The sequence below is a fragment of the Triticum aestivum genome, chromosome 5A (assembly GCF_018294505.1).
Source record: "Triticum aestivum cultivar Chinese Spring chromosome 5A, IWGSC CS RefSeq v2.1, whole genome shotgun sequence".
In the NCBI taxonomy this organism is placed as follows: domain Eukaryota; kingdom Viridiplantae; phylum Streptophyta; class Magnoliopsida; order Poales; family Poaceae; genus Triticum; species Triticum aestivum.
Genome location: NC_057806.1, coordinates 416,252,890 through 416,323,628, shown reverse-complemented (window position 1 = coordinate 416,323,628; position 70,739 = coordinate 416,252,890). Strand labels below are relative to the sequence as shown.

Below are 70,739 nucleotides of genomic sequence, written 5' to 3'. Positions count from 1 at the left end.
TGTTTGGATCATACTTGCAGGTTGTATGCACTTGTTATAGTTCTGCACGGGAGGCGCACAAGTGTCAATAATCGAGACATCAAAGGGAATGGTTGTAACTAGGATTACATTTATTGATTGTTATTGCTTTCTTTGGTACTCTGTGAAATGAATACCTTAAATACCCTTAATTTCTATTAGGATCCCATTGAAACGAGATGCTATGACAAAAGATGTTGCGCAAATTCTTATTGCAAGCACGTATACCTTCATACAAAATATATGCATATCTAAGTTGATGACTTTGAGCTAGACTACTATCTCCCTATGCTACCAGCTATTACATAATTGACTATATCCGTCCTCATGCCTGCGCTTTTGATAGTTGTTGCTCTTTTTAAGATACTTTGCACTTGCAACTGCCGAGTATTGCTCCGTCACCTTACCGCAATCAAGCTACAATCACTTCATCACCTTTGCTAGTAATAAATTATGTCAAGTAAGTATTTAGAATTGACAACTCAATTGCTAAAACTTATAAATATTCTTTGGCTTTTCTTGTGTCAGACCGATACATTTTGATTGTGATATACATTTTCTCTTGAGGAAAAGAGAAAGATGACGGGCTGGAGGAGATCTCTTGCCGCTGGATGAGATCTGACTATAAGAGTTTAGACGACGAGCCTTCCATGGAATTGGACCAAAATATTCTTCATCTAATATCTTTTAGGTGTTCACAATCAATTAAGGACAAAAATACCCTTGGTTGAGCTGGAGTATACATAACACTTTCTCCATTCAAAATATAATGCACGTTAGTTTTGTCTTTTGTCAAACTTAGAAATAATTACCCCGTCCATGTTGTTAGAAACTATATCAACATCCACAATACCAAAATAAATGCCAGTATGATACTCCCCCCGTCCCATATGTAGTGTAAAAACGCTCTTATATTATGAGACGGAGGGAGTAGTATATTTCATGATGAATGTAATGATATATGGGTACTATAGATGTTATTTTTTCCCTGTAAACTTGGACAAACTTTGCCATAGGACAGTGCTAATACGAAGTATACTATCTTGAAATGGAGAGAAGATGCATGTATATGGCTTCCTAAGCTTTAAATATATTTTTTGATAATTTCCTAGGCTTTAATTTGGACTCAATTATAGTACGTATTTGAAGTGTTCCTATTTGAAATAGAGAGTAGATGGTTTGCCCGTCCTCTTCCTGGCCTCACCAAATGGAATACGCAGCTCTGCATCTTGCTTCCTGATTTTCTTCTTTAGTTCCACGAAGCTATCAAGTATGTTGTGATACTCATGAAACATGAGTCCTCTTGCCCTAAAATACATAAGAGGGACCCAAAAAAATAAATTAGGGCGTGCGTCTGAAAAGAAGACACGACCGTGAATCCATGATCCTACTTCCTAGTAGGGAACTAGGGATACAAGGTAGATACTTACCATTCAAGATGATTGCAGTATGTGACAAGATGGTCGGCAATGGTGAAAGGCCGCGCTGAGGCAATCATCTCCATGTCGTCGCGTAAGAGGTTCCACGCCGATGGCCTCTCGGTGGAGCCACTGCTCAGGGAGTGTAGCTGGACACCGAATGCCGAGGAGCATAGGTAATAGGAACAGTAGACAGAGTTTCCGGTGATGGACGGGAAGTGGCTGGCCGAGACGGACAGGCACCTGTCCTGGCCGAGGATCAGCGCACTATCGCCGATGCTGCTCACGGGGGTCAGCTGCCGGCGGTCCAGGTCCACCGTGAAGATCTTGAAGGCGGTGAGCGACGGCGCATTGTACGCGTAGACATAATGCCGAACAGCGAGCAGCATGCGGCCGTTGGACTCGACGAGGAAGTAGCGGCACGACGATGGGCTCCCGAGCTCGTCGGGGATGGGGGTGTCCACAGGAAAGTCCTTGCTCGGAGGGTACACCTGCAGGATGTTGGCCGATGTCCACGTGGTGGCGTAGAGACGGCCGCGGAAAAGGAGGACGCTCTGGAGCTCGACGTCGAGGTAGATGGCGTCCCAGTTGGCGTAGCCGGGCTTGGCCCAGAGCACGGCGTTTGTCCCCGGGAACCAGGCCACGACGTCGATGGAGTAGTCGCGGGTCGGTGCGTTCATGCAGACGGCGGCGTTCATGCGGAGGAGAGAGTCCCGGCTCCCTGCCATCACGCGGAAGGTCGGGGCGATGGGCGGGAGGTCGAGCACTGCGCGGGTGAAGGGGTGGAGCACGCGGACGGCGGTGGTGCGCTTGTGGAGCAGGACGAGGAGGCCGTCGCTAATGGCGACGATCCTGTAGCCCCGGAGGTTCGGGAGGCGGACACGGAGGCGGCGGCCGGTGCTGGGCTTGAAGAAGGTGACCGCGCGGGCGCCGTCCGGGCGCACCGCGTCGCCGTCGCAAAGCGCGACCCAGCCGCGCGGGCGGAGGCACAGCTGCTTCTTTCTCCCTAGGCTTCCAATGCGGCCGTCGGGCGTGCATGCTCGCCAACCGGAGCAGACGGCGCGGAGGACCAGGTAGTCCACCACGTCCCCGGTGACCAGCACCCACGCGGCGACGAGGCGAACCATGTCGCTGGGGAGCGACGCCCAGCCGCCGCTCTCCTCGACGACCCCCCGGCGCTTGCGGCCGTCGCGTGATCGCACTCCACGCCTTCCTTTTGCTGCGTACGCGGCCATGGCCGTCGCGCCTTGGCCGATCGCAGCCGCCGCGGGGGCGAAGGGTGGTGCGTCTATCGCCATTATGATGTGTGACCACGTCTCCTGTTCCTCCCTCCCGAGTACGCGCGCGATATATTAGGGTGGTGCGGTGCCGTTCGATCGCTTTTGGCAAGCCTAAAAGTGAGGGAGGGTGGGGGATGCGGTGGGGGGCGGGGGCGGGGAGAGGGAGGAGAGGAGAGGAGAGGGAGGGAGCGGGGAGGGGTTTAGTCGATGCGAGGCGGCGAGGGGTTCCCGATCGGCGATCGATTGGCGATTCGGGGGATGGGATTGCCGTTTTTATTACGTTTTATTTATTATTAATTCCGATCTTTTGAGGGGCGAAGTGTCGATTTCTTTTCCGGCAGCCTATTCTTATTTCACGAGAGAGTGCTTTCGTTAGGAAGACTGCGGACAGCATCCTTGTCATCTACTAGTAGAATGCCCGTGCGTTGTCACGGGCTTTTCAAATATTTTAGGGAGTTACGTAAACAATTATTATGTACAATTTCACATGTAGAGAAAAGATAGTACGATCACAATCGTATAAAAGTTTAAACCACTTCCCTTGCAACCTAAATTGATAAAAAAAGACAATTTGACAATGAATACAATATAGAATGATGATTCAATTAAAAATTGGTTACAAATTAAGATCTATTTGATGCTCTAAGAAATTATTGCATAATATCAGAAATGTTGACTTTATTCATTGGCACAATATTTGAGCAAGTATAATAAAAACGTCTTTCTCAACTCATACATGTCATGCACAAGCAACATATGCAGTTGGCACGAATAATTCACGTCGAAGGTCTTAAAATGTACTCCCTCCGTCCCAAAATTCTTGTCTTAGATTAGTCTAGATACGGATGTATCTAATACCAAAATGTGACTTGATACATTCGTATTTAGACAAATCTAAGACAAGAATTTTGGGACGGAGGGAATATAACAGAGAATACTCGTCGTACAAATTGGGTTTACTAATTCTTTACCATTCCAGGTGAGCACAAAAAAGGAGCCAGACAAATCTCTCCAATTTTGTAAATTAATGTTATCTCAAATATACTGATAATACAAATAAAATGTATTAGTATGGTCCTAATGCATGGAAATTCGAAAGGAATGCCTAAGCGAACTAAAAAGAAATTTATGTTTTAGTCAAACTCGCTTGCCGATGTTCTTTCTCCAAATGTTTTTCTTCTTTCTTCATCCGTTGATCCAACCACTTCCACTACACCCCATCTGAGAGTATCTACATCCCGAGCACCCCAAACCGCCCTTATAAGACTGGTTGCATGGCTCGGTCACTAACGGGTCAAAAAACCGACGCTGACCAATGCCTCATAACAACCCTATATGCCTGGCAGTTGCGCATCCATCATATCCAACCCAAATCTGGGAAAAATATAGGGAGGCCTGGGCGCACCCAGACGTGTACACCACATCAGCCCAATCCACATTGGCCCACACCGACTCCACTCCGTCCCACTAAAATCCCCTCCCGAAACAAATCCTAGTTTCACTTCACTTTCGATCCACACTCCATTGATTCCCCTCCAGCCCATGTCCATCCCGTTGTCCTTCCTAATGTCGAGCTGATGGGTTTCGTAGTAATTTCAAAAAAATTTCTGCGCTCACGCAAGATCATGGTGATGCATAGCAACGAGAGGGGAGAGTATGATCTACGTACCCTTGTAGATCGACAACGGAAGCGTTTGGTTGATGTAGTCGTACGTCTTCACGGCCCGACCGATCAAGCACCGAAACTACGGCACCTCCGAGTTCTAGCACACGTTCAGCTCGATGACGATCCCCGGACTCCGATCCAGTAAAGTGTCGGGGAAGAGTTCCGTCAGCACGACGGCGTGGTGACAATCTTGATGTACTACTGCAGCAGGGCTTCGCCTAAGCACCGCTACAATATTATCGAGGACTATGGTGGAAGGGGGCACCGCACACGGCTAAGAATATGATCACGTGGATCAACTTGTGTTTCTCTGGGGTGCCCCTGCCTCCGTATATAAAGGCTCAAGGGGGGGGGGTGCGGCCGGCCTAGGAGAGGCGCGCCAGGAGGAGTCCTACTCCCTCTGGGAGTAGGATTCCCCCCCCCCCCCCAATCCTAGTTGGAATAGGATTCACGGAGGGGGGAAAAGAGAGAGGGGACCCGGCCCCCTCTCCTTGTCCTATTCGGACCAAGGGAGGGGAGGGGCGCGCGGCCCATCTAGGGCTGCCCCTTCTCTTTTCCACTAAGGCCCACTTAGGCCCATATAGCTCCTAGGGGGTTCCGGTAACCTCCCGGTACTCCGGTAAAATCCCGATTTCACCCGGAACACTTCCGATATCCAAACATAGGCTTCCAATATATCAATTTTTATGTCTCGACCATTTCAAGACTCCTCGTCATATCCGTGATCACATCCGGGACTCCGAACAACCTTCGGTATATCAAAATGTATAAACTCATAATATAACTGTCATCGTAACCTTAAGCGTGCAGACCCTACGGGTTCGAGAACAATGTAGACATGACCGAGACACGTCTCCGGTCAATAACCAATAGCGGAACCTGGATGCTCATATTGGCTCCTACATATTCTACGAAGATCTTTTATCGGTCAGACCGCATAACAACATACGTTGTTCCCTTTGTCATCGGTATGTTACTTGCCCGAGATTCGATCATCGGTATCCCATACCTAGTTCAATCTCGTTACCGGCAAGTCTCTTTACTCGTTCTGTAATACATCATCCCGCAACTAACTCATTAGTTGCAATGCTTGCAAGGCTTAAGTGATGTGCATTACCAAGAGGGCCCAGAGATACCTCTCCGACAATCGGAGTGACAAATCCTAATCTCGAAATACGCCAACCCAACATGTACCTTTGGAGACACCTGTAGAGCTCCTTTATAATCACCCAGTTACGTTGTGACGTTTGGTAGCACACAAAGTGTTCCTCTGGCAAACGGGAGTTGCATAATCTCATAGTCATAGGAACATGTATAGGTCATGAAGAAAGCAATAGCAACATACTAAACGATCGGGTGCTAAGCTAATGGAATGGGTCATGTCAATCAGATCATTCAACTAATGATGTGATCCTGTTAATCAAATGACAACTCTTTGTCCATGGTTAGGAAACATAACCATCTTTGATTAACAAGCTAGTCTAGTAGAGGCATACTAGTGACACTCTGTTTGTCTATGTATTCACACATGTATTATGTTTTCGGTTAATACAATTCTAGCATGAATAATAAACTTTTATCATGATATAAGGAAATAAATAATAACTTTATTATTGCCTCTAGGGCATATTTCCTTCACGAGCATCGGCGGTATTGGAGGCGACAGATCTGCCAAAGAGGACGACTGTGAACGCCTTCATTCGCAAGACAGAGGGCGACATGGGCGGCAGCTCGGGCTCAACTCCACCACCTGTTACCCGCCATTTTAGCGTGGATGCCAGCACGGGCCCGTTCAGCACCGCGCAGAGCTTCACGTGCTCATCCAGCGCCGCGCCACTGGACCGCCGCCCTCCTAACCCTCATCTCCATAGCTCCTAAAGGTTATCAGTGGGTGCTCGTTCTCGCCCCGCCGGCGACACGCACGCGGATGTCCGAAAAAGAGGCACCAGCAGCCCGCCGTGAGAGGCAACGTTCAAGGGAGAGGCCGCCGGCGTAGGAGGCGGTCGCATAGTCCTCTCGATGTCGTTGTCGATTGTCAGTGATGACCGATGAAGAGTAGCTCCTCACAGATATCTACAAACAGCTCCCTGATGACGACAGAGATAGACGCCCGTCGGATCCATCGAAAGAACGCAAAGGCCCTCCGCCTCGAGCTCGAGCAGTCGGTGCGCGAGGCGAAGAAGAGGGCGTCAGCGGATGCGAAAGCGGCGAAGCTCGTGAGGCAGGAAAACCGCGTCGTTCGAAGGATGGTTGGCTAGATTGACTCCCCCAATATCATCGATGGTTGCGAGGTCCCTCTCTCCTACCACGGATGCCTACATTGACAGCTACATCCGTAGCAACGAGGAAGTGGCGAAGAAGTGCGTCCTTCTCTTCGACTTTGTTACAATTTTTAGTAACATTTGTTTAGAACTATGTTCATCGGCTAACTATGGTGCTCTTTTGATCTATGTCGGATTATGTGGATATCTATGTCCCGATTATGTAGATTTATATGTTTGTTTGTTTCGCTGATGGTCAAAATAGTTTGTTTCATGTTGCATGCATAGTATGGATTTGGGGTATCATATATGAAGATCGAGGCTATGGACGCGACGATTCAAGGGGTGACCTGTCATTGTCCGGACACGCCCACGGACGTATAGCGTGCCTAATTTGATGACCCCTGCAACCCATAGTTGAACCCACCAACCCCCTGCATTGCTTCTCCTCCACTCGGCATTTCCAGACTCTTCTTGATAAATGTTGATCCCGTTAATCATTGATGGTTTTAATTGAAGAGCTAAAGATGCAAAGTTCACGAACTAATCTTTCCTCAAGATGTCTTGAACCAAGTATTGAGAGCACTCATAATTGTAAATGTATGTTATACTATATCAATGCCAACATCGTCCTTCAGAACATTGGGAAGAACAAAATACATATTTGATCCTTTTAGAAGAAATGAAAAAGATTACAAAATATATGTCCCATGTAGTCAAGAACTGCAAATTTTGAATAAGCTTGTGCTTGTACTCATCTTTCACTGCTATATGATGAGCCATAATAACTAACCATCCTCCATCACCTCTTGCAAATATCGAAACCTCCCATCCTTGATGCACTAAACTGACTTTCAACATGACCAGTTCTGTCCCTCACCACCCTGCTCAGATGAAATGGAGACTGAAAAGAACACGATATAAGTACATCAAGCAATCAGATGAGGCTATTGACAATCCATAAATCCCGAGTCCTACTGGTGGTATACATGAATAACCAAATGCCATTTACAATTATCCTGAAGGTGGCTAAATAGAAGGGTTACTGGTGGTACTAATTATTCTGTTGTTGGTAGAAAATCCTTTTGGAGATCATGGATGACTAACACGATGTTGCAATCAATATAGGCTGGTGTATATGGAAAATCAAAGCTAAAAATGACTCGTTAAGTTAGGGATACATAAAAAAAATTGTAAAAAGTGATAAAAACAAATCTGCAGCAACTCGCGACCCCACGAACTCGTATTCGCAGTGAGCAAGTTAGTGAGGCCGCCACGGTAGGCTAGCACCAAGGGACAAGGGCAACAACCGCCTTCCCGTCCAACCTACTGATTCTGTTGGCGCTACTTTCATCCTAAGCCCATCAGTACCGAGTGTGTTGGCACATACAGAGAAACTATGAATTGAAATTTTCATCCAAAGCATGAAAAATGTTAATGTTCCTCTTCTCTCCCATCCCTCGTGTGAACATACCCAATTCGTGGTTGCCTCGCTACATTCAGCGTACCTCTGATGTGCAATTTTGTCTCCTCCAACTCTTAACAAATTCATTGTAGCTCACAACTGGATGGGCCTTACGGGTTGAAGAAAATCCAAACCTAAATAGAAGCAACAAAATGAGGACAACTTATAAGAAAGGGAAAAGCGAGGAAGCACACACCTACATGCCCAAACAAAATATAAGATGCAACTACACTATGATTTACTTTTTAAAGAGAGTTAAAAAGCACACCAATCAGTTAAAAGAGGCATCATTCCCTGTTCAAGTCTTCAATGTAATTTAGATTCGACAATAATAATGCAAACCTTTACGTTGAATTTATGGTATTGAGACAAAATAATATGCACTAATAACTGCTAATTATATCCATCTATATTGTATTATTAGCATGCAAAAGCAAAATCACTCGGCTATACGGAAGCCTCGAGTAACATCCTCCGGGACTGGACCTTCAAAAATGATTACTACGCCAACAAACATAAGCATCAAACAGTAAGCTATTTAGTAATAGGATTTTCATACTATACCGGTGTTGGGGGTGGGAGAGAAGTAGAGCTCCAGGAGGCATCCTTTGTGGAGAAACCATTAGAGTGTTGCCCAAGGTTGGCATAATTAGTACTTACACAACTCCTGATAAAGCACACGATAATGTGTAATCCAATCCAATTCATTTCATAATGGGCGGTGGCTCTATCAAGCAATATCGTCCCCGTTCCAGGTGTGCCATAGAGCAGAACGCACATGAATGAGTATAGTAGTTAGGAGGGCATCTCAGGATGGTGATAACTGTATCGTTGCATCCTTGAGCTAACTGCATAATATGGTACTTCAAAGCACATTTTTCTTGAAACTTCCCAGGCGGCTTAATACTAACACGAAGAAACAGTTACAGATAAAGCAGAGGCGTCAATTCACCTTCTCCGCGATGATCCTTCACCATAAAAGGTTCAGCTTTTACTTCCCGGACTCTAGCACCATTAAAAAACATTTCTTGAACCTAGGTACTATGACAATCGCATACATGTAGCAGAGAGGTATATTCTCAATGATCAGTACCAATGCTCCTATGAAACACCATATAAGCTTGACTATCTTTTGTACGGAAGATTCAGACACTTGAAATCTGAAAAGAGAAGTAGTGTAGTCCAGAAAAGAAAGGCACTGAAATGTACATCTATATATGATATCCAGAGAGCTCAAAAATAGTAAATTACTGCATGGTTGGTTGCAGGAGGTTGATATTTTCCTCACTGTACTCTAAATAGAGAAATAGGCGGCAGTGTGATTAAAAAGACAATATATCAAGTCACCAGTACAACATGGACATGATTTTTTTAGTTGTTCCAACTAACAAAAAATGAGCTTCTTGAATAGGTGAAGAATTTATGACAGAAAAGGAGATAAGGACAAAGCAAACTGGAATGAGCCTTGATTAGGTAGATGGAAACCCCAAACAGAGTTGCTACAATCTGAAAAGGCTCTAAGTTGGCACAATCATATTTAGATACCGGGACCAACTTGCGAGGATTCACCTATCTGGATATATATCGGCGAAGATTCGTTTCTGGTTCTGGGCACAGCTGAGGCCGATATCTTAGCCATTTGTTCGTCTAGGGATTCACGAGTATTCCGGTATTTCTGAGCGTAGGATGGGGGTGCGGAGGCGGAGTAGGGCGTGGAGGTAGGGGCGTGGAGTAGGGCGCGGTCGAGGGTGCGGAGGCGGTGCTGCGCCTATCGTGGCCGGGAATCCTGCAATCCCACAGGCCCAGGAGCAGCGGGCACCCATCGGCAGGATGGCTGTGCGCAAGTCGGTAGATCTGCAGGGGGTCATTGCTGCGGCAACCCTGCTGGTGGGCTGCGCCAACCTGCTGGTCACCATAATCGCATTAGGCGTGGTTCTGCTGGTGTATCTGGGCGGAAACAGCCAGTAGATTTGTTATGTGTGGAACCTAGTAGTACCAGTGAGGTTTGGATTTAGATGCTGCCGTAGGACAGAAGCAATGTCCATATTCGAGTGTTTGTACTCGACGCCCCTCCTACTAGTGTGGTTTGGATGCAGGAGTAGGACTGATGCTGAATTCGAGTGTTTGTACTCGACCCCATAGTACTAATCGATGTTGTTTTAGTATTTTGGAAAATGTGGTCAAAGTCTTGTAAGCGACCAGCAGTTGTAATGTGTTGTGCACTTTAACGGCTGCACCCTTAATGATATATGAATGTCTAGCTGGAACTGCTTATATTTTTAGAATGGCGTTCCTTTTTTACCTCCTTCGATTTTTGCAAGTTTAAGGTTGTCGACGTTCAGTTGCTTCGCCACGCGCACAATGAATCACCTCGTTCTCCAGGACCCAATTTTCTCGGGTGCTAGTGTTTCATTTTCTCGTAATCGCGCCTGTTACTCACTTTTTAGTCCTAATACAGTCATGATTGCATGCCTCATGTTCAACACGTGGCAGCTGGCATACTGGTGTGACTAAATGCACAACCCAAACCGTCCGTAGTGTGATACAACTCATCACATAGGAGGGCCTGCATAAGTTATGGACACCGCTCACCTAACCTCAGAACACCACTCCCCATCCTGCTGCCAGGCCTCGAGCACCCTTTGGAGCAGAAAGGGCTTGGGCAATGTAGATTTGGCGAAGTTCCTACCGATGTTCTTCGAGACAAAGTGGTGAAACGCGCTAGACGGAGACGGATCTGAGCGGCGTCGCCTCCGCCGGTGGAGGTAAGATTTTTTCGCAACCCTGCTCCACATGCCAGTTTTTGTCGCCAGCTTGGGTTCTTATGTTGGTTGATTTTTTTGGTCTATAGGCACAATGTCGGAGTTAGGTAGTTGTGGGAATGATTCGATGGAAGGATCCAACAGAGATGACCGGCATGCGGAGATGCAGCCGGCTGACATAGTGCAAGCCACATTCAGTGCTGATGATGGGGATCCACCGGCTGCTACATCAAGGATCTCTGTCAAGCATGCAGTTGTGGTCATACAGAAGTTCTCTGACTATAAGAGGTGGCTTGTGGAGGAGATTGGTTTTGGAGGAATGCTCAAGTTACCACTTCTGCATAAGTTGAATCTAAAGTACAGTGCATGGCTAATGAGAAAGGTTAGCGTCAGTCGCCGAGCTATCTTTCTAACAGAGTCGAAGGTGCTTAGGTTCTAGGCTGAAGATGTGCACAAGGTGTTTGGGATTCCATGTGGGAAGCGAAAAGTTATTGGTCGTGATGCCGTGATCAACCCCGATGCCATAAAGTTCATCAAGAATACTATTGGCATGAATCGTACTGGCGTCCATAGTTTGCGTGCAGTAGAGGAATTCCTTCTCAGGGACATCACGGAAGAATCATCGAAGCTGGAGAAGGACTGCTTCCAAATTGCATTTGTTATTTTTGTGATGGGTCTTGTTCTTGTGCCTAAGACGAAGTACGACTATGCAACTATTGATTTTTGGGGAGCCCTGGCCAGTACAGAAAACATTGCACAGTTTAACTGGTGCCAGTATGTGCTAGACGCTTTGCTGGATGCTGTGAGGAAGCTCAAGAGGGACATTATCTTGAATAACTTAAACACGAACCTTACAGGATGTCATCTTTTCTATCAGGTGAGAATCAGCCCGCAATATGCATGATACAGGCAATCTGATCTTTTTGCCAACTTTGGAGGATGCATTTAATTCATCATTGATTTTGTGCATATCGTCATCAGATTTTCACCCTTGATAGCCTGCACCTTGGTACGTTCAACAAGAAGCACGATGTATTTCCTCGTATAAGTGATTTTGACGCCGATTGCCTTCGAAATATGATCATCATGGCAACTGATCCAATAAAGTCGGCAAATTCGTGGTCGTATGCACCTGTGAGTGGTCAATTATAAATTCTTTTTGGTCCTTTTCTGTAGCATAGAAAAGAATGTTGCATGTTTAACCGACATTTTCTTGCTCTGTCATGTTTTTTTCAGTTACGAGACCCATCAGTTGTGTGCTACATGTGGGGTCAGTGCCGGGAAAAAAATGTGAAGACTTCACACAGCACATCTAGATCTCACAACAAAAAAAGCGGTGGAGCCTATGTTGCGCAACCTGTCCAGACGCCTAGTGTTGAACACGCTGACGCGCCCGTTGGCGCACCAGTTCCTATTTCCGCACCAATGGGTGACATAGGACCAATGGACCTTGGCAATTATTTGCGTCAACACTATCCGAAACTGGTTGCCTTTTTTATTGTCCAATTTTTATTCCCTACGGGTCTTGGGCAACCATTTTTTGTTTGATATCTGTAGCAGTTAGGACTGATGCATTAGCAATTTCGTTTCATTTGCCTCCGCAGGTTGCAGATGAGATATCACTTCTACTGAAGAAGCACAATACCAGAGCTTTGCTTCATCTAGCAAACGCAAGGCAGAGCATCATGAAAGACATGCTGAAGTTAGCAGATGATCTGTACTCATCGCTGAGCCGACGTTGTGTCTGTTGCCCTGCCAGGGGTTTTGCAGACTGTCCGTTAGGAGGTACAGGTAAAACAAGTTTCTTTTCTTTCTTTCTTTTGGTTATCAACTAGTGAAGGTACGGTTGCTAAAGCTCCTCCAATCTTTGTTATTTCATATCATCAGTGAGCAATCATGTGCGAGAGCAGTTCAGCACCCCCGTAACAAGCAAAATCGATGGCCGAAGGCTGGACCTATCAGGGTGTGGAGGTGAATAAGTTTTTAAGCAAAGTCAATACTGCCGTTTTTCATGTAGTTCAAATACTCTCGTCGTACTGGACCACCAATGATGTCTGGCCTCTTATTTTGCATTTTTGCATTTCCAAGCAAAAACCCCAGCAGATGAAGGCAGCGCTGGTGCTAAACGCAGCGCCCAGCCCCTGTGTCGTGCTGATACAGTGAAGCGAGTGCATGTTGATTTGGCTATCCCGCACGAGATCGTAGTGGAGGTCACTGAGTTCTGCAAGTCCACTTTCAGGGCAATCGCTGAGATGTATGCGGACCTGCCCTCTAATTTTACAGCAGTAGTTTTTGGTCAGAGCAACAAAACCCTGCCTAAACAGAAATACATCTTTCAACATGGGTACGCGACTGATCCGTGGGGGCGTGGGTGTGTGCCGTACCCGCCACTGCCGGATGTAGCCGAGCAAATTGAGCACTACTTCAACAATGCGCAGCCCGGAGTGCTCTCAAGGTAAGAGATGACACATGTGTGCTCTTTTATTTTTCATTTTTCATTTATCCGGTGAAGATAGTTGCGAATCTTGACATTGTTAACTTATATGTAGTTGTGACATTTTTTTCAGTTTGTTCATCATCCATGATTCTCCACGGTACATTAGAGTTACTGGTCTAGCACTAAAGCAGCAGCTCGTGGGGGAAAGGTTGCTAGACCATGAGCTAATGTGTATTATCCTCCGGCGGTTTATGCAAGCACATGCAGAATGTAATCGGGATTCCCCATATCTCAGTTGGCGGCACAGCCTTGAAGCAGATTTATCGGTAAATTACATACGAAGCGCGGTGGTCCGCGTCGTAGTTACTAGTCTATGGTTATCTTAATGGAGTTACTTCTATTCATTTTTTCACTCTTTTTTGCAAACCCTTGCGCTATCCTATCATGACTACACGTACTCGATTTCCATTCAGAAACAGCTAACTGGTGAATGCCACCCGTATGATATCACGACAGCTCAAATGGTACATGAATGAATATAGTCTTTATCTAGTTTACCCCGGCAGACGAAGTTCTATGTTTTGCTGGTCTGTGCTAACTATTGTCTTATATTTTGCTGCTGGTTTGTCATCCGAACCGAAGTTTCTGTTGCCGGTGCCATTACAAGATGGGTGGTTACTCATGATGTGGGACATGATTGCCAAGATTATCCATGTACTTGACCCTCTTGTTCAGCGCCACAGCACCAACCCAGTAGTGAAGGTACGTCAGGAGTTGGTAGAACGGAAGCTTCACAATGCTTTATTCAACTGCCTGAATGAGTATTATGCTGGGTGGCCTGTCGTGGAAGACAATTGGAGAACTGTCTTCCCTGCTCTCACGGACACCAATTTCTGCAAGTAAGCATGTCTTTTTTTCTATCATACCATACGAGCGATGTACTGTGAAAACTAACACTAATGATGTTTTCTTCTGTTTTTATTATATTTTATCAGGGAGGAATCTGGAATTGCCGTAGTTCACATTGCACGGCACTATGATGGCAGAAAGATGATGCTGCCACTAACGAAGGTAACCTGATATGAAGATGTTAGGATTTTTTTCTTTTTGTTAATTAATGCAAATGAAGTGACTTTGTGGATGAACCGACCGCCTCACGCTGGACCAATCTCATTGCACAGCCCAACCTAGCAAAAACCAAGAAGCAAGCTCTGTTTGAGTGCTTGAAGCTTCAGGGAAACCAGACATCCAAAGCTGGAGATGCATTGTGGGCAGCACTAGCTCCCAGTGATTCATGCTTCGGCTCCTACTCCGAGACCTAGTGGATGCGGGGCACATCTTGTTTAGTTTGGGGACGCGGCGGGGGTTGTGTGTTGGGGGTATATCGCATTTTATGCTGAAATGATATGTTTGCCATACGTGCTTCTGTATCACTCCAACATGACCCTGGAACAACACCATTTCGTTAAATGGAGTATGAAACCTGACATCCCTTATGTATGCTATTTTTAGCAGTAATTGACCATTCGTGTGGGTCCTTTTTATTCATGAGAAGTGATCACGTCTTAGTACGAATGGCCACAACTGATTGTGGTGTTTTCCCTGAGAACCTTTTTTTGTTTGCATGGGTTATCATGTGCCAAAGAAATATAACCTAGGGAGGAACCATTTTTTCCGTTTTCCGCTGCAAGTGAGAATTAAAATTAATCCCATTTGTCTATGGTAAATGTAGGGCGGGCAGTCATACTGTCTCAAAGCAGCTTCGACTCTCTTTCTTCTCTAAACTGACCAGATGGTAGCCCCATGAGTGTTTGCGATTAGCAATTAGTAACACCATTCACACAAAATAGCTGAGTAATCATGAATTTTTCTTGCCTACGTAGACAGGTGGTCCACCCCCCGTGCGCTATTGGTTCACTTTTAACTTCGAATGTATCTTTAAGCTAGCCCCGATTCCCCAGCCCAGAAAGCAGCACAGTTAATACTCAGTTCTAAATAGGTCAGCCCATGGCAGATGGAAGTAGTCGTTTTCGCTTTAAGGACTTTCATATACGCTAATAGAAGCCCACACATTAGTTCACTCCCAGGCGATATTGGTTCACGGACACTACAGACTTAAGTTCAACGTACAACTAGAACTGGATTTATAAGGTAGCCCCCCACAGATCCGATGGGGTCACACTTCGTACTTAGTTCAACATAAAATAGATATTAAAGCAGTACGGTAGTTCAGCCTACGGCAGATGAAATGCACGCCTATTTGCCTGGCTCTTGGATGTAGTCCTTTTTGCCTCCCAAAAGGTCGTTCATGGTCTACTTCTTCACCAAAAGGATTGTTGACGCAGTTGCACGATTCCCTGTCAGCATTCACTCAAGGATCTCCAGGTACATGAAGTCGGGGAAGTCACCCTTGTTGCCTCTCATCGCAACTATCTCGTAGGCCAGCTTCTTCCTCAAGTACTCCAGCTCTCCCTATGCATTTCAACCAAACAGTTCATATTAATCCTTGTCGATGTGTGTGTGTCTTTGATTTATGCAAAGACATATGCTTACATTAGTCAGTGTACGGATGTAAAGGCCGTTGTAATCCCTGAGGTAGTGCACTATGTATATCCCACTGTTTTCCCTGTGTAAGACATAGTCAGAATTTAAGTTTTGTATGCGACATAAAACGATCTGTTAGTGATCGTATAGGGGTTTATACGTCCGGGCTTTACCTCGAGCATGGAGGATGCATTCCAGTCTTGTAACTGAAGGTCCAACCAAGGGATCCAACCAAACCGCCATGGTAGATATTGTTTACACACCAGCAGAACCCTTTAAGAAACAATTTCGCACTCTCCTCATGCTTCAGCTTCATGTTACCGCTCATGGTCTCCATAGGGTCCATCACCAAGATTTTCTTATGATCTATGTCAAGCACATAGAGAGACCAGGTACGTGCAAGCCACACAGGGAACATAAACTGCATAGGAGTGGAATTTCTTTCAGTAGAATCATTTTTGCACAGGAGTGGAACATGACGTGATAAGGAATATGCGAAGTAAGAAGTGATAAAGATAGGACAACATACCATTTTTGCCCAGTCAGCTCTGCACCCTACATGATTTTGGCTTAGCATCTCCCTTATCAGGTCCAGATCAATGTCGAACTCATGGTTCAGGAGCTCATCCTGTGGTAGCAATGTCGAATTAGTCAAGCAGGACCCATATGCATGCTGGACCCATTAGAGTTTTGCTCAAAGGATGTTTTAAAATCCTGTTTTTGTCTCACCGCAAACACTGGGTCGAAGAAAACCCTCCATCGGTCCAGCCAGTCCTTGTACATCCTGCGCTCCTTCTCTGAGAGCATCTTGTAGATGCACCTCCATCCCACACGGCTTATCTTGCCCCCATGCCTGAATTCTTGTTGTATGTCGTGCCCAGACATCACCGCAACACGGAACACAAAGTGACGGAACCACTTCCTGCAAAATGTTTCACAAAGAGAGAAGTCCACTTTTCAACCTCGAACTAACCACTCGGTTTGATTTACAACCCTGAACTACGAAACCGGTAGAAATACACCCCGAACTAACTATGAGGTCCAAAACTCAACCCTGGTCTCGGTTTTGTGTCGGTCAAGCGGTTTTGACCAAAGTCAAAGCTGACTGGACTGCTGATTAGGCACCCAGGAAATTTTTTAAAAAAAACTTCTCTCTCACTCCTACCCCTCTCTCTCTCTCTCCGCCGCCGGGTACTGGATGCCCGTGCCTTGCTGGACTCGGTCCTTGCTACTGTTGCCGCTGCCTGTAGAAAGTGAAGTGAGGACAACTGTATTGATTCACTCAGTGCAGAGATTACACACGGTACACAGCTATCTTAACTAACTTAGCTATGCACAGGCTAACCACCCCTAGAAATGAGTAGTAGCATGCAGATCGTGGGCGTTGGCACAGCAACAGCACGCACGTTTGTGCATGCACTACTACCTGAAAGACCGGTTCCAACACTGCCGTCCCGAGCTCCGCTGACGCCCCTCCCCGACCACTCCCCGCCGTCCATCACGCAGTGCCCCTTTCCCGACCATGCAGCAGCGCCGCCAACTTGAAGCAGCTCGGGGGCGAGGTCAACGGCGTCGGCACCCTTCAGCCAGTACCGGACGACAGGCTTGTCCGGATCTTCGAGGTCCATCCGAGGAGATCCCGTCCATGAGGGCTCGCCGGAGTTGACGAAGATGACAGGGCAGTGCGGTTCTCGTCAGGATCGGTGTTTCCTTGGTCGTCTTCTTCCGTGGGATGGCGCGGGAGGTTCGTAGTGGCGAGGCAACCGTACAATCGTGCTCGGAGGCACCGGTTTCCATCTCCTCAGGCGGCAATCTCTCGCCGGAGTTGACGCAGCGAGGCGGCGGCAGAGAGCATAGTATCCTCCCGGTCGTCATCTTCCTATACAGGCGACGGCGGCCCGGAACGGCTGTTCCAGGCTTCCAGCTAGAGGCTGCAGTTGGTGTTGTCTGGCGACGGCGACGGACGGAGGTACTGCATCGGTGCTGCCTAGGCGCCGCGGACTGGTTGTTTGCGAGCAGCTAGAGCAGCTGTTCCGGTTGCAGGTTGCAGGTGATGTAGGCTGCCGCCGACGGCAGACAGAGGCAGGGGTGGCTGGGCGATGAACAGAGATAGAGAGAACGAGCTGCGGCGGCTGCATGCATCCTTTTACTCATCGGCAGAGAGAGATAGAAGAGGGGGTAGAGTTTGGTTCTTGTTTTTTTATTTCCTGGGTGCCTAGTCAGCAGTCCAGTCAGCGTTGACTTCGGTCAAAACCGCTTGGCAGACACAAAACCGAGACTAGGGTTGTGTTTTGGACCTCGTGGTTAGTTTGGGGTGTATTTCGACCGGTTTCAAAGTTGGGGGTTGCAAATCAAACCGAGTGGCTAGTTCGAGGTTGAAATGTGGACTTCTCTCTTTCACAAACAATGAGATAGATTTCTGGTTGTTTGTTCCTTGCAAAATTTAGAACTACAAGCCTAGTTGTTCATTCGTTTTAGGGTATTATAGGTATAGAGATTTTTTACCTTGAAAGATTCATGTCGCTCCCTGTCAACATTTCATCATAGAAGCGCAGGACAGATTGTGGGGGTGGCTCGTCATGTGACAAGCCGACGTGCCTTGGGAATCTTTCACCCCACTGAATTCTAACGTTTGGGGGATCTTGGCCTCTGTTAAGTTCAGCATTCATTGCTTGCACCCCTGTTCCGCATTCATCATCAAAATCAGCGGGGACACTTTTATTCGCAAAAGAAAATAGTATAGCTGAGGTGTTATAGTTACCATCGTCCCATCTTCTTGGTTGATGATGCATTGGACCAGCTGAGCTCTCTCCTCGTTCACGGACTGCATTTTTGGCATCCACGAGTTAGTTGAATGTTAGATTACAGGCCAGAAGACCGCTGAGTAATGCATGTTGAATCAACATAGCAACACTTTTGTAAAGAGAATGCTACCAAACCTGAGGGGATCACATTCCGTGCTAATGCTGCATGGTGTGTAGCGTGCCGTCCCAACAGCAGCACACCTCCGTCATTAGCAATCGCCTCATCACCTGTCCCCCTGCGTTGTTGGTGGGTGTGCTCCAAGTGTTCATCGAAAGTGGCCATCCTTCTGGGCAAATAGCTAGCTCTGTTCTCTTCAGCACTGCGCTCCAGGACATACTCTAGGCTGATGGTTGGAACAACATCATGTGTTGCGCCTCCTGGCACAGGAGTGCTACTCATAGGTATAGAGCTGTTGTTCACTGAAAACACGAGATGGAATTTGCTTTAATGGGAATCAGTATGAGTGGAGCTACTTGTAATGTACATACACTATAGGTTTCAAGTAGCAATCACTATTATTGTGCCTTTCTTCTTCATTTGTTTCGGTCCCGTCACCGGCGCCTTCATGTTCTATGATGCTTTGTCCATCGCTTGGACTTGACCCCACTGCCACTATTCCTGCCACACAGAAGTTCATTGTTAGTGTTCTTGGATGATGAGGCATGCATTAGATTGTTTTCAGTTCCATATGTAGTGAGTACGTACCATCAACAACAGTAAGCCAACGCCTGGTTGTTACCGCTGGAGCATTTATTTCATTATGTGCTTCAGTTTGTAGAACATCACCAGCTGGAGTAGTGGCGTTGTTGACGCCGTCGGCTGCGACAGCTGAGGAAAAACCCAGGGGGTATCACCATGAGCTTTTTTACTTACAAATGGGGTCACAAGTAGAAGCTGGTCATGGATGCGAGGCACAAACCGTTCCCCTCATACAACGCCTGGAGATTTTCAGCCAATCTGTGGTCAGCTGTCTCTTGTTGGGTTTGCTCATGCTGCAGGTTCGACTCCAAATCCTCCACGTATGCATCCCAATCGAAATCGTCACCGCGTGAAGGACTATCAGAGTATGAACCAAACGCGTCTCCACTTGTTGAGTCATCAATGAATGGCTCTTCTCCTTCATATTCATTGTTGTCTGTATCAAAAAGAATATGTCATTATGTTTATATGAAAGCTTAAGGATTTTATGAATTCTCACTGTTCAGGAAAGATATCAGCACCACACTTACGAATTGGAGATCCTATTTGTTCTGAAAGTACATTGGCATTTTGTTCCAATCCCCCCGCGTTAGCTACTGTAGATGTAACTGTTCCATTCATGATTAAATGTTAGTATGTAGTACAAAATCTTTTCTGTGACACCACTATGCGGAAGTGTCAGGAACTCACTATCAACAACATATTCTTCAGCTTGTAGGCGTAACGCGTAAGCATCGTCAGTGTCAGCCACTTGATCGCATGCCAACATTACAAACAAGCAAGAACACCTTTTAGTTCTTTTTCTCGAGGGTCAACCTTGGAAAATATACAATATAATTTATGCTGATAATTGAACGTAGTACCTCGTGGAGTAGGATCGTGCCCTGTCGACACGTCATTGTGCACATGTCCTGGCAGAATTCCAACTACATACAGAAAATAGGATAATTACAAATAAGTCAAAGTTTGGGGCTCTAAAATGTAATGCAAATATAGTGTCATCTAAAAGGCAATCGTTGCGGAACCTGGAGCAGTTCCTGCCATTGGTGGTTCAAATAGGACCCTATCTCCGGTGTGCTCAGCTTTTACCGATGGAACAGGCTGTTGGATTAGGTCAACCGCTTCTGCTGTTACAACTGCATCAGGGCTTGTTGTTAGCGTAGGCATGGACAAGCCTCCAATAATATTGTTGATTAGTGATAAACTTCGCCCCCCTCTCTGAAACCGAGCAAATAAACCTCTGTTTTTGTCTCTGCCTGTATCAGCGGGATCAGTTTTTGTTATTATTTGAACACTTGTATTGGTAATGGAAGCAACAACTTTTTCAATCATGGCAAACAAAATTACCTGATTGATTGGTAATCCCAACGCCACCCCCTCCGCGTGATAAAGGATATTTAGCCTCCAATTCAGCGCCTGACAGGTACAGCAAGATTTAAAGCAGTCAGCATATTAATTGTAAGCATTTTGATTGTAGGTTTTCATTTTTTTAGTTTTTGTCCCCGTGTCTACTTACGGTGCATCTCCCATGCCAGCATGCCGTCTCTTTCTATCTAATCCTCATTTCCGGTTATCTTAGATGCTGGTGGTTCACAACATACTTCATCCATTGGCAGCTTGCCCAACTCTTCGCGAGTTAGGCGTGGCCTCGTACCACCACTCACTTGTGTGCCACTTCCATACTCTGGGGCTGGGATTACATCTTGATCTGTCGGATGTGGGCCACGATCTCCATGGTTATTGATACCTGGAGCTGTGTGCATAGTACATTTGGTCAGTTACATGCATAGAACAGCATATGTTTGTAATGTGTGGGGTTTTTTCATTTTTTGTACCTGTTGTTAGTGTGTTGGCAGGCGATACATGAGGCGCTGGATCCACAGCTCCTGAGCAAATCATATTCATGAGTCAAATGTATCTTCTTCAAAATAAAGTAATTTGTGCATCAGAGAACAGGACGGAGATCATTTTGCTGCACCTGTACTGTCTTCATTTGTAGGTATAGTTACAGGAATTGCCCCTGTTGACAGTGTTGAAAGTGCGTTATATCGACTAGAGGGGGGTGAATAGGCGATTTTTATGAAAGTCTTCAAAACGTGGAAGTTATGAAGACAAACGATAGAAATAAACCTATTACCATGCAGCGGAAGGTAGACTACACTAGGCAAGCCATAGTCAAGTGTTTAATGAAGTGAAAGCACAATGACTTAATAGCAGCAATGTAGTAAGGATCAGGTAGGAAGATATTATGAAGCCATACAGAGCATGCAGTCACTCAGTGAAGACAAAAGATAGTGCAAACATACAATGACTTCACAAGGAGCAACAGTAAGTAAAGGGAAGGGAAGATGAAACCAGTGACTCGTTGAAAACAATGATTTGTTGGACCAGTTCCAGTTGCTGTGACAACTGTACGTCTGATTGGGGCCGCTAGGTATTTAAACCTTAGGACACACAGTCCCGGACACCCAGTCCTGAACACGCAGCTCAGGACACCCAGTCCTCACCGTATTCCCCTTGAGCTAAGGTCACACAGACCTCGCCCAATCACTCTGGTAAGTCTTCAAGGTAGACTCCCAAACCTTCACAGACTTCGTTCACCGGCAATCCACAATGTCTCTTGGATGCTCAGAACGCGACGCCTAACCGGCTGGAGGATGCACAATCCTCAAGTGTAATAAGTCTTCAGATCACACAGAGAAGAAGACTTAAGTGATGCCTAATTCTCTCTGGCTCTGGGTGGTTAGGGCTTTATCCTCGCAAGGAATTCTCTCTCAAAGGCTTCGAGGTGGGTTGCTCTCAAACGACAAAAGCCGTACTCTCAATCTGAGCATCTCAATCTGAGCAGCCAACCGTTTATGGTTGTGGGGGGTGGGCTATTTATAGCCACTTGGCAACCCGACCTGATTTGTCCGAAATGACCCTGGGTCACTAAGGAACTAACACGTGTTCCAACGGTCAGATTTCAAACTCACACGGCAACTTTACTTGGGCTACAAGCAAAGCTGACTTGTCCGACTCTGGACAAGATTCGCTCTCATAGTCTTCACTCGAAGACATAGGTTTTTGGTTAGGCATCACTTCAGTCAGTCTGGCTGGTTCTCTTGGACCCTACTTAACAGTACGGTGGTTCCTATGACTCAACACAAAAGAAAAAGAACTACGAAAGATCTAAGTCTTCGAGCTCCATAGGCTTCTTGTGGTGTCTTCTCTTGTCATAGTCTTCAATGTGAATATCTTCATATACCACCTTTGACTTCAATGTCTTCATACATTTTTAGGGGTCATCTCTGGTAGGAAAACCGAATCAACGAGGGACTTCTACCTGTGTTATCCTGCAATTCTCACAAACACATTAGTCCCTCAACTAGGTTTGTCGTCAATACTCCAAAACCAACTAGAGGTGGCACTAGATGCACTTACAATCTCCCCCTTTTTGGTGATTGATGACAAACTAGTTGAAGTTTTCAACGGGGAATATAATCTGTGAAATTGTAAAGGATAAGGAATTGTCTTCATAAGTTGCAAGGGCTCCCCCTGAAGATGTGCATATAGGTAATTTGCTTTTGGAATGCAAATGCACATGGCAGGTTGTACTTATGGAGATCCACTTCAACTTATGATGACAATCCACTATGCATGTGAAAGTATATGAAGATAATGACATGCATAATGGAAAATGGACGTCTGTAGAATGATCTAAGTGCGGAATTTATCGTCGCACATGCGGAATTTATCATCGCAAAACAAAGTGGCAGATAAGTAGCAGACAACCATCGAGTTTAAGTGTTACAACTCAAAGAACCAAATGTAGCAAAACGAGAGTTGTAAGCACGAAGCAAAATATAAAGCACCCGCCCATATGGACCCGCTTGAAGACTATCAACCTCATATGCTTCTCCCCCTTTTGTCAGTAAGGACCAAAAAGGTTTGAAGACATAGAGCATCTACTCGTTCCCATGCGGAATAGGTGAAGTAGCAGGGTCGTTGGTGGTGTTTGGCGGTGCTGAAGAGCTTGGAGCAGAGTTGACGTGTGCTGAAGGAGGTGGTGGTGAAGTAGCATTATCTTCATCCTCGATAACTCTGGCAGTCACTGTTGCAGCAGATGAAGAGAACTCAGAGTCTTCAAGGTGTGGAGTTCCTAGCAGCACAGCTCTTCGAGGAGGTGTGGAGTCAAACTTTAATCGCTCAGTGAAGCCATCCTCTTGGAGATCATCTTCAGAACACATCATCGTTAGCCCTTTCCATGTACGGCGACATGTTTCATGGGCAACGAAAGCATTCTTGGTGGCAAGATTGCGAATGCGATTAACTTCCACCAAGAGGCTTTTCATCTTGATGCTTCAGCCAGTCATGATACCTATCCTGTTTCTGATGAAGAGCCACAAGAAGCTCTCGGTCGTTGAGAACACGAGTGCGCTTCTTGGGTCTTGGAGCAGTTGTACTATCAGTGACTTCAGTAGACGCAGGGTGTGGTGCACGTGTAGTGCCAGCCAAAGGATACACCCGAGTGACTGCTTCAACTCCTTCAATATTCTGTGAGAAACTCTGATGCTCTGCATTCTGAAGACTTAGAGGTTCCTTTGCAGGGTCAGGATAGATGGCTTCAGTAGAGATATCCACATTAGGCAGAAAAATCCTATGATTGCGAGCAGATGGCTGATATGAGATATCGGAGTGAAGTTTAATTAGCCGCATTACCCATGGGGCGTAGAACTTCAAACCAAACAGATCAGAGCCCGATGCAGCAAGTTGGCGGATGAATAAGTCCTGTGCATTGAAGCATTTTCCATGAAGAATATAGAAGACCAAAGTCTTTATTGCACCCTCAAGCTTGGCATTTGGAGAGTGCCCTTTGATGGGCCAGAGAGTTCGCCTGATGATGTGATAGATGGTTCGTGGCAAATACTCAAGGTCTTCAACGAAGAACTCTGTTGGATAAGCAGCATCTTGGGGCAATGGCTTCATCATGCTGAGCATCTGACTCATATCAGGTTCCGACCTCTTAAAGATGCTCTCAATAGCTTCACTATGCAGCTGACAGCCATGCTCGTAGAGATCGTCAGGAGTGGGCAAACCAGTGAGCTCAATGATGTCAAATGCATTGGCTTCGTGATGAACATTTCCGGTCATCCACTCCAGGACCCAAATCTTCGGATCTCTGCTGTACCCGCGGATGTGAAGTGTGGCATAGAATTGGAGCAGCAGCTCTTCATTCCAATGCTCTTGATCAGTAACGAACGGCAGTAGTCCAACTTCCTTGAAGCAATCCAAAGCTTCTTCCAGACAGGGCAGACTAGCTATGGCTTTAATGTCAAGGCGCTTGTGTGGGAAGATGCGACCTTGGTTGTAAAGAATGCATGAGTAATAGCTTCGCTGAGGATAGCTCAAGAACCGATCAGATGATATCCTTTCCCTTGAGTAGGGGTTCCTGGAGCTATCGAAGAATGTGTTGTCTGCCCTGAAGCCATTGATATAGAAGGAGCCAGGTGCTGATGCAGGACCTGGGAACCTTGACAATCTTGGGATTAGCTTCTGTACCTAAGGCCTGTGCTCAACATGATAGTCGAACTGTGGACCGACAGCAGACTCAGGAACAGAAGTGACGGGATCAGTGGCTTTGCTGTCTTCTTTTTCCATTGGGGAGGGCTCCACATTAGCTTCATTGGTGGTTGTGGTAGCCGCAAGATTTTCAAGAACGTTCTCCTTGAGAACTGCTTCTTGGTGGGACAGTGGAGTGGCAACTTGTGGGACTTCATCTTCCGCGGCTGATGCAGCCGGATTGTCTTCAGCAGAGACTTGAGGCCTTGGACCTTTGCGAAGCCTGCGCAACGCGGGCGACGCCTGTGGAGTTGGAGTGGGTTGGGCCTCATAGTCTTCTTCCTCTTGTGGGCGATCTGCCCATGAAGCATCCTGTGCAATTGGCATCAGTGGACGACCAATGCTGATGAGTTTGCTGTTCTGAGGAAGGACTGCACCATCTTCTACATTGTCATGTTGACCAATGTCTTCAGCAACGATGAGATCAACTGCTGGAAAGTCTTCAGCTTCATGAGCCTCTGTGGAAGCAAGCTCGTGGATAGTCAGTTGGCGTTCATGGCGTTCAGCTTCAGGATAGACCATAGAAATTGGTTCAACTATCAAGGGCTCTGTGGGAGCTGCCCGATCTTTCTTGGTCTTCCTCTTCTTCTTGGAGGGGGCAGTTGGAGAGGCTTCAGAATGTTTCCTCTTCCTAGTTTCAGCCTCAGCAGTCCTTGTCTTCTTGAGCTCTGAAGCTGTTGACCGGATTTTTGGCTTCGAGCCAGTCATTTTAGTTGGGAAGACAATAGGAACTGCTTCCTGCCTTGGTGCGTCAGGTTCAGCCGTAGCAGGCTTCTTCTTCTTCTTTGCGGTCATCCTGGGGTCGATGCCAGGACGCCCAAGGGCCTTGCGCTTCTCAGCCTCATTATAGGCTTGCACACATCTGTCAGCCAGAATCTTCATGCGCTCACGCGAACCCTGAGCTTCTGCACGTTTCTTTACAAAGGCTTCCTTGAGCTCGTGCATCATACTCTTGAAGTTCTTCACTTCCTGCATGCTGAGTTTGGCCATATGCTTCTTGAACTGAGCCTTTTCATAGTCAATCTTTTGCTTCAGTTCAACAATGCGCTGGGCAATAGCGAGTTCTAAAGCAATGGCGCCTTGGAAGGCGACACTAAGGCCAATTGGTAGCTGCAGATCTTCAAAGCTGATATTTGGCGTGTCAAACCACTCATCAATGAAGTTGTGGATGGTGGTCACATCAAAGAGAGGCAGATCATTGAAGATTTCTGCTTCTTCTTTGCTTTTGATGAGTTGCTCAAGAGCGTCATCTGCTAGATCTTCATCACTTGACAGATCAATGTCGTCATTGCGCAGAATGGCAGCAGCAGTTAGCTCTTGTTCGGTGTGAGGCAGAGGCATCTTGACTTTCTGGGGCTTGGAGATGCGAGATAAGTCTTCGGACTGCACACTGTCTTCAGGAGGTGCAGTTGCCAGTGGCTTCGCCCTTGAGATTTTTGGTGAGGGGGCAGGCTTTGAAGCTTTAGGCTTCTTCATCTTCTTTGTCTTCGGCGCTGCAGGAGCTTCTTCTGATTCAACGTCAGCTACAGGCTCATTCACTGCAGTCCCTTGAACTAAGATGCGGGTGATGAGGCCTTCAAGGTTGTTGAAAGGACCGATGACATTGGATTCTGCATCTCGTGTGCCATCTGCCCTTGGTGCTGAGGGACCAGGGTTGAAGTCTAACCCCAAAGTCTTCTTATTCTGCTTCGCTGAGTTCTGGGCAAACTGGAAGTTGCGCTTGAACAGATTGTCGTCACGACACCATAGTAGTGACGATGGGTGTGCATCAGCTGGCTGTGGCCCACGGACCATGCAGGGATAGAAGCCTTTAGCAATGGCTTCATCTCTGGACCTGGGTAGAAGATTCTTGTATTGGATGTCTCCCCACGGTCTCTTGATGGCATTTTTCTCAGCATATTCTTGGGTTACAAATCGGTATTTGAACCATTGTTCTGCCCAATATCTTCGAATCCATTGGATTCGGGTCTTGCGCTAATTGTAATCCTCTTCAGGATCTGTCTTGTACAGTTCTGAGAGTTCATCTGGCAGATCTCTGGATGTTTCTCCATGACGCTTTCTGCCACCCTTCCTTGCTGCTTTCTCTGAAGCCATAAACTTTAACTTGAAAGGCTTCAACATGTTCAAAGGCTTCAAAGGTTTTCGCTTGCTGGACCAACAGGAACTGGCTTCGGGAGAATTAATGTGATGCTGTAAGACTTCTGCAAATGAATGCAGACTATGAGAACCAAAAGATTCTCCCACGGACATGTACCTGTGACAGTATTAAGGTGCGAGGGAAGGGGAAGAGGTCATATGCATTCTCAGAAGATTTTGAAGATAAATCAGTTTAGAAGACATTGACCTCATTTTGCGAAGACATTCACTCATAGATAAGGAGTTGGTTCCAAATTTGTACGAATCCACAGATCAATACAAGTGAGGAATCTAACTACTTTGTGAAGCATAAGTGAATATACTAGGCATGTTATGAGATGCAGTATGAGAGAGATCTAACTTATGTGAATAGAAACTGCTTGTGGTAGAAAGTGACAAATCCATAGGATCAACGGTGATGTAAAAAGAAAGTTTTATTTACCACACTAAGAACTGCTAGACGAAGTGAAAGATGAGGCCGAGCAGTTCGATCTTCTGTGCCCTAACTTGGCGACGGAGGACACCTACGACGATGGCGGAGAGGAGGATGTCCGCGGTCGGCGTGAAGACGGCGTCGGAGAGGTTGCGGCAGTGAAGCGCTTCGTCGCCGGCGTCGTCGAGGGCTAGCGGTGGCGCTAGGGTTCGTGCGAGAGTGGAAGAAGAGATAATGACCGCTGTGAAGTGTGTATTTATAGGTACATGGGCGGCACTGCGCTATTACACAGGTGCCCCTGGCGATTCGCATCTGAGGAACACGTGGCCATTATGCGGAATTTTGGGGTTTGTTCCACGTCTCATGCACGCCTTGATTGTTGGGTGGTCGTTCCTACTTCATGTGGAGGAATGAGCATTAAAAATGGACTTAATGGTTATCTCTGTATCTTCTGCTGACAAGGACACAGAGAAGACATTCGACAGTTTCAATAGAATGCATATGATTTGGAGAGATAGAATTTGAGATAGAAAGCATAAAGAGGTTAGGGTCCAATCACATTCACTTAGTTCAACAGATTCAACAATGAATACATAGCTATAAGTGAATGCTGTAGAGGACAGAACACTAATATATATATATATCTATATAATCAACATAGTGAAGATAATCATGAAGATATGTTGAGATCGAAGCCAAACCAAATGTGAAGACATTGCAAGGTAACGTCATGAGTGAAACACTTCAAAATAGAACATTTGGTGGTGGCGTTACCCACCGTATAGGAAGTATTAGACCCAGACACGACGCACAATTATCGTGGCGCTCCGAAGTCAAATTCCACATTAATGTATTCACACTTAGAATGTATGTCTTCATTGATTGAAGATATACTTTACTTCGTGTGTTGCACATCTAAGTCATCAATATACATAAGGGTTAGGATGTGTGCCTGATCACAAGACATTTGAGGATTCCAGGATATTTAGCTCACACCGTAACTTGCAAAATCTCTTCTCATCCAAAGGCTTGGTGAACATATCTGCCAATTGCTCTTCAGTGTTGACGTGTATGATATCAATATCTTCCTTCACAACATGATCTCTGAAAAAGTGATGACGAATTTCAATGTGCTTTGTCTTCGAGTGCTGAACTGGGTTGTTGGCGATCTTGATGGCGCTTTCGTTGTCGCAGTAAAGTGGCACTTGCTTCAGATGAATGCCATAGTCCTTGAGTGTTTGCTTCATCCATAGAAGCTGAGCGTAGCAAGATCCAGCAGCAATGTATTCAGATTCAGCAGTGGAGAGAGATACACAGTTCTGCTTCTTTGAAGACCAACATACAAGTGATCGTCCCAGAAAGTGACATGTGCCCGATGTAGACTTGCGATCAACTTTGTCACCAACATAATCAGCATCCGAGAATCCAACCAGATCAAACTCTGAGCCCTTTGGATATCATAATCCTAGAGTTGGGGTGTGAGCCAAATATCGAAGAATTCGCTTCACAGCTAAGTGATGCGATTCCTTTGGTGCCGCTTGAAATCGAGCACACATGCAAACACTAAGCATAATATCTGGCCTAGATGCACATAGATAAAGTAAAGAACCAATCATGGAGCGGTATACCTTTTGATTGAACTCTTTACCATTATCGTCGGGACCCAGATGATGTTTGGCTGGCATTGGTGTTGTGAAGCCTTTGCAGTCTTGCATACCGAACTTCTTCAGACAATCTTTGAGATACTTCTCTTGAGATATGAAGATGTCGTTGCGTTGTTGTCGTATTTGAAGACCGAGGAAGAATTTCAGCTCTCACATCATGGACATCTGATATTGCTCTTGCATCATATATCCAAACTCTTCACTGTACTTCTGATTGGTACAGCCGAAGATAATGTCATCCACATATATTTGGCACACAAACAGTTCACCATCATATGTCTTCATGAAGAGAGTGGGGTCTAGGGAACCAGGTATGAAGCCTTTGCTCTTCAGGAAGTATTTGAGTGTGTCATACCAGGCCCGAGGGGCTTGTTTGAGGCCATACAGTGCCTTGTTGAGCTTGTATACCATGTCAGGATGTTTTCGATCTTCAAAGCCAGGCGGTTGTGCAACATACACTTCTTCTTCAACCTTGCCATTGAGAAAAGCACTCTTCACATCCATTTGATATAGAAGTATGTTGTGATGATTTGCATAGGCCAGCAGTATGCGTATGGCTTCAAGTCTAGCCACAGGAGCAAATGTTTCATCAAAGTCAATGCCTTCCACTTGAGTATATCCTTGAGCAACGAGACGAGCTTTGTTTCTGACAACTTGACCATGCTCATCTTGCTTGTTGCGGTATATCCATTTGGTGCCTATTATATTGTGCTTCCGTGGATCAGGACGCTTAACTAGTTCCTATACATTATTCAGCTCAAACTGTTGAAGCACTTCTTGCATAGCTTGAATCCATTCAGGTTCCATGAAGGCTTCTTCAACTTTTTTGGGTTCTATTATTGAGACGAATGCAAAGTGCCCACAGAAATTTGCTAGCTGAGTTGCCCTTGAACGAGTGAGTGGACCGGGTGCATTGATGCTATCAATTATTCTTTCAATCTGCACTTCATTGGCAACGCGAGGATGTACAGGGAGAAGACTTTGCTCTTGCTGATCATTGTCGTTGTTAGAAGGAATGTCTTCAGGCTGAGCATTGTCTTCATGTTGATCAGGTGCTGAGATGATAAGTTCTTCTTCAGGATGAGCTTCAGAAGGTATAATTTCTTCAGTTCCCATTAGCTTGATTGATTCACTGGATGGAACTTCATCTAGCACATTTGGCAGTTGCTCTCTTTGTGAACCATTAGTCTCATCGAACCGCACATCCACTGTTTCAACCACTTTGTAATGAAAGAGATTGAAGACTTTGTAGGAGTGTGAATCCTTTCCATATCCAAGCATAAAACCCTCATGTGCTTTTGGTGCAAACTTTGAGGTGTGATGTGGGTCCTTGATCCAACACCTTGCGCCAAATACTCTGAAGTAACTGACATTTGGCTTCTTGCCAGTAAGGATCTTATAAGATGTCTTGTTCAGAAGCTTGTGAAGATAAACACGATTGATTGTATGGCATGCAGTATCAATGGCTTCAGGCCAGAATTTTCTTGGGGTCTTGTATTCATCTAGCATCGTTCCGGCCATCTCAATGAGTGTTCTGTTCTTGCGTTCGACGACGCCATTCTGCTGTGGCATGTACGGGGCTGAGAATTCATGTGTGATGCCCAAGGTATCAAGATATGTATCAAGGCCAGTGTTCTTGAATTCAGTACCATTGTCACTTCTGATGTGCTTTATCTTGGCGCCATAATTGTTCATAGCTCGATTGGCGAAGCGTCTGAAGACATCCCGCACTTCATTCTTGTAAAGGATTATGTGCAACCAAGTGTATCTAGAGTAATCATCAACAATAACGAAGCCATAGAGGCATGCAATAGTAGTAAGAGTTGAGTAATGAGTGGGACCAAAAATATCCATGTGAAGCAGTTCGAAGGGCCGAGTAGTGGTCATGATTGTCTTCGAAGGATGTTTGGCCCTCGTCATCTTCCCTGCTTCACAGGCACGGCATAAGTCGTCTTTCTTGAACTTGACGCACTCGATGCCTATGACATGCTTCTTCTTCGCAAGGGTGTGGAGGTTCCTCATGCCAGCATGCCCAAGCCTCCGATGCCAGAGCCAGCATTCTGAAGTTTTTGCTAGAAGACATACGACAAGCTGTGGTCCTGCTGAGAAATCTACTACGTACAGATCATCTTTTCGATACCCTTCAAACACTAGAGACTTGTCAGATTCCATTAGTACAAGGCAACGATATTTTCCAAATATTACGATCATGTTCAAATCGCAAAGCATTGAGACAGACATTAAGTTGAAGCCAAGGGATTCAACAAACATGACTTTGTCCATGTGTTGATCCCTTGAGATTGCAACTCTACCTAGACCCAATACCTTACTTTTACCAGTGTCAGCAAATGTGATGTGTCTCTTGTCGGATGGACGTAAGGTTGAGTCCATAAGAAGACTTCTTTTGCCAGTCATGTAATTTGTACACCCACTATCAATAATCCTCTGAAGACGCTGGTGTCGTATCCTACAGTGCAGTTAGGGGGATAGGCTTCACCAAGAGCATTGTGAAGCAAAAACATTTGACGAACCAATGGGTTATGAAAGCTTAGATCCAGATTAGGACTAATAGGGAGAGTAGCAAGCGATTCAAGAACGAAGTACATAGTAAGACCATTCGGGCATTTGATCTTGCGCCCTACAAGATGTTTAAGGTCCCCAGCAATGGCGTCAGACGATTTTGATTTTCTGCTGGAGACCTTTCCCTGCAAAAGAGAGTTAAGCTTTCTTAGCCACCCACATCTTTAAGGGTGGTTGAGAAGCAATAAATCTAAGTGCAGCATCTAAGAATTTTGGCTTTGGAGCCCTAGCAAACAGTCTTGCAGGCGGACAATAGTACTCATAAGAATAAGCAGAATAGTTCTTGGTCTTATGAACATGGCGGTTTGATGAACCGCTCTCATATTCATATGCCTGAGTATGGTTTCCCTACAAAACATTTGCGTTAGTGCGACTCAGGTGAGTCCTCTGTCTGTATGAAGCCTTTGGACCGTATGAAGCCTTTGGTCTGAGGTTTGTCTTCTTCACGTGAGGTGTCATGATGACATTCACAGGAAGATTCTCCAGACACCTTTTCGGAACCCAGATCTTCTTCATAGGCGGTCCATTCCTGCAGTTAGTACCAATGTACCTGACAAACACTTCACCATTCTGATTCTTAAATAGTATATAGTTTGCATCAAAGGATTCATCAATGATAATGGGGTTAGCACAGGTGAAGCCAAATAGATTGGATGGGTCTGCTGAAGGTTCCTTTGCAGCAACCCACATGGTTTGGGGTACTGCTCAGGTTTCCAGTAAGAGCCATCAGCATTCATTTTCCTTACGAACCCAACACCCTCTTTCCTTGGGTTCCGGTTCAGAATCTGCTTTTTGAGGACATCACATAGTGTCTGATGCCCTTTAAGACTTTTGTACATCCCTGTTTCAAGCAATGTCTTCAACCTAGCATTCTCATCAGCAATAGCAGTGGTATCCTCAGCAGAGGGGTTAGTTACCACATCAACAGTTGAAGATATTGCAACAGTAGTAGCAGTAGAACATTCAGCAACAAAAGTAGCATTATCACGCTCAATGCATTTAAGACATGGTGGTTCAAATCCTTCCTGAGCGGGACTGATCTGTTTGGAGTGAAGTGACTCGTTTTCCTTTTGAAGATCTTCATGAACCGCTCTCAATTTCTCAAGATCGTGCTTCCTTTAAAGATAATCATAGGAAAACTTTTCATGAGTTGTTGAGAGAGTTTCATGACGACTTTCAAGTTCCTGATACTTAACGTGAAGATTTTTTATGTCTTCAATTAAGGATTCAGATCGAGTCATTTCAGCACCTAACAGATCATCGCTTCTGTCTAACAGTTTTTGAATATGTACCATAGTTTTCTGCTGTTCAGTTGCAATTTTAGCAAGTGTTTTGTAGCTGGGTTTTGAATCACAATCAGAGTCATCGTCACTAGATGTTTGATAGTGAGTAGTGCGTGTGTTTACCTTGGCACCGCGAGCCATGAAGCAATAGGTAGAAGCGGAGTAGTCCTTGTCATTTGCATCGGTGTCGGTGACGAGGTCATTGTCTTGAGTATTGAAGATGGACTTGGCAATGTATGCTGTAGCCAGACTTGCGACGCCTGAATCGGAATCCTCCTCAGACTCCACCTCCGCCTCCTCAGAAGCGGACTCCTCCTCCGAGTCCATTTCCTTGCCAACAAACGCACGTGCCTTGACAGATGAGCTCTTCTTGTGTGATGAAGACTTTGAAGAAGACTTGGACGAAGACTTTGAGTATTTCTTCTTCTTCTTGTCGTCAGAGTCATATTCCTTGCTCTTCTTCTTCTTTTTGTTCTCATTGTCCCACTGTGAACACTCAGAGATGAAGTGGCCAGATTTCTTGCACTTATGACACGTTTTCTTCTTGTAGTCGTGAGCAGAAGCTTCATCATTCCTTGAGCTTGATCGGGAAGACTTTTTGAAGCCTTTCTTCTTGGTGAATTTTTGAAACTTCTTCACAAGCATAGCAAGTTCTCTTCCAATGTCTTCAGGATCATCAGAACTGCTGTCAGATTCTTCTTCAGATGAGGAGACAGTTTTTGCCTTCAAGGCACGAGTTCGCCCATAGTTTGGACCGTAGATATCTCTTTTCTCAGAAAGCTGAAACTCATGTGTGTTGAGCCTCTCAAGTATGTCAGATGGATCGAGTGTCTTGAAATCAGGACGTTCTTGAATCATCAGGGCTAGGATGTCAAACGAACTATCAAGTGATCTCAGTAGTGTCTTGACGACTTCATGTTTGGTGATCTCAGTAGCGCCGAGGGCTTGAAGCTTATTTGTGATGTCAGTGAGTCGGTCAAAAGTGTGCTGGACATTCTCATTGTCATTTCGCTTGAAGCGGTTGAAGAGGTTGCGAAGGACACTGATTCTCTGATCTCTCTGGGTTGAGATGCCTTCATTGACCTTGGAGAGCCAGTCCCAGACCAGTTTAGATGTCTTCAAAGCACTCACACGGCCATACTGTCATTTGGTCAGGTGACCACAGATGATATTCTTGGCAGTAGAGTCCAGTTGAACAAATTTCTTGACGTCAGCAGCAGTGACACCTTCTCCAGCTTTGGGAACGCCGTTTTCGACGACATACCATAGGTCGACATCAATGGCTTCAAGATGCATGCGCATCTTATTCTTTCAGTAGGGATATTCAGTTCCATCGAAGACAGGGCACGCAGCAGAGACTTTAATTATCCCTGCAGTCGACATAGCTAAAACTCCAGGTGGTTAAACCGAATCACACAGAACAAGGGAGCACCTTGCTCTAATACCAATTGAAAGTGCGTTATATCGACTAGGGGGGGTGAATAGGCGATTTTTATGAAAGTCTTCAAAACATGGAAGTTATGAAGACAAAAGATAGAAATAAACCTATTACCATGCAGCGGAAGGTAGACTACACTAGGCAAGCCATAGTCAAGTGTTCAATGAAGTGAAAGCACAATGACTTAATAGCAGCAATGTAGTAAGGATCAGGTAGGAAGATATTATGTAGCCATACAGAGCATGCAGTCACTCAGTGAAGACAAAAGATAGTGCAAACATACAATGACTTCACAAGGAGCAACAGTAAGTAAAGGGAAGGGAAGATGAAACGAGTGACTCGTTGAAGACAATGATTTGTTGGACCAGTTCCAGTTGCTGTGACAACTGTACGTCTGATTGGGGCGGCTAGGTATTTAAACCTTAGGACACACAGTCCCGGACACCCAGTCCTGAACACGCAGCTCAGGACACCCAGTCCTCACCGTATTTCCCTTGAGCTAAGGTCACACAGACCTCGCCCAATCACTCTGGTAAGTCTTCAAGGTAGACTCCCAAACCTTCACAGACTTCGTTCACCGGCAATCCACAATGTCTCTTGGATGCTCAGAACGCGACGCCTAACCGGCTGGAGGATGCACAGTCCTCAAGTGTAATAAGTCTTCAGATCACACAGACAAAAAGACTTAAGTGATGCCCAATTCTCTTTGGCTCTGGGTGGTTAGGGCTTTATCCTCGCAAGGAATTCTCTCTCAAAGGCTTCGAGGTGGGTTGCTCTCAAACGACAAAAGCCGTACTCTCAATCTGAGCATCTCAATCTGAGCAGCCAACCGTTTATGGTTGTGGGGGTGGGCTATTTATAGCCACTTGGCAACCCGACCTGATTTATCCGAAATGACCCTGGATCACTAAGGAACTGACACGTGTTCCAACGATCAGATTTCAAACTCACACAGCAACTTTACTTGAACTACAAGCAAAGCTGACTTGTCCGACTCTGGACAAGATTCGCTCTCATAGTCTTCACTCGAAGACATAGGTTTTTGGTTAGGCATCACTTCAGTCAGTCTGACTGGTTCTCTTGGACCCCACTTAACAGTACGGTGGTTCCTATGACTCAACACAAAAGAGAAAGAACTACGAAAGATCTAAGTCTTCGAGCTCCATAGGCTTCATGTGGTGTCTTCTCTTGTCATAGTCTTCAATGTGAATATCTTCATATACTACCTTTGACTTTAATGTCTTCATACATTTTTAAGGGTCATCTCTGGTAGGAAAATCGAATCAATGAGGGACTTCTACCTGTGTTATTCTGCAATTCTCACAAACACATTAGTTCCTCAACTAGGTTTGTCGTCAATACTCCAAAACCAACTAGGGGTGACACTAAATGCACTTACAAGTGCTGGTAAATCACCCTCCTGAATCAAGCTTTCTGCACCTGCTGCAATTTCTATTTTTTCCATCTCTGAATGAGTTTATTGATTTGGCAAAGCTCTAATAAGTCAGCTGCTTGCTATCAGTACAGTTGAAGTAATTTCGCTTACTTACCTGACGTATCATGAACAACAATAGAACTTTGAGTGGCTGGAATTGTCGTTTCATTTGCCATCGGGTGTGCACCGACATGCGTGCCACTATCCACTGCAGCTGCTACATGATATTTTTAGTTAGGAAGACATTTTCATCAAACACAGAGGGATGCTGATTGAGATGGTTAGATTGGAGGAATTCTTTTTACAATACCTGTTGTAGCCAATGTGCTCATTGATTTTGATCTTGTAGCAGCGAATGCATCCATGAGATTTCTAACAAAATCTTTTTTGTTGTCCTTGATCCCCTGCAGGAACTTCTCCATGGTGGCATCATCCTCCCCCCAGCACGTCCATCACAAATGGAACCTGGATGTTTGATACACCATGCTGTAACCGCATCTCTGAAGATCTTTTCAACCCCGTCATCCACGATAGCCCCAAGCTCTATGGGTGGCTGCGCAAGGTTGAACAGGATGATGCCACTAGTTAGTTAAATTTGTACAAACAATGATGCTTTCGAACGGTGAGTGCAATGCAGCTTACGCTATGTATGCCAAGGTCTGGTGGATTATCTGACATCATGGAGTGCCAAACCCAGTTGATGTTGTCCTTCCAGTTTTCTGGTTTGGTCTGTGACAATGAAGAATAATTGAATTGAAAAAACTAGTTCATGATCACCAAGGGTGTCAACAACAGTTAAAAAGTTGTGTGCGAGAGACATCACCTTGAGCCGCCCAGGGTATCGCTCATCTAGACCAATTAGTTCTTTTATCTTGTCACCAGAGTAGGCTGATAACCTCGGCAGGCGTGTAGATGTCACATTTGAGTTGCCAAAGTCCATGTTGTCCAACACCCAAATCTGAAAATCACATTTTTGTTGTCAGAAGCAGTACATAACTGAAGGTTTGATAAATTCAGTACACAGTAAGGATGGAATGTGTTTTTTTATGTATTACCTGTGCTGATACCTGGCATCCTCCAAGCTCTATAGTTTTCTTGCCTCCACTGACATCGGCTTGGAATTTCCGTACTGCTTCCCTAAGTTTTTCAAATCCATACTTTGCAAGGTTGTAGAACCCAGTGCCTTGTGGATGCACACCACACTGTAGGATCTCATCTGGTACAGCAGGATATCTTTGGTTTGGTGCTACGACCAGAGCAGATCCCAATAAAGAGGATGCAACTGACATTGCCCTACGCTCATCTGGTTCTATGGTCATGTGATCCATCTACTGAAATGCATACAGTATGTCATTGACAGCTAGCCCCCCTACTGTTTTCCTCTCTAGGCCAACTATGTCCTGTCTCTGCTCAACAAGTTCTGCCCGGTTCGGAGGAGTATCATATGTTACGGATTCACCGGAATTTCTAAACCCCATGATGGAAACCATGTCAGAGACTCTAAACCTACAGATCTGCTCATCCCTAAACCTAAAACTCATGTCATGGGGGTTGAATCGTGACAGGATCCATGCGTAGTGCTTTTTCTTTGCATCGTTTGCTATCTGCGTGGTCAGCAGGCCCCCCATGTCTGAATCGGCAACAGCAGGGTAGTAAGATGGCCCTAGACCAAGGAATGGTCTCATATTGAACGTGCTCTTGCAACATTTACCCCGAAGAAAATCTACATCTGCTCGCCGGCCAGGACGGTGGTCAACCGCACGAACGATGGCGCCGCTTCCCCACCCGCTATGCGGGAGATGGCAGTCGCTGACGGAAGCTGCATCTCGCTCCCTCCGAGAGCGTGCTCTCTTCGGCTTGTAGAGAGGGTCATCTTCGTTGGCCGATCTACGCGTTTTCCTCTTCCGGCTGGACGGATCCATCACTCGTCAACGCTAGGGTTGGCTGCATGCGAAAACAGGGGAAGCGTAAGCATGGATTTCCCCCCAAAAAAAGAAAGATTCCACACCATGGAAAGAGGAAAGAGACGGGAGAATCTTGTTCGGACGTGTACCGTCTTATCCGCGGGTCGATCGTCTTTCTGCGGCCACTGCTATCATCAGATCTGCTTTTCCCCTCCTTTTTCCACCGGCGGCTGAGGTGATGAACAGTGCACTGTGTGAGAGCTCGGTTCTTGAGGAGGAAGCGTGGGGAGAAGAGTGGTCTGAGTGAGTGAGAGGTGAGCAGGGGGCCGTGTAGATATATGCTGTTACATGGCCACACGGGCAGTTACAGCCCATTTTAATTACCTAGCTACCCCTCGGGTGTGTGCTTTCTTACCCATTTTTGGGTTACTATGGCGGGAGATCTCCCGCGCCGAGCACTGAAGTGCGACGCAGTTGTTACCACATTAGCGTTGGCCGGACCGTCCCCAACGTGCATGCACACATGCGTACTAGCTAGCACAAGAAACTGATCTCGTCAAGAAATGGTTTGCCAGCCGGTATAGCTGAACAATTTTTCGTCGCACCAAAAAAATAAGGTGACCGTGTCCATATGCGCCCGGACAATTTCAGCGCAAGCAGAAAGCGACCCATGATGCCTGCCGCTGTACGCTACAGTAGTCCGGACGCTTTTCTATATCCGGTCCCCCATAGACTCTTCGCCCCAGCATCAGAGTACATTTCCCCGGGACCAGCGTCCGTGCCCGACACGATCTACAAAGTGGTTAACTAGCCAATGATCCGTGCTATGTTCGCATATGGATCCAAAAAAAAGAGATGTCTCCGCATCGGGAATCAGCCGTGTGGTGCGGGGGGAGGGAGGATGGCTGGGTTTTTTTTTTGAACAACAAAAGGCGCACGAAGCGCCAAACTTTTCATTCAGCTCAGCTCAATAGCAACGTCCAGCATGAATTACAAAGCCCTCAAACTTGAAATTAAAGAGGAGAGAAACTACACGGCAAGCCATGTTCCTGTGAGCCAAAGCAAAACAACATATGTCAGATTCTACATTTGATGTAAGAACCTGATGAGCGACGTTGTGAGCAATTCCATTAATTTCCCTGGAAATATGGAGCACTCTAGGTTGAAGGTCTGAAGAGTAGCAGAAGAAATCAGCTAAAACTTTCCTGATAGTCCAAGGGGTAGAGGTTTCAGTAATCTTTCTACTAGCCGCAAATGAAGCCAAAGAGAGACAGTCTGTGAGGAATGTCGGCTGGCTGATGTTGAGACATTTAGCTACTTTTGCAGCCAAGAGAAGAGCAAACGCTTCACCCTGCAGAGGAGTATTTGTAATTGAGGTGGAAGCTTGAATCTGCACGCTAACTTCCTTCTGATCGTGCGGCAAAGAAATGTAGATACCAACTCCAGTGGCCGCTGTTCCCTGCAATAAACTTGGAATTTTTTTGCACTTAAAAGATGCATCAGTATATACTTTCGGTCCCGTGATAAGAAGATCTGATTTAAGCGTTTGTCCCTGCAAGGGAAGTTGATTAGTATGGGTTAAGATACAACTGGAGTTTTGAGGCTGATGGTGTGAAGAACTGTTAAGCAGATCACAGAAATCATTAGATAGAGAAGTAGCAGCAATATTAACTTGGTGAGGGGTAGCTTTCTTTCTATTAAAAAGATAATCATTCCTCGCTTTCCAAAGACACCACATAAAATTTAGAATGTTGACAACAGAAGCATGCAGATGGTTCATATTAAGTAAAGCAAGAATAATACTATGGATATTGGTATAGATCTGAACTAAAGCATCTGTTCTGATGAACCAAGGATGAGAAAACCAAGCAGCTCTAGCGAAGTCACAAAGAAAAAACATGTGAACCTTATCCTCTTGCTGACCACATCTGCAACAATATTGAGAAATATGTATGGAAAAGCGCCCAACCCTCAAACCTGTGGGAAGAGCTTTCCGAAGGAGTCTCCAAGCGATAGTTTGAACTCTGGGGATCATCAACTTTTGCTTCCAAATCAACTTGAGAAGATTTTTCATCTGCAAAGAAACTTGGGAAGGAGTATTTCTTGGATTGGCATGAATATCCTGCAAACACAATTTATAAGTGAACTTGGAAGAACAAGTACCATTAGGAGTTAGATCCCAACATAATATATCCGGGCAATCTTGGTGAATAATGTCAGTTTGAACGATAACAGAGGCTAGAGGCTGTTGAAAGGGAGAGTTAATGAGGTCATTGTTCCAGACTTTCTGACCCGGTATCCAAAGATCCTTAACAAGAGAAGGATATATGTATCCTGAAGGCTGAATAATAAGATTGTCATGAACAGAAGCCCAAAGGGAACACCAAGGGGTACTCCAAAGAGAGATATTCCCTTGCGTGAGTTGGTAAAAAGAGTGATCTTTCAGTTTAGGCAACATTTTTAAAATGGATGACCAGAAAGCAAATTTTGGAGTAGTAGAAATAGCAGTCCAAATAGAGGCATCATGGAAGTATTTAGATTTGAGCACAAGATGAAGGTGGGAGGAAGGGTCTTTAGCAAGCCTCCAAGCAGCTGCAAGAAGTAAGCTCTCATTAATTGCTTGCAAGTTCCTAATGCCAAGACCACCTTCCTGTTTGGAATTGCAAATGTCCTTTCAAGCCCTAAGACAAAGGCTCTTGTTAGAATTATCCTCTCTGATTCCTGTCCATCAAAAGTTCCTTATAATAGCAGTGAGTTTGGCTATAAACTTCTTGGTAAACAAAATATTAGACATGTAGTACACAGGAATAGCAGAGAACACAGACCTAATGAGCTCAAGCCTAGCAGCATGAGAGAGCATATTAGCTTTGTAAGCAGGCAATTTATTCATAAATTTATCAATAACAAAGTTGTAAGCAACAATTCTATTTTTAGCAGGAAGAATAAGCGGATGACCAAGGTGGGTGAAATTGTTATCCATGATAGAAACAGGAAAAACTTGCTTAATCTCTTGAATAGTGGTTTGACTAACATGAGTACTAAAAAGAATAGCACATTTGGCCCAATTTGGTGTTTGACCTGAAATATAACAAAAGTGATGGATGAGTTGAGCCATAGAATTTGCTTCCTGCATAGTGGCTTGACCACAAACCAACAAATCATCTGCAAACAACAGAGAATGAATAGAAGGGCAATCTGGACCAAGTGAAATACCCTGGAGATGATGAGAAGCTAGAGCTTCATTAAGAGCAACAGATAATTCATTGATAGCAATAACAAACAAATAAGGCGACATGGGACAGCCTTGACGAATACCTCTAAAACTTTTAAATTTATGAGAAGGCTGCCCATTAATAAGCACAGAGAAAGTAGGAGAAGAAATGCAAGCATGAATCAAATTAATGAAATGATCATGCAGACCTTTACGTGCAAGAGCAGACACAATGAAACTCCATTCAAGACGATCAAAAGCTTTAGCAAGATCTATCTTGAGCATGAAAGCATGATGATTCCACGATTTTAGAGCGAAGGAGTGAGTAATCTCTTGAGCAATAATGATGTTATCGCTAATTCTTCTATCCTCAATAAAGGCTTGTTGTGCCGGATCAATATAGTCCGGAAGATGAGGCTTAATCCTATTAGCCAATGATTTCGCAATGATTTTGTAGACAACATTACAAAGGCTAATGGGACGATAATCCATAGGAACTTGAGGAACTAACTTTTTTGGAATGAGAGCAATATTAGTGTCATCGATATGAGGAGGTAAAATACCAGTTTTATAAAAGGTAGTCACAAGTTGAGTAACTTCCTCGCCAATCCAATCCCATGCTGCCAGATAAAATTCAACATTAAATCCATCCAGACCCGGAGAAGCATTCAACTTCATATCTTTGAGAATCTGCAAAATCTCATGTTTATCTGGAAGAAAGTAAGTAGGATCCAAATAGTTGTCAGGCAAACGAGTATTAAGAAAAGGCCTTGCAGTGTTATTTTTTGGCGAAGAGAAGATGTATCTAAAATAATTAACAAAAGTATTAGTGATAGCACTAGGTTTAAAATGAAGCACATCATTCTCATCCTTAATGGAACAAATAGTATTTCTTTTTCTTCTTTTGATCCCAGCCTGATGAAAAAACTTAGTATTACGATCACCAGCAGTGGCCCAACCCTTCTTACTTCTCTGTTTATAAAATTGATTGAGCTTAGAGAGAGTTTGTTCATACCTAAGAGTGAGAGAGCTTTCCAAAGTGTGATTTTGCTGCTGAATTGGAAGCTGCTGAATCTGATTAATACTGGACTCAATTTCCAAAAGCTCTTACTGGAAGGGTCTTTTCTTCTTACACCACTTCTTCAAAGAACCTGCCAAAGAAGAAGACTTTGCTGCAAAAGAGGTAAAAGTGCAATTATTCCAAGCAGATTTTGCAAAGCTAGTAAAGTCTTTTTCAAGCAACCACCAGTTTTCAAATTTAAAAGTTTGCCTCGGCTTAAGAAAATTACCGTCTGTAGAAACGAGAATGGGCGCATGATCACTGAGAATAATAGGTAAGTTGAGCACTTTAGAATTAGGATAATGCGCACACCAGTCAGAGTTGACAAGGCATCGGTCTAGACGTCTGTAAATAGGATTAACAGTATGCTGTTTGTTACGCCAAGTGTACGCAGGACCACTAAAACCAATATCAAAAAAACCTTAATTTTTAACAAGGGAACGAAAAGCAGACATGCGATAATAATTAACACTACCATTACAACCATCTGTATCATACAAGATGTCATTAAGGTCTCCAATACACATCATGGGCTTACCCAAGTTATCATACACAAAAGCAGAAACTTGACTCCAAATAGCACTAGTCTGCCTATGGTAGGGGTCACCATATATACAAATCAAACAAAAGTGAACACCCGAGGCTAGATGAACTACATTAGCTAAAATATAATGAAAGGAGGCACTATGAACAGACACATTGAGTTCATCATTCCACATAAGCCAGAGCCCTCCAGAGGCTCCTCTAGAAGGAACAACAAAACTATTAGCAACATCAAACCTATTAACAAGATCAACCGACCGAACCTTGGAAGATTTGATTTCGGAAACAAAGGTTACCTGAGCTTTAGTAGAACGAATCAGATTGGCCAGAAATAGCATACGTTCATTGCCGAGGTCTCGGCCCATACCTCGGCAATTCCAAGCTATGGCTTTCATGGCGCCCGAGACGCGTTAGGGCCATGCGCCGCTGCCCAAGAAAAAGAGTCGGTCATGTTCCCATGTACTACAACATCAAATTCCATCTCCTCCCCCCTGACCACTCCTAAGATCCACTCTATCTCGTTGGCAAGAGGAGCTAAAGTCATCCTGATATTCTACTGCAGCTTGACTCGAACTAGAAGGAATACAGGGCTGGGAGTAACGAAAGTGGGTTGTGTGTGTGGGGGGGGGGGCGGCGAGGAGTAACCGGATCTGGCCAAGAGGGCCTCCGTCGGATTAGATCAGGCTGGATCAAGAAGATGGGAACGGGATCTGAGAAGGAAGAGACAGAGAAAGAAGGCAGCAAAGAGAGGATTGAGTGGATGAGGCGAGCAAAGACAGGGAGGATCGGCTAGGGAGCAAGGAGGGGGCGAGGAGAGGAGGGAGAAGAAGAGGTGGGGAGGAAGGAGATCGGCATCACGCCAGTCGCCGGCAATCGCCGGAAGTCAAGTCTTCCACGGCAGTCCACCCGGGTCGTGGTCACCGAGAGATGCGTCTTGCGCTCTTGCTGCGCCTGGGAGGATGGCTGGTGGGTGCTGCCTTTTTTCTGGGGACAGAATATGCATGCATGCATGCAAGCAGGTTAAAATAATTGCCGCATGGACCTACAGTGATCGGGCTTAGTTTAATCTAAGACCGCACCTCTTACCCTCCAACGCTAAGCAGAGCATTTTTTTATGCCAAATCCACAGATGCCGGTCGTTGGGGGATATTTTTTTTGTTTGAGTCAGCTATGCCACAAAAAATGCGCCACGCTCTAATGGTTCACATATTATATTCAGTCAACGGACCAGGATGCCATTTTTGTTGCATGTGTCCACTTAATTTGTCGCCAAATTTTATTTTAGTCGCTTGGCCACGTCGGTGCATCTTTACACCCTTGGTTTTTATTTAATAGTAAGCAAACAAACAAAAAGGAATTTCGAAAAAATTTAGGGAGAAATATCTGATTTAGGTCGATTTAAAGTTAAGGTCTCCTCTTTGTGCACTAGGACCCCGGGGAATCCCTCCTTATTCACCGGCCCGACAAGCCACGGGCGGGATTAGCCCCCGAATATGCAGTGTACCCTTCGGACACCCATCTTGGTGATGGGTGATTGGCCCTTCGCACGGCCTCTTAATGGGTGAGAGGATCACGCCCCTGATGGTATGTCATGGAACAACCTGCTTTGCTGGTTCTTGTGACCCAAAAGCACCGGCATATCAGTACATCGCGAGCTTCTCTGTATGGCGCGCCGAAACTGCAGCCGCGCTTCCCTATCCGCCTTTGGTAAGCCTCCTCACACCCCCCTCCCCACATTTTTTCCTTTTCGTGTCCAAATACCAATGACAATCGAACTGAGGATCTCAAGTGCGCAATGAAATCACCCCCTGGTGGTTTATTGCCATGGGTTTACCATCCCAACAACAAAATTAACCCTAATTGTGAACCACCCCTGCACAGTCTCCTTTTCCATTTTTTTCTTTCATTTCTTTATTGTGTTGTCCAGAACAGTCGAATGAGGAAACTATTTAAGATGTAGCAGGGTTTTATCGTTGGTCCCAATGCTTCTCATCGTAAATCGGAGATAACGAGGATATTCTCTCACGTCATTAACTCGTTTTTCGTACCATTGAGATCTATTGATTGACATTTCATCTCACTTCAGTGATCCAATCCGTACTTCACATTTTTTTAATGCCACAACATATGTTAGGTCGCGCGGCATGTCTGAAGGAAATATGCCCTAGAGGCAATAATAAAGTTATTATTTATTTCCTTATTTCATGATAAATGTTTATTATTCATGCTATAATTGTATTAACCGGAAACATAATACATGTGTGAATACATAGACAAACAGAGTGTCACTAGTATGCCTCTACTTGACTAGCTCGTTAATCAAAGATGGTTATTTTCCTAACCATAGACAAAGAGTTGTTATTTGATTAACGGGATCACATCATTAGGTGAATGATCTGATTGACATGACCCATTCCATTAGCTTAGCACCCGATCGTTTAGTATGTTGCTATTGCTTTCTTCATGACTTATACATGTTCCTATGACTATGAGATTATGCAACTCCCGTTTGCCGGAGGAACACTTTGTGTGCTACCAAACGTCATAACGTAAATGGGTGATTATAAAGGAGCTCTACAGGTGTCTCCAGAGGTAAATATTGGGTTGGCGTATTTCGAGATTAGGATTTGTCACTCCGATTGTCGGAGAGGTATCTCTGGGCCCTTTCGGTAATGCACATCACTTAAGCCTTGCAAGCATTGCAACTAATGAGTTAGTTGCGAGATGATGTATTACAGAACGAGTAAAGAGACTTGCCGGTAACGAGATTGAACTAGGTATTGGATACCGACGATCAAATCCCGGGCAAGTAACATACCGATGACAAAGGGAACAACGTATGTTGTTATGCGGTCTGACCGATAAAGATCTTCGTAGAATATGTAGGAGCCAATATGGGCATCCAGGTCCCGCTATTGGTTATTGACCGGAGACGTGTCTCGGTCATGTCTACATTGTTCTCGAACCCGTAGGGTCCGCACGCTTAAGGTTTCGATGACAGTTATATTATGAGTTTATGAGTTTTGATGTACCGAAGGAGTTCAGAGTCTCGGATGAGACCGGGGACATGACGAGGAGTCTTGAAATGGTCGAGACGTAAAGATCGATATATTGGAAGACTATATTCGGACATCGGAAAGGTTCCGAGTGATTCGGGTATTTTTCGGAGTACCGGGTAGTTACGGGAGAAGCAATGGGCCTTGATGGGCTTTAGTGGGAAGAGGAGAAAGGGCCAAGGGTCTGCTGCGCCCCCCCCTCCCCTCTGGTCTGATTTGGACTAGGGAAAAGGGGGCCGGCCACCTTTCCTTCTCCTCCACTTCCTTCTCCCTTCCTCCCCTCTTGGTGGACTCCTACTGGGACTTGGAGTCCTAGTAGGACTCCACATCCTGGCCGCACCAAGCCTTGGCCGGCCTCCTCCTCCTTCATCCTTTATATACTGAGGCAAGGGGCACCCCATAGACACACAAGTTGATCCACGTGATCTTATTCTTAGCCGTGTGCGGCGCCCCCAGCCACCATAATCCTCGATAATATTGTAGCGGTGCTTAGGCGAAGCCCTGCAGCAGTAGTACATCAAGATCGTCACCACGCCGTCATGCTAACGGAACTCTTCCCCGACCCTTTGCTGAATCGGAGTCCGGGGATCGTCATCGAGCTGAACGTGTGCTAGAACTCGGAGGTGCCGTAGTTTCGGTGCTTGATCGGTCGGATCGTGGAGACGTACGACTACATCAACCAAATGCTTCCGTTGTTGATCTACCAGGTATGTAGATCATACTCCCCCTCTCGTTGCTATGCATCACCATGATCTTGCGTGTGCGTAGGAAATTTTTGAAATTACTACGTTCCCCAACAGTGGCATCCGAGCCTAGGTTTTATATGTTGATATTATATGCACGAGTAGAACACAAGTGAGTTGTGGGCGATATAAGTCATACTGCTTACCAGCATGTCATACTTTGGTTTGGCGGTATTGTTGGACGAAGCGGCCCGGACCGACATTACGCGTACGCTTACGCGAGACCGGTTCTCCCGACGTGCTTTGCACAGAGGTGGCTTGCGGGTGACAGTTTCTCCAACTTTAGTTGAACCGAGTGTGGCTACGCCCGGTCCTTGCGAAGGTTAAAATAGCACCAACTTGACAAACTATCGTTGTGGTTTTGATGCGTAGGTAAGATTGGTTCTTGCTTAAGCCCGTAGCAGCCACGTAAAACTTGCAACAACAAAGTAGAGGACGTCTAACTTGTTTTTGCAGGGCATGTTGTGATGTGATATGGTCAAGACATGATGCTAAATTTTATTGTATGAGATGATCATGTTTTGTAACCGAGTTATCGGCAACTGGCAGGAGCCATATGGTTGTCGCTTTATTGTATGCAATGCAATCGCGCTGTAATGCTTTACTTTATCACTAAGCGGTAGCGATAGTCGTGGAAGCATAATATTGGCGAGACGACAATGATGCTACGATGGAGATCAAGGTGTCGCGCCGGTGACGATGGTGATCACGACGGTGCTTCGAAGATGGAGATCACAAGTACAAGATGATGATGGCCATATCATATCACTTATATTGATTGCATGTGATGTTTATCTTTTGTGCATCTTATCTTGCTTTGATTGACGGTAGCATTATAAGATGATCTCTCACTAATTATCAAGAAGTGTTCTCCCTGAGTATGCACCGTTGTGAAAGTTCTTCATGCTGAGACACCACGTGATGATCGGGTGTGATAGGTTCTACGTTCAAATACAACGGGTGCAAAACAGTTGCACATGCGGAATACTCAGGTTATACTTGACGAGCCAAGCATATACAGATATGGCCTCGGAACACGGAGACCGAAAGGTCGAGCGTGAATCATATAGTAGATATGATCAACATAGTGATGTTCACCAATGAAACTACTCCATCTCACGTGATGATCGTACATGGTTTAGTTGATTTGGATCACGTGATCACTTAGAGGATTAGAGGGATGTCTATCTAAGTGGGAGTTCTTAAGTAATATGATTAAATTGAACTTAAATTTATCATGAACTTAGTCCTGGTAGTATTTTGCAAATTATGTTGTAGATCAAATAGCTCGTGTTGTTGCTTCCCTGTGTTTATTTTGATATGTTCCTGGAGAAAATTGTGTTGAAAGATGTTAGTAGCAATGATGCGGATTGGATTCGTAATCTGAGGTTTATCCTCATTGCTGCACAGAAGAATTATGTCCTTGATGCACCGCTAGGTGACAGACCTATTGCAGGAGCAGATGCAGACGTTATGAACGTTTGGCTAGCTCAATATGATGACTACTTGATAGTTTAGTGCACCATGCTTAATGGCTTAGAATCGGGACTTCAAAGACGTTTTGAACGTCATGGAGCATATGAGATGTTCCAGGAGTTGAAATTAATATTTCAAGCAAATACCTGAGTTGAGAGATATGAAGTCTCCAACAAGTTCTATAGCTAAAAGATGGAGGAGAATCGCTCAACTAGTGAGCATGTGCCCAGATTGTCTGAGTACTACAATCGCTTGAATCAAGTGGGAGTTAATCTTTCAGATAAGATAGTGATTGACAGAATTCTCTAGTCACCATCACCAAGTTAGTAGAACTTCGTGATGAACTATAATATGCAAGGGATGACAAAAATAATTCTCAAGCTCTTCGTGATGCTGAAATCGACGAAGGTAGAAATTAAGAAAAACATCAAGTGTTGATGGTTAACAAGACCACTAGTTTCAAGAAAAGGGCAAAGGGAAGAAGGAGAACTTCAAGAAGAACGGCAAGCAAGTTGCTGCTCAAGTAAAAAAGCCCAAGTCTGGTCCTAAGCCTGAGACTAAGTGCTTCTACTGCAAAGGGACTGGTCACTAGAAGCGGAACTACCCCAAGTGATTGGCGGATAAGAAGGATGGCAAAGTAAACATAAGTATATTTGATATACATCTTATTGATGTGTACTTTACTAGTGTTTATAGCAACCTCTCAGTATTTGATACTAGTTCAGTTGCTAAGATTAGTAACTCGAAACGGGAGTTGCAGAATAAACATAGACTAGTTAAGGGTGAAGTGACGATGTGTGTTGGAAGTGGTTCCAAGATTGATATGATCATCATCGCACACTCCCTATAATTTCGGGATTAGTGTTGAACCTAAATAAGTGTTATTTGGTGTTTGCGTTCAGCATGAATATGATTTGATCATGTTTATTGTAATACGATTATTCATTTAAGTAAGAGAATAAATTGTTGTTCTGTTTACATGAATAAAACCTTATATGATTACACACCCAATGAAAATAGTTCGTTGGATCTCGATCGTAGTGATACACATAATCATAATATTGAAACCAAAAGATGCAAAGTTAATAATGATAGTGCAACTTATTTGTGGCACTGTCGTTTAGGTCATATTGGTGTAAAGCGCATGAAGAAACTCCATGCTGATGGGATTTTGGAATCACTTGATTATGAATCACTTGGTGCTTGCGAACCATGCCTCATGGGCAAGATGACTAAGACTCCGTTCTTCAGAACAATGGAGCGAGCAACAGATTTGTTGGAAATCATACATACTAATGTATGTGGTCCGATGAATATTGAGGCTCGCGACATGTATCATTATTTTCTGATCTTCACAGATGATTTGAGCAGATATGAGTATATCTACTTGATGAAACATAAGTCTGAAACATTTGAAAAGTTCAAAGAATTTCAGAGTGAAGTGAAAAATCATCGTAACAAGAAAATAAAGTTTCTACGATCTGACCGTAGAGAAGAGTATTTGAGTTACAAGTTTGGTCTTCAATTAAAACAATGTGAAATAATTTCACTACTCACGCCACCTAGAACATCATAGTGTAATGGTGTGTCCGAACGTCATAACCATACTTTATTAGATATAGTGCGATCTAAGATGTCTCTTACCGATCTACCACTATCGTTTTGGGGTTATGCATTAGAGACAGCTGCATTCACGTTAAATAGGGCACCATCTAAGTCCGTTGAGACGACACAATCTGAACTGTGGTTTGGCAAGAAACCAAAGTTGTCGTTTCTTAAAGTTTGGGGTTGTGATGCTTATATGAAAAGTTTCATCCTAATAAGCTCAAACCCAAATCGGAGAAATATGTCTTCATAGGATATCCAAAGGAAACTATTGGATACACCTTCTATCACAGATCCGAAGGCAAGACTTTTGTTGCTAAATTCGGAAACTTTCTAGAGAAGGAGTTTCTCTCGAAAGAAGTGAGTGGGAGGAAAGTAGAAAACTTGATAAGGTAATTGTACCTTCTCCCTTATTGGAAAGTAATTCATCACAGAAATCTGTTCTTGTGACTACTACACCAATTAGTGAGGAAGATAATGATGATGATCATGTAACTTCAGATCAAGTTACTATCGAATCTCGTAGGTAAACCAGAGTAAGATCCGCACCAGAGTGGTACGGTAATCCTGTTCTGGAAGTCATGTTACTAGACCATGACGAACTTGCGAACTATGAGGAAGCGATGATGAGCCCAGATTCCGCGAAATGGTTTGAGGCCATGAAATCTGAGATATGATCCATGTATGAGAACAAAGTATGGACTTTGATGGATTTGCCCGATGATCGGCAAGCCATAAAAATAAATGGATCTTCAAGAGGAAGACGGACGCTGATAGTAGTGTTATTATCTACAAAGCTAGAATTGTCGCAAAAGGTTTTTCGACAAGTTCAAGGTGTTGACTATGATGAGAGATTCTCACTCGTATCTATGCTTAAGTCTGTTCGAATCATGTTAGCAATTGCCACATTTTATGAAATCTGGCAAATGGATAAACAAAACTAAATTCCTTAATGGATTTATTGAAGAAGAGTTGTATACGATGCAACTAAAAGGTTTTGTCAATCTGAAAGGTACTAACAAAATGTGCAAGCTCCAGCGATCCATCTGTGAACTGGTGCAAGCATCTCGGAGTTGGAATATACGCTTTGATGAGTTGATCAAAGCATATAGTCTTATACAGACTTGCGGTGAAGCCTGTATTTGCAAGAAAGTGAGTGGGAGCACTACGGCATTTCTGATAAGTATATGTGAATGACATATTGTTGATCGGAAATAATGTAGAATTATTCTGTAAAGCATAAAGGAGTGTTTGAAAGGAGTTTTTCAAAGAAAGACTTCGGTGAAGCTGCTTACATATTGAGCTTCAAGATCTATAGAGATAGATCAAGACGCTTGATAAGTTTTTTCAATGAGTACATACCTTGACAAGATTTTGAAGTAATTCAAAATGGAGCAGTCAAAGAAAGAGTTCTTGCCTGTATTACAAGGTGTGAAGTTGAGTAAGACTCAAAGCCCGACCACGGCAGAAGATAGAAAGAGAATTAAAGTCATTCCCTATGCCTTGGCCATAGGTTCTATAAAGTATGTCATGCTGTGTACCAGATCTATTGTATACCCTGCACTGATTTGGCAAGGGAGTACAATAGTGATCTAGGAGTAGATCACTGGACAGCGGTCAGAATTATCCTTAGTGAAATAAGGATATGTTTCTCGATTATGGACGTGACAAAAAGGGTTCGTCGTAAAGGGTTACGTCGATGCAAGTTTTTGACACTGATCTAGAAGACTCTAAGTCTCGGTCTAGATACATATTGAAAGTGGGAGCAATTATCTGGAGTAGCTCCAAGCAGAGCATTGTTGACATAGAAATTTGCAAAATACATGCGGATCTGAATATGGCAGACCCGTTGACTAAGATTCTCTCACAAGCAAAACATGATCACACCTTAGTACTCTTTGGGTGTTAATCACATAGCAATGTGAACTAGATTACTGAATCTAGTAAACCCTTTGGGTATTGGTCACATGGCGATGAGAACTATGGGTGTTAATCACATGATGATGTGAACTATCGAAGTTAATCACATGGTGATGTGATCTAGATTATTGACTCTAGTGCAAGTGGGAGACTGAAGGAAATATGCCCTAGAGGCAATAATAAAGTTATTATTTATTTCCTTATTTCATGATAAATGTTTATTATTCATGCTATAATTGTATAACCGGAAACATAATACATGTGTGAATACATAGACAAACAGAGTGTCACTAGTATGCCTCTACTTGACTAGCTCGTTAATCAAAGATGGTTATGTTTCCTAACCATAGACAAAGAGTTGTTATTTGATTAACGGGATCACATCATTAGGTGAATGATCTGATTGACATGACCCATTCCATTAGCTTAGCACCCGATCGTTTAGTATGTTGCTATTGCTTTCTTCATGACTTATACATGTTCCTATGACTATGAGATTATGCAACTCCCGTTTGTCGGAGGAACACTTTGTGTGCTACCAAACGTCACAACGTAAATGGGTGATTATAAAGGAGCTCTACAGGTGTCTCCAAAGGTAAATGTTGGGTTGGCGTATTTCGAGATTAGGATTTGTCACTCCGATTGTCGGAGAGGTATCTCTGGGCCCTCTCGGTAATGCACATCACTTAAGCCTTGCAAGCATTGCAACTAATGAGTTAGTTGCGAGATGATGTATTACGGAACGAGTAAAGAGACTTGCCGGTAACGAGATTGAACTAGGTATTGGATACCGACGATCAAATCCCGGGCAAGTAACATACCGATGACAAAGGGAACAACTTATGTTGTTATGCGGTCTGACCGATAAAGATCTTCGTAGAATATGTAGGAGCCAATATGGGCATCCAGGTCCTGCTATTGGTTATTGACCGGAGACGTGTCTCGGTCATGTCTACATTGTTCTCGAACCCGTAGGGTCCGCACGCTTAAGGTTTCGATGACAGTTATATTATGAGTTTATGAGTTTTGATGTACTGAAGGAGTTCGGAGTCCCGGATGAGATCGGGGACATGACGAGGAGTCTCGAAATGGTCGAGACGTAAAGATTGATATATTGGACGACTATATTCGGACATCGGAAAGATTCCGAGTGATTCGGGTATTTTTCGGAGTACCGGGTAGTTACGGGAGAAGCAATGGGCCTTGATGGGCTTTAGTGGGAAGAGGAGAAAGGGCCAAGGGGCTGCTGCGCCCCCCCTCCCCTCTGGTCCGATTTGGACTAGGGAAAAGGGGGCCGGCCACCTTTCCTTCTCCTCCACTTCCTTCTCCCTTCCTCCCCTCTTGGTGGACTCCTACTAGGACTTGGAGTCCTAGTAGGACTCCACATCCTGGCCGCACCAAGCCTTGGCCGGCCTCCTCCTCCTTCATCCTTTATATACTGAGGCAAGGGGCACCCCATAGACACACAAGTTGATCCACGTGATCTTATTCTTAGCCGTGTGCGGCGCCCCCAGCCACCATAATCCTCGATAATATTGTAGCGGTGCTTAGGCGAAGCCCTGCAGCAGTAGTACATCAAGATCGTCACCACGCCGTCATACTGACGGAACTCGTCCCCGACACTTTGCTGGATCGGAGTCCGGGGATCGTCATCGAGCTGAACGTGTGCTAGAACTCGGAGGTGCCGTAGTTTCGGTGCTTGATCGGTCGGATCATGGAGACGTACGACTACATCAACCAAACGCTTTCGTTGTCGATCTACCAGGTATGTAGATCATACTCCCCCTCTCGTTGCTATGCATCACCATGATCTTGCGTGTGCGTAGAATTTTTTTGAAATTACTACATTCCCCAACAATGTCATGATCGCCGGCAGCAAAATTTTTAAACACGATAAGTTTGTTTACATCTTACCTCGTAAGAGGAAAACATCAATACCCCCCCCAACAACAAGATGTGTTTTCTCGTGGTTCATGTTGTTCTCCTCTTACGAGGTAAGAAGCAAACAAACTTATCATGATTAAAATGTTTGCTGACGGCGAAAGTGCGCTGAATAGGTTAGGGCGATAACGCATGCGATGTTCATTTACTTATACTGACGATGTTTTTTTGCATGGTGGCACAATGCACGCGATGATCTACCCGCTCATGGTGCAACATCAGGTATCGTATGTTGTTTGCAACAATGCGCCCATGAAGCCTCGTCTACGTGTGTTAGTTCTGCTGGTTCTTCGGTGCACCCTTTCCAAAAAGGGGATGTTTTTACTCAAGGGTTTTGTGCTGTATAGCGGGGGGGGGGGGGGGGTGTCAGGGGGGTTGGTGTGCTTTGTGGTAGGGTCCCCTCCCCAACCCTCAACGAGAACTCCCATTCTTCCAAACAAGGAGGGATCCCGGTTGTCTATTCATCTCAATAGACTATGGCAGGATCGACTTGACAATTTTTATTTAATAACAAGAAAATAAACAAAAAGGAATTTCGCAAAAATGAATGGAGGAAAGATTTGATTTAGGTCGTTTTAAAGTTAAGGTCTCCTTTTGTACATCCAGATCCCGGGGGAACCCCTGCTTATTTTTCCGGCCCGAGAAACCATGGGCGGGATTTACAGTGTACACTTAGGAGACCCATCTGGGTGAGGGACGATCGGCTCTCCCCATGGCCTCTTACTGGGTGAGATGCCCACGCCCCTGATGGTCTGTCAAGGGAAACCCTACTTCGCTGGTTCTTGTGACCCCAAGGCGCCGGGATATAAGTACAACGCGAGCTTCTCTCCCTAGCGCGACGAAACTCCGGCCGCGCTTTCCCTATCCGCCTGTGGTAAGCCCCCTCATCCTCTTCCCCTTGTTTCTTCATTTTATTGTCCAAATACCAACGATGATTTAACTGAGGATCTCAAGTGTGCAATGAAATCACCCCCTTGGTGGTTTATTGCCCGGGGTTTACCATCCCCAACAACAAAACTTAGCCCTAATTGTGAACCACCCCCGCAACGTCTCTTTCTCCAATATTTCTTTCATTTTCTTTTATTGTGTTCTCCATAACAGTCGAAAGAGGAAACTACTTGAGATGTAGCATGGATGATTCGGTGGTCCCAATGCTTCACTTCATACATCGGAGATGACGATGATATTCTTTCCCGCCATTAAACCGTTTTTCGCACCATTGAGAGCTACCGATTGACACTTCATCTCACTTCAGTGAACCAATCTATAATTCACATTTTTCAATGCCACACCACATGTTAGATCGCGTGGCTTGTAATGATCGTCGGCACCAAACCTTTTAATCCCGATATTTGTTTACTTCTTACCTCATCTACACGTGTTAGTTCTGACGTTTTTTGGTGCACTCTTTTCATAAACGCGGTGCCTTCACTCAAGGGATTTGTGCTGTATCAGGGGGACGAGGTGGGGTGTGTGTTCGGGGTGGGTGTGGTTGGTGGTGAGGTCCCCCACCCATCCCCTCGGTGGGAACTCCCATTCTCCCAAACAAGGATGGATGCCGATTGTCTGTTCATATCAATAGTCTATGGTGGAGTCGAATTGACAATTTTGCACACGACGTGGCATGACAACATCATCAGTAGCCATATTTTCTTTGCTCAAATACTTGTTTTTTTCCTAACACGCCTGAAACAATTCATATCTGTCCCTGTTTTAATATTCATTGTTTTTGTTTTCTCATTCGTCTCATCGCAGTTCAGCACCGTGGGGGAAAAGGAAACAGTGTCTTTCTCTACAACATGACACGATATTTTCATTTTCCACCAACACACAAGCAACTTAGGATTAGGACACACATCGTAATTGACATAAACCGTCCAACATAATTGTGGTAATGAGATATTACCATGCATGCACACACTCAGCACACTAACTGTAGCTATACGCGCTCGTGGTCCTCACCACGAGCACACTTTAGGTGATGGATGCAGACATAAACCTTCCAACATATTTTTGTGGTAATGAGATATTACCATGCATGCACACACTCAGCACACCAATGTTTAGTTATACGCGCATGTGCTCCTCACCACACACACGAGCACGCTTTAGCGGATGGCTGCAGACTTCATCTTCTCCATCGGATTCAGTATTTGTGATCCTCTCCGCAGCAGAGTTTTCACCGTCATCCACCTCCCCTGAACCAAGCTCAACCAGCTCGCTTATCTCATCTGGATCGTGCTCGCCAAACCCCTCCTCCTGACATGCATTGTTTGCAACGACTTCGCCCCCCCCCCCCCCCCCCCTTGCTGCCACGGTTTCGTCGATCACGACGGCCTGCAGGTTAGCAGTTTAAATCCAAGGTTCAGATGATGTACAGAAGCTTTGGTGTGTTTTGGGGGCAATCATTTGCAAAACTTGTCTCCGCCTGATCACCCATAGGTGCACTTTGCTGTGCATTGCAGCTCAGAGCATCCGATGCAGCATGAACTTCTGGGGGTGGCATCAGCTGGGATGGATCCTAAAAAGCAGTTTCAGATTCAACCACGGGACTGGGAGCAAACAGGATTTGTTTTCACAATAACGGAAGCCACATATTTCACTTACCTCTTCAGAGCTGGTCAACGGAGTTGCCGTGTGATCAAGAAGACTTGCTGACACGGATCCAAGGTCGTCGCTCACCACCGGCGCCATGGCTGCTCCGCCGAGCTGCTTGAACCTTGAAGTACATCAGACGATCTGTTTTTGGGTACAGCTCTCCCCTGTCCACGCCATTAAGTACAGCGAGGCCAACCTAGCGGAAGCGCCATCCGCGGTTTGAATTTTGAAACCACGGCCGCATACGCGTGCTCACATGAGGGCACAAACATGGACACGTGTGAAGACTCATTTAAGTTCCTAACGGCTCCCCATATGTTCAAAAATGCCAGCCGGGAAGCACTCACATTCGCCGATTTCATTTCCAAACTCAGGCACTTGTGGCCAAACATCCGTCATGGGGGATTTGGGCGGTCAAATGACGTCGCACAGCGCGGTCATCTACGGGTTTACAGAGCGGCCGAAAACGCAAGATGATGCTATACGTTCATTGTTCAGACACAGCATACAGTTCTGAAGGGCCCAACATCTATCTAGCCATTTCACAATGAAGGACCGTACAGTCCTTGTGGATTTCTACATAGGTCTCGGTTCAAACATAACAGATTATTCAGAACAGAGGTTACAGTCAGTACAAGCAAATATGGAAATTCATAAAAATGCAACACAGTTGGAAAAATCCACCAGTACTCTACGTCTACATGGTTGCAACGTAAATTGTATCATGCGTTGGGCACGAGCGGCCTAGTGCACGAGGTGCGCCGGTGCCCTGTGACACCGCAATTCTTGCAAGTGGCAGGCTTGCGAGGTTGTTTAGGAACATCACCGCGATCTGGACATGTAGTCCTCTTGTGCCCTGGAAGCTTACATATACTGCAGAATCTCGTCCTCTTGCTCAGGCCTTCATACGGTGCTTTCTCTCTGCTTGAGCATGGTCTACCTACACCTCGTTTTTTTGCTGCAGCTGACAGTACAGCGAGCGCATCCCAGTTGCCAGATGCGGTTACGCTGTTCTCATTTGCGGCCACCTCCGGATCGATGCTTCCCACCGCCATTACTGAGCCATTTTTCTTTTTGCTTGCTTCTGCAACTATCCTATCCTCAATTCCAAGACCATCTCTGTTTTCAGCTAACGGAGATGCCTCAACGATCAGGTCTTTTACCTTTGTTAGTACTAGCTCGTAGGCAGCTACCGACGAGTCTCCAATCCTCACGAGTTCCATAGCATGCAGGTACAGAGTCGAACTCCGACAGGTTAAGGACTGATTAGCAGCTTGATCTTTCTGGAAGTGAGCAATGTGTTGTGGCAATATGTCCCTAGCATCTTTTGTCCACCTTTTTAGAATGTGCCGTTTAGGTATCTCCTGCACGCCAATGTGGTCCATCACCTGATTCAACGTGAAAAGCTAGTTAGTTAGTCCACATGATTGTTACCAAATTTTTTTGTGGCACCAGTTATTATGTAGTTGAGCAGAGAGTCCAAATAACCTTTAATGCATGGCAACAAAGCATCCCCATGTGTGCATACTGCCCGCATTCACAATCAAACCACTCCCCATCGTCGGATATGGTCACCACATATTCAACCTTGCTCCACCTTTCCCGTTTTTCGGCGTCATTGTGCCTTGCAATGTATTTCTTTTTCCTCTCCACTTCTTCAACTTGGTAAGATCCACCCTCATACAGATTTTCACCAAATATTTCAAACATCTTTCGTGTATAAACCTTACTTGCGTGCCTTTCGATAGCAATGTTTGTCCTCATGACAGCACCACTCTGTGACAGGACCAAACAAAAAAAATAGATAAGTTAGTCTTTGCTTCTATCGAGTAGAATCACACACTCTACAAAAACACAAGTAAAGCTAGCTCACAATCCTTGTTCTTTTTTCCTGGTAGCTTTCATCTGATTCACGGTCGAATTGAAGCCTCATGTACTGACGCACGAATACATGCATTGGGCTAGCTGGCGGCATGTAAATCTTAAGCATGTTGTTGGCGCTCTCGCTACGCTGAGTGCTGGTCATTTTTGCACAGAACACTCCCTTGAAGTATGGCTTAGCCCACTTGTGTCGTATCTCGTACAGGTTTGTCATGTAATTGTGGGATTTCAGATTATATTTCTCTACAAGTGAACCCCATGCCATCTCAAATTCCTCCACGCTTATCATGTGATTCACCACTTTGTGGAACTCAGCCCTGAACTCGCTCTTGCTTGTGTACAGAGGGCCAAGGCTTTCTTTTGCCTTTTTAAGCACATGCCACTTGCACCACCTGTGGACAGTATTAGGGAGCTCGCTTTGGATTGCTATCTCCATGGCTCGTGCTTGGTCTACAAATTGTACAACATATTAGAACAGACTCAAATATGTGAAATTATCTAATAATAGACACCAGGAAATGCATTTTTTTGCTTAGATTGGCACAAACCTGTCAATATTGTCTGCGGGTGTTTCCCGCCCATCATGTTGATGAACTCAGAAAATACCCATTGGAAGCTCTCTACTTGTTCATCGCGCATCAGCACTCCAGCTAGTATTATGCTTTGGAAGTGATTGTTCACTCCCACGAACAAACCAAATGGCATGTCATACAAGTTTGTCCGGTATGTTGTATCGAATGTGACAACATCGCCAAAGAACTTGTACTGCAGCTTGATGTTTCCATTTGTCCACATAAGGTTTTTTATTCTGCTTTCCTCGTCACCCTAGACCCTATATGTGAATTCCGGGTCGTTCTGCTGAATCTCTTTGAAGACGGCAAGGGTTTTGTTGACATCATCATCAGCTTGGTCTCTGCTTATTCTCCCGCACAGATTGCGCAATGACCTTTTTGTAAAAGGCACGCTCTGTGTTGATCCGAAGAAGCTCCCAACTATGCTATACACCTTGTTGAGGTTCAGATTGTTTTCCCTAAGCTGTTTCACGAGATCCTTTGTGTACACATCTGTGTGTTTGTGGGATGGCCAGTGAACCTTTTCCCCGCATGTAAGAGATAGCGAATGATTGTGGCTTGCCCGGTGCTCAGCAATGTACCATCCATTGTCTGCAGCTCTTAGTAACCTCACCATCGCAGGGCACTCGCAACGGCAAGATCTGCTATTCTGCTGCTCAAGTTTCCCCTGCAAACATTTTCTTTCACATGTCAGACAGTTCGATATGAAATTGCAGAGGTCACGATATTTCGCAAAAGTATATAAAAACAAGTGAGTTTCTTGTTGCTGACCGAGCATCCACAAACAATCTCTTGCATACATTTAGTCCTCTCAACATTGAGACGACTCTTGCCATATCGTATACCAAATCCAAGCTCCCACGAATATAGATTATAAAAATCATAAGCTTCCCCAAGGGAATCAAAACTCATCCCAATCTGCGGCTTTACTACACTTTCTGTAGGTTTGTCGGCATATCTCCTTATGGTTTCTTCCAATGGAGTTACTCTACCAGCACACGGAACTCTATCAAGGGGAGCGCGCCCAATTCGAAGCCTGAAATTTGAGGGAGGCTCACTTTTTAGTTTGTGAATGTTATATATTATCTCAGGAGTTTATCACTAGTCATGAAAAAATAAGACATTTTTCTATTTTTTGCATCACCATAGCTGACACTAATTTTTTCTGCAGAGGATTATCTACTACTCTACTGAAATTGTACCCATTTTGTAAAAAAATTCCATGATTCAGTTATGTACCTCCTCGTCCGCCCTGGTGCCTCTGGGTTAACCTTCCCAGTGGACTCAGCATATTTCGTTGGTGAGAGCGGCCTCTTGCAAGGGGATCTGACATGGTGAGTTGAAGCGCCGATATGACCAAATACACTTGCGGAAGATGAGTCGGCAGTTGCTCGCCGACCGCCGGACGTCCACCAGCACCAGCGGATCTGGCCGCTCAACGTCGGCGGTGACCTCATTCAGCGGAAATCTATGGATCCAGGGGGGGAAAACAAGAAGCAGTCAGCATTTTTCCATCGGTTGTTCATCTATGCGACCAGAAGAACAGAGTGGTCAGATATACGTCGTACCTGTCGACTGGATCTAGCAGAAATTCAAGCCCGTTCTGCAATTCTTCCGCACACATCGTCGCACTTCCCTCCTCTGCCATTTGTGGAACTTGCGCCGTCTTCACTTGGTAGGGTTTGGGATAATGGGGGGGGGGGGGGGGGGGGGGGCGTGGAGCGGAATTGCTCATTGTTGGGAGAAGACCGTCATATCTCTGGGTTGCCCCGCACCTGCCCAACGCATACATCATTTACTGCGGCGGTGACGGCGCCTTTTTCCATCAGACGGTGCCGTGCGTGTCTGTTCGGAGGACCACATTCTCGCAACGGAGCTGAGCCACGGACCGGCTCATTGCCATCACGGCACGCTCCTACAATGTGCCAGCCAGCTGTCGTACAGAACTGTTCACAACCGTATTCCGGCATCAGATTCGTTTTACCACGACCGTATTCTCTGATATGGCCCCACTAGCGCATATCTCTAGAAGTGGACCAATGAACATGATAAAGTGTTCAGCTGCTGCCGCTCTCAGTAACGCCGCTCTCATAAAACATTAACTACATGATTATTTTCCCATGAAGTTCTGTACACAGCTTACAATAAAATAGCTCGGTTCATCTACACTAATTTTTGCTCAGATCGATGGCGGCATGTGACAGAATGGTACACGTAGCCTAAGCAAGAGGATTGAGAAATCCAAAGTGGAAGGCAATACACCAACCATTAATCAACCAAGAATAGTCAAAAAATTAAGAGCATGTGCCATACTCATACCAAATGGAGAAAGATTGAAATGAGAAAATGTTTTTCCATGAAGGAACAAAATTAAGACAACATGAATGGATAAAGTAAGAGGATTGGTCCTTTGTAAAGAAGAACTGGGAAGGAAGTACAAATCTAACCTTGGAATGAGGATTGATTATTCTTGTCTATCATCCCAACAAAGCATTTTCTCAAAGCTTTCTCTGCAATGTAGCGCGCTAGCACTCTACAATGCAAAAAAAAAAATCATGAATATATTAGTATGTGAATGTGAATAAGATAAATAATATGAAGTCATGTATATGCATTAGATACTTGCTAGTGCCTGTGCCACCATCATCAGAACCCTTTAGTTAGGTTCAGAATATTTACTTTGAGTTGTAGCAGTCATCATCTATGCATAACCCAGTTTTAGGGGAAATACTTAAGAATGATGAGGAAAAAAATATCTATATAAGTAGCTCACATTTTAAAGCAGGCAGGTACACCTATTCCACAGCGGTTTAGTTTTAGGGAGCTTGTAAAACTAAAAGATATAAACTTTTTTAAACATGTACTGTCTTTGGGAAGCTTTAATAATGTAGTGTATTAAGTAAGAGGCAGGAGTTGTGGATGTTTGAAAAATAACCCCTGAAAGAAATATGTGTCTAAAAAGATAGGAAATCAAGGTGCTCATGTTACCTTTTGAAGGTAGAAAATCACATGTAAAGCAAGAAGTGAGATATAAGGGATCATATGCATTGATGCTTTTTTTATAGGGTGCACTACTAAAATACTATGGTATAGTGTGTACGCAAGTAATGGGCAACAATTGATACATGTAGATTATTATGTTAGAAGTATTTAGTATAATCAACCCACACAAAGTTACTGTTTTCTATCTAGTATAATGTCATACATGGAAACATGAAACTGGTATGGCTACAATCATTTAGACCTCTCTCTCTCCCTCTCCATGGCCCCTGATCTCTTTCTCATCATTGGTGATACAACATAAAGAGAACAACAACAACAACAACAACAACAACAAAGCCTTTAGTCCCAAACAAGTTGGGGTAGGCTAGAGGTGAAACCCATAAGATCTCGCAACCAACTGATGGCTCTGGCACATGGATAGCAAGCTTCCACGCACCCCTGTCCATAGCTAGCTCTTTGTCGATACTCCAATCCTTCAGGTCTCTCTTAACGGACTCCTCCCATGTCAAAATCGGTCGACCCCGCCCTGTCTTGACATTCTCCGCACGCTTTAGCCGTCCGCTATGCACTGGAGCTTCTGGAGGCCTGCGCTGAATATGCCCAAACAATCTCAAACGATATTGGACAAGCTTCTCCTCAATTGAATAAAGAGAAAAGAGAGACTAAAACACATGAGAGCTAGAGGATATACATTTTATCTACATTTTAAATATGTACAGAGAAGTAACCGTGGATGCCAATGTTAATGCAACAAGGAATCTAATGGTTTTCCAATGCATATAAGTAGCCTGATCAACATAGTTTCTGAATATATATGTAACTCATTTTATTGATTAGAGTAGCCATTGTATGAGGCAGTTTTGGATCTTCTGAATCTCAAGCAAAAAGATTGAAAACCAACTATTTCCTAAAATTACATATCAAAGAATATCCTATTTCAAATATAGATAAAGTAACATGCCAAAGCAAGCAAATTTAATAAATATGGGAGATTATTTATTTCCACAAGCTGAATCGAGCTCTTGACCAGCATTTTCTTACCATATAAGGAAGCTCATGTCTAGAGCCGCGGAAGTGCAAACGTCCAAAGATATAATATTGCGCAAAAGCCGCTAGGCAAGCTTTCATGGAGTACTCGGCGTTTCAACTGTTCAGAGATGAGACATCCAAATCTGGACATCGCGTCAGTATTATCTCAGCCTGCATAAAATGAATTAAAATGTATGAGAAAGATAAAATATTCCTGAGTTTTAGGAAGCTAAGAACCAATTAATATATTTTTGGGAAAGAAAGAAGTGTATAAAATTAGAATAACAGGGTGTAGTACAATCTCAATAAATAATTTAAGCTAGGAAAAAAAGAGTACATAATTCAGTCTGGTGTTTTTATTTCCATTCACAATTCATTGACATCAATTTATCTTCTCTCTTCCTTTGTGCGAGACTGCCGCTACATATTTAAGTCACATATGTACATGAGCTTTTTTACGCACATAACTAAACTAAGATCATGCTTTCGCTTTTAAATCCTGATTGGATGCTAGCATTTATTCCATGGCTCCAACATCAGTTAACCAGAAGGTTTGATACAATACAATCCATCATCGCTGCAGCAGCTGATACAATCAATTTATAATGTAAAATGGATGGATCAAGCACAAAAAGGCCATGAAAGTACACACATGCATAGATTCACCACCATTTGGAGAAAAAAATTTCATCCACCACTCTCTGGAAAATTCCTTACTTACCGCGGCTTAGTGGTGACGAACACTTCCAGCCTTGGACATCCTCCAACTCAGATGTGACAAAAGACCGGCTCATTGTGGAACCGTCGCTCCCAATAGCACAGGAGCTTCCGTGACTCCATCCCCCTCCTGTAGAGTCGCTGTTCTTGAGCAGGCCCAAGTTGGCGGCAGCCCCATCACCTAAACAAATTGAACTGTTAATGATCCAAATCATAGGTACCAATAGTAACTCAAAATGGCAGCAACGAACGCACTGGTGAATCTGAAGCCATTGAAAGAAATTAGTGAAATTCAAAAGAATAAATCTGGGACATCTCTCTGAAGTATCTTAGTATGATCCAAAATGTCTGAGAACAAAAACAATGTTGAAATGGAAATTACCCCAAATCTGCAGGTACATGTTGCTAACAACAAATTGCATGACTTATAAAATACATCAACTATCTCACAAGCTATCAGGACTTCCGAATCATAATGAGTTTCACATTTAGTGTACATGAAGAGTCCAACCTATTAATATATGATCTAGAAAAGTATACATGCACATTAACTTAAGTACTCTCAATCAAACTAAGAAATTGAATTCACAAACATGGGATTATAGAGAACCCGTCAATAATAAAGAATGTTTCGGGTTTAAAAATAAGGATGATCAGGACAAACCTGCGTAAACACGTTTTAGAATGTATCTCAGTGTCTGAGTATATTCATCATTGGACATCTCCTTGATAGTTTCCAAATTTCTCGTGCATCGCCTAGACAGAGCTTGGGGGAGGCTCTCTTCCTCTCATATGCATCTCTTTCCTGATGAAATTATGAAAGCATATGATAAAACAATGTTAAGAAAATAAAACATTTGCAGACGTCTTTTGTGCAAGTATCTCAACTGTAACTAAGGGTGAGTTGGAAACAACATGTCTCTTACCTTGTTGTCAGGGATAGCTAGCGCCTAGTAAACAAAAATGATTTCAGTTGGAAAACATAATTTCTGGTGAAGTAGCATGATATTTGCAACCAGTCTGATTTGCTTCTATGTATTTTATTGAAGAAGAAAATCTACACCAGCACCAACCAGAACGTGGGAACGAAAAAGAAAACGCAAAACTGTGTTGGTCATTGCCATAGCTGCAAGTCAATGAATTCTAAGATATTCTCCAATCAAGAGATACACCACCGTACATGCAATGCAAGCTACAATCATTATCATCTCCGAACGATCTTAATTCACAAAAGGAGTCTATTCACCATTAGTCAGTAGAAACGAGATACAAGTCTTATGCGCTAAGTAACATGATGGAAAATTAGATGCCAACCATTTATGTGATATTCAAACTTACTATATATTCCAAATTGCAAAAGAAAAAACTTTAGACAAAAGCCTGCATGATTACCGTCTAGATCTCATATAAAAATTTATTCAGAAGCCTAGAGCGGTGATTACTGAATAGTACTAATGCTAGTGTAGAGAGTATTAACTTGTTGTGAAAACGGAAGAGGATATGGCCAAGAGTTTGTTGCGCCCAAAGGGTATGGCATCCTCCCGTGGCCGACAGCGACGTGCAGCGCCCTGGATCCACCGTCCATAGCGACCTCCTTGACGCGACAGTTCCCGCCGTCCAGCGCGCGCTCAATGCCTGGGAAAAAAATCCCGCCCAAATCAGGATCCAGCGCAAAAAAAAAACAGACTCCCAAATCAGAGGCGATGCAGGGCAAAATCCATGATGCGGCCGTGGTGGCACCAATCTCTGCCGGGGAAGAAAAGAACGGCGCAATCGCGTAAGAAGGGCCAGCCGCTTGACCCGATGCCTGCGAGGTCGTCGCTTTCCTCGACGTGACCCTCCATGCGATTAACGCGACCATGCCCTGCCGCGGCGTCCATGGGAATCCGCCATGGAGGAGATCGGAGCCAACGGCGGCGCCGCTTACTCGAGGGGATCAAGAGGACGGCGGCGGCGACGGAAGGGGATCGAGAGGAACGATGTTCCTCCTGCGGGGTGGTTTTCTTGGGGGTGCATGCGTGGGGTGGGGTGAGGTGGGGTGGGAGGTGGGCGAAGGTTAACCGACGAAAAAACCCGAACAAAAGTGGTGGGACAAAAATTGACCGGCGGAGACTACCAACTGCTCCATTAGGAGTAGAGATAAGTTGTGTGCATTTGATAAAAAAAGGAAAGCGCCCCTATTTTTTTATTAATGAAGGGTCCCCTCTCCCCCCGGTTTTCATTAAGGCCTCGTTTGGCCAGGAAGGTTTCCAAGCTGAAGGGGCCGGGGATTTGGTAAATTCGTTTCCTTCACCAAATTCCCACCAAACCTCTTCCTCCTCTCAAACCCCTTTCTCATGGGTGATACCGAATGTTTGTCACGTATAAATTGGGGATTTTACTCAAGCTTATTTTTACCATATATAAATGGCTAATGACTCTTCACAACCTACAATTTCACTCCATAAAAGCACATAACACGTCAAAATAAATCCAATCTTTACTACAACTACTGGAAGCAAAACAAATCTTTTATTGCTAAAAGGACATAGTCCATCCCTAGCTTCAGTGGCATATGAACAAAGAGCATCAGAGGCAAGTAAGCATCAGGATGCAAATCAAACACCCATTTGCTGAACACCACCACAATCTACTTAACACCACGGTCATTTTGCATGACTTTCAATCAAATAAAACGATAATATATCATCTGGGCTAAAGAAAGAGAATCGTGACAACAGTTTCTCATAGCAGTTCACGACAAAAGTTCATTTTTTTTTTCATTTTGAGTGGCAACAACACTCGATATCATGTTACTCTTATCATTTCGTCCGCCTTGCCTTCACTTTGCACTCTTGGGAGTGAGCTTCTTCCTTGGCTGAAAATAAAATTTGATCATCCTTTTTTGTTGGACCAAAAAGTATAAAATCATGAGCTTGCGGTGTATATAATAAGTAATAACACAACAAATTGCAGCTGAATGAAAATATATAAAGCGTCAGCTAGCTTATTACTACTAGATACTAGTAACCATCCATAGCTAGTTGATGTAAAAGTCCACCTGGCTACTTTCTAGTGAAGCAAACATACAATGCAGTGTGACATGTACAAAACTATAGAGAGAAAGAATAAAGTTCTATGCACTTCTTTCTTTGGATTTAAAGATTAAATGAATCACAACAGATTTGGAGCTCAACAGTTGTAGCAAAAGGAAATGAAATATCTGAGGAGTAAATAGAAAAGAAATAATACTAAGAAGAAGCACACTTGCACACTCCTCTATCCTAAAATGGAGACATCACGAGCTCACTCCAGTGCCATAGAAGGAGAACATCACAACAGGGAGAGAAGAACAAATTCACAGATTTTTCAGCTACCCAGCTCCCATGATCTCCTAACTTGATGAACAACAATTAATGTTTGGCTCCATCTTTCTGGAATATTTCATTTTTAAAAAAAAATTGTGGTACGGTGCCTTCCATCTTGTGCACTAGAGAAATGCACTTGCAGATGGAGAATTCTTGCCCATTTGTTGATCCAACACTCTCTTTTATCAGCAGGGCGACTTCATCCTCCGCTTGTTTCTTCTTTATATTCACGTACTACTGCATCACTTCCACCATTGCATCTCCAGTCTTCTTTCGCTTCTTTGCCTCCTTCAGAGGCTTCATTCTTGTAGTAGCACCAGCAGCAGAAACCCTCTTTTCACCGTCTTGTTCATCAGTTTCTCCAAGATCAGCGATGGTAACCCTCCAGGATCTATCTTGATCAGCAACATCCCGTTCCTCCAGGATCTACAACTCGTCAGCATCTACCTGTTATGCCTCCTCTTCTTTGATGTCATCTTCCACTTGTAATATTTGGTACTTGTGATGGTTTAGCTTGTTGTGATGGTTTAGAAGATATGAAATTGTAAGTACCCTCAACTATATGGCCTACACAAAGCACATGGTTCAGTTTTCTGTTAAGCATTAAATTCAGAAAGAAACAACATGCTTGAGAAAAAATATTTATGAAAACATAATGGGGGTCACTTTCTGTTCAAATTAAGCTTACCATTGTATAAGTCCCCTAACCTCTCATATAGGGGGAAAGATCGTCTCCTGAATTTTCTGATTCTTTTCCATGTCTATGGACAAGAGTGAAATAATTAACACCAAAATAATACTAACTTCAAGCATGAAGTTGTAGTTGCAATGTTGGTAAAATAACTTACTATGATCATTTTATTCCAAAGTTTTGCATCAACAATTATGGTGCATCTGACATCATCCCTGTCGGTGTCAAAACCGATGGATCTCGGGTAGGGGGTCCCAAACTATAGATCTTGGATCGATGGGGAACAAGGGACGCATGACACGATATTTACCCAGGTTCGGGCCCTCTCTAAGAGGTAATACCCTATGTCCTGCTTGATTATACTGCTTGTTTATATGGGGATTACAGAGTTGATGTACCTCGAGATCAGAGGAACTAAACCCTAACTAGTAGGATGGCAATTGTTCTCCCAGCCTCTACGGACTAAACCCCCTTGGTTTATATAGACACCAGGGATACTAGGGTTTACAGAGATAGTCGGCTACATCAAGGAAACGCCGGATCTTTCATCTTGACTTAGGGTACACACCAAGGCACAAGTGTCATCGGTCCAGACACGGTGCGACCCAACAATCCGGCCCACGTGAGATGAGCCAGCACCCAGAGGACCCCCTAGTCCATGACTCCCTTAGTAGCCCCTGAACTAGCCTTCAACGCCGGCTTCCTGTAACTCCCTTGACTGCAAACTCCAGCTGCTTGCAGGCGAGTTCCCTTGTCTCCTGAGTATTCGAATAATCCTCCCCTAGAGAAGTCTTCAAACGATGCCTGATCCAATTCGGCCATACGCCGAGCCGTTTCCAGAGTCCGAGCTATCTGTTTTACTTAGCCCCAAAGGCCAATCGTTCGAATGTGAACGATATCTTTGACTAACAACTTTTGGCAAAGGGTCGCGTTTGGTCATATAAACATGAAGACTCGACATGTGGCTCGAGGCTGCCCCTTCATAGGCACGTCTCTTCGAGGTGGAGATCATGTCCCATTTTTAAGGGATTTGATCAATGATTTCATAGTATCCCACTCACGCATAACGCCACGAGTTTATCGGGAATAGGCGAGGTGAGTGGCGCATTCATAGGACTCCTGGTATTATGACTGCTTATAAAAGGGAGTAGCCACAATTATCCCCATACGCCTTCTTCTTCCTCTCGCCACAACCCTTCTCAATCTATAGAGCTCGAGCGCTCCAACCCATCTCTCCGCCATGGCTCTGCTCCCCGTTCTTGGCAATGGCTGGATCTGGTGCGGGGGATAAGTGGGAGGCCTCGACCATCACTAATAAGGATATCGAGGACTTGAAGCGCGCCGGCTACCTCCCAATCGCTGTTGTTCACCGGGCCCCAGAAGTAGGCCAGGCCATTCCCACACCATGGCCTGGTGAGAGGGTGGTGTTCGTCCCTCACTTTGTTCGAGGGCTAGGCTTTCCGCTCCACCCCTTTGTCCGAGGGTTGATGTACTTTTATGGGCTAGACTTTCACGATCTAGCCCCGAACTCCATCCTCCACCTTCGATGCTTCAGCATCATTTGTGACGCTCTACTTCGCATCCATCCGCACTTCGGCTTATGGCTGAAGGTATTCAATGTGAAGCCGAAGATTGTGGACGGCCAGCAAGCGGACTGCAGGGAGCCATGGTTAGCAAGCTTACCCGTGTAGAGTGGCCAGCGGGTACGTTCATGGACACGGTCAAGGTTTGGCAGAAAGAGTGGTTTTATATCACAGAACCACATGACATGGCCTGGGCGATGACCCCGGAGTTCAAGTCGGACCACCATGAGGCTGACCTTGTGGACCAAGAAGAGCCCTGACTGGGGGTCTCCCGAAGAAGTGGAACTGCTGCAAAAGCGCATCCTCAGCGTGAAGAAGGCTGGTGTCAAGCTAACTAGCGTGATCCAAGTGATGCTCAATCGGTGCCTCCTCCCTTGCCAGCAGCGGGTGATACGTCTCCAACGTATCTATAATTTTTTATTGCTCCATGCTATATTATCTACTGTTTTGGACATTATTGGGCTTTATTATCCACTTTTATATTATTTTTGGGACTAACCTATTAACCGGAGGCCCACCCCAGAATTGCTGTTTTTTGCCTATTTCAGGGTTTCGAAGAAAAGGAATATCAAACGGAGTCCAAACGGAATGTAACCTTCGGGAACGTGATTTTCTCACCGAACATGATCCAGGGGACTTGGACCCTACGTCAAGAAACAAAAGAGGAGGCCACGAGGTAGGGGGCGCGCCTACCCCCCAGGCGCGCCCTCCACCCTCGTGGGCCCCCTATTGCTTCACCGACGTACTCCTTCCTCCTATATATACCTACGTACCCCCAAACAATCAGATACAGAGCCAAAACCCTAATTCCATCGCCGCAACTTTCTGTATCCACGAGATCCCATCTTGGGGCCTGTTCCGGAGCTCCGCCGGAGGGGGCATCGATCACGGAGGGCTTCTACATCAACACCATAGCCCCTCTGATGAAGTGTGAGTAGTTTACCTCAGACCTTCGGGTCCATAGTTATTAGCTAGATGGTTTCTTCTCTCTTTTTGGATCTCAATACAATGTTCTCCCCCTCTCTTGTAGAGATTTATTCGATGTAATCTTCTTTTTGCAGTGTGTTTGTTGAGATCGATGAATTGTGGGTTTATGATCAAGTCTATCTATGAACAATATTTGAATCTTCTCTGAATTCTTTTATGTATGATTGGTTATCTTTTCAAGTCTCTTCGAATTATCAGTTTGGTTTGGCCTACTAGATTGATCCTTCTTGCAATGGGAGAAGTGCTTAGCTTTGGGTTCAATCTTGCGGTGTCCTTTCCCAATGACAGTAGGTGCATCAAGGCACGTATTGTATTGTTGCCATCGAGGATAACAAGATGGGGTTTTCATCATATTGCATGAGTTTATCCCTCTACATCATGTCATCTTGCTTAAAGCGGTACTCTGTTTTCATGAACTTAATACTCGCATGCTGGATAATGGTCGATGAGTGGAGTAATAGTAGTAGATGCAGGCAGGAGTCAGTCTACTTTACTCGGACGTGATGCCTATATACATGATCTTACCTAGATATTCTCATAACTATGCTCAATTCTGTCAATTTCTCAACGGTAATTCATTCACCCACGGTGAATACTTATGCTCTTGAGAGAAGCCACTAGTGAAACCTATGGCCCCCGGGTCTGTCTTCATCATATTAATCTTCCAATACTTAGTTATTTCCTTTTGTTTTACTTTGCTTTTATTTTACTTTGCATATTTATCATAAAAAATACCAAAAATATTATCTTATCATATCTATCAGATCTCACTCTCGTAAGTCGCCGTGTAGGGATTGACAACCCCTTATCGTGTTGGTTGCGAGGATTTATTTGTTTTGTGTAGGTGCGAGGGACTCGCGCGTAGCCTCCTACTGGATTGATACCTTGGTTCTTAAAAATTGAGGGAAATACTTACGCTACTTTGCTGCATCATGCCTTCCTCTTCG

The 70,739-nt window shown here is 44.7% G+C and overlaps 4 protein-coding genes and 1 long non-coding RNA gene across 12 annotated transcripts; 1 reads left to right on the top strand and 4 right to left on the bottom strand.

Moving 5' to 3' along the window:
* Positions 1-1,172: 1,172 nt before the first annotated feature.
* On the bottom strand, positions 1,173-2,765 carry LOC123101336 (putative F-box protein At3g25750). Its single transcript, XM_044522834.1, has 2 exons — positions 1,449-2,765; positions 1,173-1,326 (listed from the first exon to the last, which is right to left on the bottom strand). The coding sequence occupies exons 1-2, from the start codon at positions 2,732-2,734 to the stop codon at positions 1,173-1,175; spliced, it is 1,440 nt and encodes a 479-aa protein (XP_044378769.1). The 5' UTR covers positions 2,735-2,765.
* A 7,909-nt stretch (positions 2,766-10,674) lies between these two features.
* On the top strand, positions 10,675-19,992 carry LOC123103706 (uncharacterized). Of its 6 annotated transcripts, none has more exons than XM_044525378.1 (12): positions 10,675-10,873; positions 10,960-11,747; positions 11,852-12,004; positions 12,107-12,355; positions 12,475-12,661; positions 12,758-12,841; positions 12,959-13,325; positions 13,438-13,633; positions 13,781-13,831; positions 13,950-14,206; positions 14,303-14,378; positions 19,428-19,992. In XM_044525378.1, exons 2-12 carry the CDS (start codon positions 11,421-11,423, stop codon positions 19,452-19,454), a joined length of 1,974 nt encoding a protein of 657 aa, XP_044381313.1. In that variant the 5' UTR covers positions 10,675-10,873; positions 10,960-11,420; the 3' UTR covers positions 19,455-19,992. The 6 variants fall into 6 exon arrangements, with proteins under 6 accessions (XP_044381313.1, XP_044381315.1, XP_044381310.1 ...); XM_044525380.1 differs by having other exon boundaries at positions 19,536-19,986; XM_044525375.1 differs by lacking the exon at positions 19,428-19,992 and adding an exon at positions 14,489-14,875 and having other exon boundaries at positions 12,475-12,655.
* Positions 19,993-35,671: 15,679 nt separating this feature from the next.
* Positions 35,672-38,119, bottom strand: LOC123103707 (uncharacterized). 2 transcript variants are annotated; one of them, XM_044525382.1, is made up of 6 exons: positions 37,979-38,119; positions 36,981-37,869; positions 36,749-36,883; positions 36,568-36,654; positions 36,236-36,478; positions 35,672-36,142 (listed from the first exon to the last, which is right to left on the bottom strand). In XM_044525382.1, exons 2-5 carry the CDS (start codon positions 37,251-37,253, stop codon positions 36,254-36,256), a joined length of 720 nt encoding a protein of 239 aa, XP_044381317.1. In that variant the 5' UTR covers positions 37,254-37,869; positions 37,979-38,119; the 3' UTR covers positions 35,672-36,142; positions 36,236-36,253. The 2 variants fall into 2 exon arrangements, with proteins under 2 accessions (XP_044381317.1, XP_044381316.1); XM_044525381.1 differs by having other exon boundaries at positions 35,672-36,139.
* Positions 38,120-56,496: 18,377 nt separating this feature from the next.
* LOC123103704 (protein FAR1-RELATED SEQUENCE 5) lies at positions 56,497-60,381 on the bottom strand. Of its 2 annotated transcripts, XM_044525372.1 has the most exons (8): positions 60,294-60,381; positions 60,004-60,091; positions 59,675-59,903; positions 59,207-59,471; positions 58,412-59,102; positions 57,856-58,313; positions 57,471-57,758; positions 56,497-57,370 (listed from the first exon to the last, which is right to left on the bottom strand). In XM_044525372.1, exons 5-8 carry the CDS (start codon positions 58,656-58,658, stop codon positions 56,705-56,707), a joined length of 1,659 nt encoding a protein of 552 aa, XP_044381307.1. In that variant the 5' UTR covers positions 58,659-59,102; positions 59,207-59,471; positions 59,675-59,903; positions 60,004-60,091; positions 60,294-60,381; the 3' UTR covers positions 56,497-56,704. The 2 variants fall into 2 exon arrangements, with proteins under 2 accessions (XP_044381307.1, XP_044381308.1); XM_044525373.1 differs by lacking the exon at positions 59,207-59,471.
* Positions 60,382-62,298: 1,917 nt separating this feature from the next.
* LOC123103705 (uncharacterized) lies at positions 62,299-65,171 on the bottom strand. Its single transcript, XR_006449939.1, has 4 exons — positions 64,662-65,171; positions 63,849-63,989; positions 63,189-63,365; positions 62,299-62,638 (listed from the first exon to the last, which is right to left on the bottom strand). It is a non-coding gene; the product is annotated as an uncharacterized lncRNA (long non-coding RNA).
* Between the last annotated feature and the right edge of the window lie 5,568 nt (positions 65,172-70,739).

Excerpts from the sequence above, each read along its gene's own strand:
- LOC123101336 (XM_044522834.1), bottom strand. The coding sequence starts at position 2,734 with ATGGCGATAGACGCACCACCCTTCGCCCCCGCGGCGGCTGCGATCGGC. Across the intron at positions 1,327-1,448 it reads TACTGCAATCATCTTGAATG|GGCAAGAGGACTCATGTTTC; the intron begins GTAAGTATCTAC and ends TATGTATTTTAG.
- LOC123103706 (XM_044525374.1), top strand. The coding sequence starts at position 11,421 with ATGAATCGTACTGGCGTCCATAGTTTGCGTGCAGTAGAGGAATTCCTT. Across the intron at positions 12,662-12,757 it reads CTGTCCGTTAGGAGGTACAG|TGAGCAATCATGTGCGAGAG; the intron begins GTAAAACAAGTT and ends TCATATCATCAG. Across the intron at positions 13,326-13,437 it reads CAGCCCGGAGTGCTCTCAAG|TTTGTTCATCATCCATGATT; the intron begins GTAAGAGATGAC and ends CATTTTTTTCAG.
- LOC123103707 (XM_044525382.1), bottom strand. The coding sequence starts at position 37,253 with ATGGATCACATGACCATAGAACCAGATGAGCGTAGGGCAATGTCAGTT. Across the intron at positions 36,884-36,980 it reads GATGCCAGGTATCAGCACAG|ATTTGGGTGTTGGACAACAT; the intron begins GTAATACATAAA and ends TGTGATTTTCAG. Across the intron at positions 36,479-36,567 it reads CAGACCTTGGCATACATAGC|CCACCCATAGAGCTTGGGGC; the intron begins GTAAGCTGCATT and ends AACCTTGCGCAG.
- LOC123103704 (XM_044525372.1), bottom strand. The coding sequence starts at position 58,658 with ATGTGGACAAATGGAAACATCAAGCTGCAGTACAAGTTCTTTGGCGAT. Across the intron at positions 57,759-57,855 it reads AGGAAAAAAGAACAAGGATT|AGTGGTGCTGTCATGAGGAC; the intron begins GTGAGCTAGCTT and ends GTCCTGTCACAG. Across the intron at positions 57,371-57,470 it reads TTTGTTGCCATGCATTAAAG|GTGATGGACCACATTGGCGT; the intron begins GTTATTTGGACT and ends ACGTTGAATCAG.